Source organism: Argiope bruennichi, chromosome 9 (assembly GCF_947563725.1).
Source record: "Argiope bruennichi chromosome 9, qqArgBrue1.1, whole genome shotgun sequence".
Lineage (NCBI taxonomy): Eukaryota > Metazoa > Arthropoda > Arachnida > Araneae > Araneidae > Argiope > Argiope bruennichi.
Window position 1 is genome coordinate 100,006,842 of NC_079159.1, and position 67,184 is coordinate 100,074,025.

The 67,184-nt window shown below is 28.0% G+C and overlaps 2 protein-coding genes and 1 long non-coding RNA gene across 3 annotated transcripts; 1 reads left to right on the forward strand and 2 right to left on the reverse strand.

Moving 5' to 3' along the window:
- Nucleotides 1–2,121: 2,121 nt before the first annotated feature.
- LOC129984141 (integrin beta-PS-like) lies at nt 2,122–21,928 on the reverse strand. Its single transcript, XM_056093938.1, has 21 exons — nt 21,722–21,928; nt 19,102–19,179; nt 18,818–18,912; nt 17,510–17,617; nt 17,315–17,399; nt 16,511–16,739; nt 15,831–16,002; nt 15,182–15,265; nt 13,349–13,612; nt 12,548–12,624; nt 12,088–12,139; nt 11,489–11,644; nt 10,412–10,554; nt 10,012–10,084; nt 9,413–9,494; nt 8,272–8,381; nt 7,374–7,472; nt 6,667–6,796; nt 6,418–6,537; nt 5,233–5,399; nt 2,122–4,084 (listed from the first exon to the last, which is right to left on the reverse strand). The coding sequence occupies exons 2-21, from the start codon at nt 19,151–19,153 to the stop codon at nt 4,016–4,018; spliced, it is 2,367 nt and encodes a 788-aa protein (XP_055949913.1). The 5' UTR covers nt 19,154–19,179; nt 21,722–21,928; the 3' UTR covers nt 2,122–4,015.
- A 7,897-nt stretch (nt 21,929–29,825) lies between these two features.
- Nucleotides 29,826–35,763, reverse strand: LOC129984344 (nuclear pore complex protein Nup160-like). The gene has a single exon (XM_056094207.1). It carries the CDS (start codon nt 35,631–35,633, stop codon nt 31,413–31,415), a length of 4,221 nt encoding a protein of 1,406 aa, XP_055950182.1. The 5' UTR covers nt 35,634–35,763; the 3' UTR covers nt 29,826–31,412.
- Nucleotides 35,764–52,625: 16,862 nt separating this feature from the next.
- LOC129983580 (uncharacterized) lies at nt 52,626–60,206 on the forward strand. Its single transcript, XR_008785423.1, has 4 exons — nt 52,626–52,714; nt 54,807–54,945; nt 56,185–56,307; nt 60,102–60,206. It is a non-coding gene; the product is annotated as an uncharacterized LOC129983580 (long non-coding RNA).
- The last annotated feature ends 6,978 nt before the right edge of the window (nt 60,207–67,184 follow it).

Sequence of the window (67,184 nt, forward strand, 5' to 3'; positions counted from 1 at the left end):
TACAATATTTTACGAGTTTTAGAATTTCCATCATAAAATATCATTTTATGATCCCCCCCCCGTTTCTGATAAAATTTAAATTTTGAATGGGAACTATAGTTGTATAGCATTATAATTAACAGAATATAAAAATGGTGCTGAAGGAACAATTAAGAACCAAGTCACAAATAAAAAAATTTTGTTGAAATAATTTGCAAGCAATAATCATTGTAAAATCTAATACTTTATTAAGTCTAGTTGGTAAGGTTCCTATATGCCCATTGCATTCATTTCATTATAATAATATTTATAAATACTGAATGACTGCTGAAATTATATATACAAAGGTAATTACCACACTATCTTGAATCATAATAAAATTAAAAAAAAAACTGGCTAAAACAAATCATTACTGTTTTAATTCCATTGAAAATTAATTGAAATGCAAAATCCATTTATTAAATGAGAGGAAATGAAATGTAAATTGACCTGTTTACTAAACGAGGGGCCTCAATGTTTAATGCAGAGGGCCGCAAACTACCTAAATCTGCCATAGCTTCTACGCCAGTCTAATTTCAATTTCACTTTAACCGTTAAGTCTCAATATTTTAATCAATATTATTCACTTTTTTCCCTAACATTCCTTTTAGGGATTCATATAATTTGAAGACGAACACGGATATATCTTTATCTGCAAATCAATCTTTTAAAATGGGTATGGTAGTATATTATTATAATGTCGAATTTTAACTTTTAATCATATTACTTTACACCAACGGAATTAAAATATTCTCAGTGTTTATGCTGTTTTTATTGAAAGCAGATATACTAAAGAAAGTAACAAAATAAAACATCTTTTTTTTTTAAAAAAAAGTTTAATTTTCAAAAAAAATTTCCTCTAAAACTGCTTTATTATCTCAATTAATAATAAAGGAGAAATTGTGTTGCATTCTATAAAACAGTTCACTAGATCTAGAGCTACGATATTTGGCACAAACATATCTTGCAGGATAGTCTCAGAATTATTCTTTTGAAATTGTAATTAATTAAAAATAATGGAAACTTCTGGACATTTTCCTGGATAAGATCCGAAAGTATTTTTGAACCAAAATAATTTCTACATCTAAAAATTAAAATTAAAAAAAAAAATCTAGCATTAACTAGAACTTATCAAAAGTGGTAATATTACAATATTTATTAAAACAGATAAAGAATTGTTAAAGCAAGTGCTACAGTAAAGAAATTATAGCATGCATGATATAAAAATGAAACAATTTCATCAGATTTTATCAATGTTTTAACAATATAATTAGACAAGTAATGTGCGCAATTTACTAACTTAATGTTCCAATGCAAAATTAATAGGTTTCTGAAAAGGAATTTTGCAAATTATGATCTTATAACGCAAACTCCAGTTGACAATCCACCCCTCAACCTAAGGCATCATATCAGCATGAGGACATTTGAGATGTAATAAATTTGATAAGAATCTAATGTATGAAAACTGGAAACGTTTTTGGAGAGGAGAAAAAAAAATCTTGAGCCTTTTAAATAAAAGTATTTCTATTCCCTTTTATATTTTCTGAATTGTTGCATACCACAGTTCCCTAAATATGATTCAATAAAGAAATTGTAAAGTTATCTAAATGATGCAACTCTTATCTGAATTTAAAGTCAAAAAATAAAGATATGAATTAAAGGATCAAATCACTTGCTTACATAGTAATCATATATCCAGTAATAGAAACAAATACAGAATATATCCAGCAATGTAAAGAAATATACTTTGTGTTTATGGAAGATTTAAAAAAAATAAATAACTAAAGATTATTCTATAGAAAATTTTATAAAAAAATTAGTGATGGAAAAATTAAAAACAACACAATGTTTTGTTAAACACTTCTTTATTTCTTACACTCATTTTTATACAAGTAGAAATTTGAAATTTTAGTAAATAAAACCTAAAGCTGCCTTTTATAACTGACAAAATAACTCGTTAACAACTTGATTGAAAAGGAACCAAAAATGTAATAAGCTTACATTTCAATATCATTTAATAAAAATATTTTTAAAAAGTATTTAAAACATGCAGATTAAAGAGAAAAAGAACAGACAGACATAAAATTTATCATAGAATGTTTCAGTTTCTCAAGGCACTTTTTAAACAAATTTTTTTATTCTTTTTTTTTAAATTCCATATGTTAAAAATTAAAACAAGATTTTACACATTTCAGGATATACAAAAATACAATACAATGAAAATTTTGAAATAAATATTCCAATGAATATAAATTTGATAAATGTAAGGATCAATAAAAAAATTAATTTTTTTTCTCTTATAAAGTTATGGATACAAATAAATTGATTAAAACAGCTTTTAAAAAGTACCATAGAATTTAGCTGCATGATTTAAAAAATATATATATATTGAAATAATTCTTTAAGGGAGAAGGAATGAAAAATCAAAAGCAGGTCTAAAAAGAATGAGTTAAACATATTTGTAAGTGAATGCTTTAGTACTGTTATAATATGAACATTATTACAATAAAAGAAATATATATATATATAATAATACAATAAAAATGTCACTTCAACTCAAACAGAGCTTAAAGAAGTAAGAGATTCTTAATTAAAAAATACAAAACACATTTAATTTAATGTTTACAGAATAGATAAATGCATTAAAAACAAATGTTTAAAATGAAAGGGCAAGATATTTCTGAAAGCAGGAAAATAAATCCACACCCACTTTCAAACCAAAATTTTAAGATCTTAAAAGAATAAGCTCAAAATAATTTTTAAAAAAAAGCATTTAAAGTGAACAAATAATGAAAAAAAAATATACCATTACTGTAGCATTATACTTTTATATAGTAATAAACATCACATAAAAAGTCACTATTTTAAAATAAAATATAATTTATAAGGGAAAAAAAAGGAAACTGACAACCAGTCTTTTACATTCAATTATATATATATATAAATATAATAGAAGAAAATAATTGCACATTTAAAACAATATGATTACCACAATTTTCATATCAAGTACAACAGTGCACAATTTAAACGAAAATGTGTTGAAATAAAAAACAGGAAACTTAAATAGTAAACAACTTTATAAGCTAAGAATTTCACAGAATCTAGCAAACATATTTAAAAATAAGCAAATGTTTTGGATTTTATTAGATGAATTACAGATTTGATAAAATTATGGATATTTTTTAATTAAAAAAATTTTTTAATGTGACTTTTATCTGCACACTAAATTTTATCAACATTTCTTGAAATCTTCCTTAATAATAGAGAGGAAATACCATAAAAATTCAGTAGATTTCAAATATATAATCCCAAGGCACAAGCATTAGCCTTACTTTTTTTTTTAGGTATTTCAAGGCACAGTTAAAATTGTTATAAAAATTACAAAACTAAACATTTTCTAAGAAGGAATTTAAGTACCTTTCAGGGTCAAGAAAAAAAATATTTTCATTATATGGATAACTTTATATTTTTTTTTCTATAAATATATTACACAATTACATATAAATAAAAGTACTTTGATTTACAATATTCTAATGTGCATATTTCTGTTTTTAATTTATTCTAAAAAACTATTAATACTTTAATTTTACATATAAAATATTTAAGCACTAAAATGTGAAGTAACACAGCTACACTGAAAATTTCGCAATCAAAAAATTAATATCACAAACATCAACAAAAATTCATTAAAAACTAAAGTACATTAAATTAGTCTACGGACAATATATATATTGGCACATCTATATTACAGCTCATCAAAATAAAAATGACAAAGTACATTGACAACCAAAGGATGGATGTAAATTTCCTAGCTCCTCTGAAGATTATTTTAAACATGAACAATTTAACATTTCACAACATCAAGTCACTCGCAATAAAATTCCTTCAATCCAAAAAAATGATGGTGAACAAGGCACACTCATAAATAACCAATTTCTTAATGGTCAATGTAGCACCAAAAATTTGCTCCAGTTCCAAAAACAATGTAGGAATTTTATCACTGTTTGCCACTGTACATTGGATTTTTGAAAGTAGATGTAGCTTGCTTGTAAATAGGATTTTCACCCTATTGAAAAAATATATAAAACAAAATCAGAGCAATATTGCAGTAATATCATTGAAAAATTATTTTATTTAGATTTCAGCAGAATCTAGATGAAGACAGAAAGGAAAAAAAAAAAAAAAAAGCGAGGGGGGGGGGGAGTAAAACAAATGATTTACAGGAGCATTTTGAAAGACAAATTTATGAACTTCCAAAATGAGAAAGGATTCTTATAACTCAAAAGAGCGTATAAACTTACTTTTACTATAAAAAAATAATAATATTTGAATAAATAAGAATTGCACTATTATTTTTAACTTCAAAATAATTTATCATATAAATTAAGTTTTCATTTATATAAATATTGAATAAACATAACAGCTCTTTAAAATATTAATTTATTTATTAATTTGGGTAATTTTATTTTTTCACTTTTAGAAGTAATCCTTGCATTATTAAGATTACTTTTTCTTATAATCATGAAAAAAATACTTTTAATTCATTTTATATTTAAAGTACAACATAATATATACATTTATTTTTGAAAAAAAAATTGATAGAAAACAAGATTTTTTTTAAATAAATAAATCATTTAATTCAGCAAAAAAAAAAAAAAAAAAAAATTATATTAAAGAAAAAGGGAAAAAGTCAATATCCATATAATCTTCTTAAAACTGTAAAATTTAATATCAGGAAAGTTCTTTTGTTCTGAATGAAATACATTCAAATGAAATATATAGTGATACTGCATTTTCATTTTTGCAAGGATATACTGATTAGAGACAACTAAAATAATCTGATTGCCAAAATTCATTTATTTCTGAAGGACAAGTATAATATATCAATCAGTGATGTTAGAAAGCAGCTACTGAAATGCGATCTAAAAGTTGATACTTCTTATCACAGTAAAATTGTCTAATTTAGAAATCACTACTAGGTTCTCTTTAATCATACAACTTAAAACTAGTCAGTTCCAACAAGCTCACAGCATTTATAAAAATCATGTTCAATATTAATACCATACTAAATTTAATTTTGCTTCCTTAAATATTTAAATTAATGCAAAAAAATGTTTTTAAGTTTTAAAATATTTTCTACTGAATTACTGAACTAATCTGTTTGAAGCTGGTTACAGTTAATTTGTATAAAATATGAATAAACACTGCACTTACAGTATCCCACCGAGCCATCTGACGCTCCTTCTCAAATTTGGCTAGTTCTCTTCTATCATGTATAGTTGTGAGAAGCTTCCAAATCAACAGAAGTGCAAGACCAACAGCAATGATGCCACCAATCACACCCAAAATTATGGCAAGTATATTCACAGGCTCGGGACAGTCTGGAAAAAAGAATGAATTTATTTAATTCATGTGCACTAAGAATAAAAAAACCCCTTCCCCACCAATCATAAAACTAGGGTTTCTTAAATTCTTTAAAGTCATAATCACATCTTGGTTAAAAACATTTTCAGTAAAGTCATTTTTTCCTAAAAAACTGCACTATAACTCAAAATTTTGAAAATAAATTTCAAAAATTAAGCAATATTTAATTAAAACATTTATACAAATATTGTGAATTTTTTCAATAAAAAATATTGATAGATTAAAAAAAATCCTATAAAAGTTTTATGTAATCCAATGTGACATTACGACCCAGACCATTAAGAAGTCTTACATAAATTAAAATATAAATATTTATCAAAACCATTTTGTTTCCTTGAATAAAAAATAGTTTAAAATTTATAACTAGATTCAATTAAAAATCTAATATTCCAAATTTTAAATAATAAATATAGCATATGAACCATTATTCACTATAATGGCTTTGCAAATAATAATACAAAAATAAGTTTTTTTTAATTATATTTAAATAAATACTGATTTATATGTATATCATAATAGATTTTGTTGCAAATCATTTTTTCTTAATCCATTTAAATATTACAAAATATATTTAAGCATATATATTATTCATGATCAAAGATTTGGAATCTATACCATAGCTTTAATATTTAAGTATGCAAAAAAAAAAAAAAAAAAAAAAAAAATGTTAGGATATCATTTTTTTTTAATGTAGTGCAATTATATGGATGCAACATTTTTCATACATGAATAAAGCTTGAACACGAAGAAAAAAAAATATTAAATGTTTTTGCCAAATTTGATGTAATTTACTGAAGACTATTACATAAATAAATAAAAGATAAAAGCTTTTGCTTTTATCTTTTATTTAGAGCTTTTTGTTATATTGCCTACAACAAAAAGCTCTGAAGCTTATGGGAGCAACTTATGACAGAAATTAACTTTATGCAATTTCTTATGCAATTATGGCAATTTCAATAAAAATTTAAAACTTACCTTTTGTGCGTTGAGCATGAACAATGGGCTGATCCTCATCATCTAATTTGTATTTAAAAGTAAATTGACAGTCCTTATCATCTCGGAAAACACATAACTTCTCATTTTCTTCTTCTTTTACTAAAAAGTAAGAAAGAAACATCTTTAATATCTTTTTAATGTAATTTTTATTAATAGCCTCAATGGTTTAAAAATTCTTGTTCATTTTTTAGTTATATTTTACTGCCAAGAAATTCATAGCATATATACCTTCAACTTTATCAACACCAATAGTTATGAAAGAGCATGCAGTGCAATTTTCTGCTGGAACATCATTGTCGTCTGGAAAGATCTGGCATTCTACACAATCTCTGAATGCATCACATTTCAAAGGGCAAGTCTGGAAAAGATGAGGGGAAAAAAAATTCAATAAAATCAAAAAATATTTTTAGGCCAATACTTTTTTAAATCTAATACTCAAATTATTATTCATTAGTAAAATAATAATAATAATAAATACTAAATACTTCATGTTTAAAATTAATAATTTCAACCAACTTAATTAAAATTACTTATTTTATTAAAAATCATACTGTAATCCAGTAATATGCAAATGTAAAATGAATTAATAACACATGTCCATTATCTGATTGGAAATATTTAAAAGCCGAATTTTCATTGTTTGCTATTAATCAGAACTTGTAGATTTTTTTTAAATATTAATTTTTTCATTCCTCAGGTAAGCAGATTACATAATTATAAAAATAATAATTAATAATATTGCATGATGTGATCTTTAATTGAATAATATATGGTAATAACATCAGCTGCTGTACAAATAGAATGATCTTTCTTTTAAAAATATCTATTAGATTTTGATATAAAAAAAATCAGTAAATATTTTATATTTCTTATGCTTTAACACCAAATAAATATTTAAAAAAATTTAATTTGTTATATAAAATGGATATACTTACAGGACACCGTTCACAAAATGTTCCACTATATCTGCCTTCTTCTAAATCATAGCACTTACAAACACCACATTCACATTCTCCATGTCCACTGCATATTTTCTACAATACAAAAAATGCAAAACTGATATGTTAAGAGAATAAATTGTCACATAAAATTTTAAATTGTTAATTCTTTAATCACTGATGACTCAAAAATGCAATTTTCTGAAAACAAAAGTAAAATAGTGCTTGAAAAGTTCTAAATAAATATATACAAACAGGAAACCTTTTATATACTACAAGGATTTACACCTTATTAAAACATCAAAAACTAAATCCACTAACATTTAATTAATGTAGTAATAAAAAAAAACATAGTAATTTCAGTTGTCCAGTAATATGAGTACATGAGAGTATTTAAAACAGTATTTGCATGCCAAAACACATAATATTAACCAAACATTATTTAACATAAAAAGTATCTTTTCCCCTTATCAATATCTTACAGTTTCTATTGTATATAAAATTCACAATTAAGAAATAAAATTTGTTATTATAAATTTTCATAATTTATAATGACTATAACCTTATTTAATATTCAGAAAACAAGTTTTCTGCTTTTTTTTCCTTCTAAAAATCAAAATTATCAAATATTTACAATGCATTTATTATCTGCAAAATCAATGCATCTTTTCCTTTTTAATGCTTTGAAATGTTTTAACTTCCAAGATATTTTAATAAATGTGAATTATAAACTAGATATTTAAAACATACATTTGCTTTTTCATCAATTTCTTTTCTACTGGCATGGAAATGAGATTTAATAATAAAATCACTTCAGATTATAATGCATATGGGAAAGCAGAGACAGAATTTTTTTTTCTTTCTACAAAGTTCTAAAGAAAAATTGAAAACTTACTCCATTTGGAGCAATACATGTCTCATTTGTATCTCTACATCCACAATCCAGTCCTTTCCAGCCAGGTTTACATTTACATTTACCACAATCACAAACACCATGATCTGGACCTAGAAAGATGCAACAAAATTATATTTAAAATGAATGTTTATACATTACAGTTTGAATTTATTATTCAATAAACATAACTCTAGCAACAGCCATATTTTTCAATCAGTTGAAATTTTTAAAATATTATCAAGATGTAACAATTCTAAAATAAATTTTAACTGACACCTAACACCAATAACAATGATTTATATTTTTAACTAAATCAACAAATTTAATAACCAAGTCATGGCTTTTGAGCTTATTATATGACTTTCAAATCTTTTAAATTGCAACTATAATTTAAATTTAATCTTTCAGTGATTACAGACAACATTCTCCTCCTTTTTTTTGTAAAAAGTTAATGCCATTTTTCTTCCAGATGATTCAAAACATTAAATTATCCAAAGTCTGATACAATATTGCATCACACATGTATTTGACCAGCAACTATCCAGAAAATGACTCCCCCTAAAACAGTGATGCTTGCATATGCAAAGAACGACTTTCTACATTTCATATTGTTAAATAATGTCAACTGATAAATTGGATAAATAAATTCGTTAAAAAAAATTATGAGTCCACAAAATATGTTTTCATAATTAATATTAAAAGACTAAAACAAATAAAAGATTATACAGTGTTTTTGAAAATTTACCTAATTTAATTTTAATTAAATTTATTTGGATTATTTACCTTCCTAATAATTAGCATATCGAAATTTAAAGATTACATTTAGATCAAAGATTTTTAGGTAATAACAATATGAATCTGCAACAAATAAAATTCTGTTCTAAAATCAACATTTAAATGAAATTGTTAATTTTGTATTTAAAAAAAATCATGTATTTCATTAAAATATCCTGATTTTAGATGTGATTATTCAGCTTCCAAATGTATACATATACATTACAAACAAAATCATTTGTATAAATTACAAAAACGATTAGCAAAACACAGAGAAAACAGATGTACAAAAAAAAGCACATAATCAATAAGAGATTAAAAAAAAATAGTCCAAATTAAATGCTCCAAGAGTTTTCAAAATACTAACCACTGCAGATTTTTCCTTCAGATCTGTCACAAGAATAATTATCACATTCACAGAATTTTCCAGTCACTTTCTCTTCAGGATTCTAAAACATCATTTGCAAAATTATTAACACATATTTTTTAAACTAAAAAACAGTGCTTTTAATTACTATGCTTAAAAAACAATGCTTTTAATTTTTTTTTTTTTTTTCCAAAATTGAAAATATTACTTCACCTTAAATATTTCAGACAAAATACTGTTAATATGAAATAAAGAAAAAATTTGTCCAATTAATTTATTCTGTTAAAAGTATAACAACAAAATGCATAACATTATAGTTGTTAAACCTCAGGCTCCAAACTCAAGAACAGATGCTTTTTAAACATTAATGACAAAGTTATCATGTCAAAATTGCATACAAATTGCATTTGAATCAATCAGATCATATTGTATATAAAAATAGATGAAGGTATACATAAGCACTAATTGCATAAAATTTAATCTATTAATATATCAGATAGTGAGTATGACAATGTGAAACAAAGAGAATTTTCAATATTGATAAATAAACAATGCATAAATTATTAGGCCAAATGAATGGAATATAATTTGTAACTTACTTGGCGTTTAAAGCATTCACATTCACCACATCTACAAATACCTCTTCCAGAACATGGTTTTGTGTCATTTCCACTAGAGGGAAAAAATTTATTATTTACAAAAATTTAACTATAATATGTAGAATATGAAACAAAGTTTTCAAAAATTATATATATAATTTTGCTAGAAAAAACAGCATTGTATATACATGCTTATAGATCACTTCCAAATAAAATATAATCTATTTTTATATTTAAACATTCAAATCGTTCAAAAATTATGCATAAAAAAATAGAAAAAAGTAATCTGCACGCAAGTCATTTTCAATTATGTAATAAAAAAGTGAGGGTATAATTTGTAAAATTGGGAAACCACAATTACATTGCACTGAAGATACAAATAAAGCAAAAAAGAACTTACAAGTAACATCCTATATCATCAGTTGCTTGATCACTGTCTTTAGCATCACATTCACATTCTCTGCCATATCTATTACTGTAACAACTGCAAACTCCACATTCATAAGTACCATTACCAAAAGTACATTTATCGCTATCTTTTTCCTAAATAAATAGTTAATAAATTTTAAAAAATTAACATAAAATAGAAATGAAAAAAAAAAAAAAAACTTTAACCATAATTTTAAAGCAAACAAAAAAATCCAAACATTTCAAATATTCAAAAGGTTAAAAAATATATAATATGAAATATTATATTATATCAAGTTCAAAGATGTTGCCAATCAGATAACACACGGCTAATGAATTTCATAATCTAAGCCTACAGTGCGCCATTAGAATTACTTGAAATAACACAACAAAGAGATGATTTATACTGAAATGAAAGAAACGATAAGTAACAATTTATCACTATTGAAACAGAGTATATATGTAACTAAAGCTTTATAATACAACACAGTCAGAATATTCATGTTGTTGCTCAAACAATTAAATAATTTGGATCTACTGATAAAGCAAAACTATCTGGCTAATGTAAAATCATACGACACAATTGCATGACAGGATTTAGTCGCATTAAGTAAGGCTTGAAGAAATTTCTTCCTATGAATACTCATCATGCTTAAAAGTATGGCACTTTGAAAGCCTTAAAACTTATTTGATATTGTTTTTCATTAGTTGAAATTTGGTAGATTATTAATCAAAACTTTTTCTCATCACCAGCATGAAAATCACATGTATAAGACACATGTATAAGACAATATAAAATAAGCTTATAGTTAAAAAAATTATCAGCTTCTTTTCACCATCTTATGAATGAATACTTTCATATTTCATGAAGTATGCATTTCATGTAAGACTTGGATTCTGGTTTAATAGAAATGCACGATTTGCGTCAACTCCTAATTTTTTTAATTAAAATGCTGATTTAAAATGTTGGCAATGGGCATATTTCAATATTTATTCTAGTTGCATTTAAAAAAAATCATTTTGGAATAAAAATTTATATTTTAATGATACATTGAAGCGCATTCCTTACCTCATTCCATGGTTTTTCACATTCACACTCACAGATCATCTCTAAATGAACAGTTAAAGCTTCATTTAACCCAACAGGATATATTTGGAAAGTTTGGTTCCATTCTTTGGGATCTTTAGGACACTTAGTGACTTCAATATTAGCTTCAAAAGTCACCTATAATTAAAAGTTTCAAATTCAGAAAGTAAAAAGAAATAAAAAAAAACAAAAAAAAAACAGAGGATTTAAATTATGTATGTAAAAATGTTTAAAACGCACAAAATCTTGAATGCAGTTAGATTAATAAATCAAAATAATCTTTATTCTATTCCTCATATATTCAATGAATATATATTGAAGATTAAACTCAGACAGTTAAAACAATAATTTGATTTTAAAAAGAATGGATAAAAAGAATTTATTTCACAAAAAAACACACCTGAATGTTTAGTTAATTTGTTAGCCAAGAGGAGAGCAATATGGCATTTCTGTAAAGCTAGCATTGTTCATTGAAACACCACTTCTAAGTGACCAATAATAAAGTATTTCATTCTATATTAATAATTAAGCAGAAATAAAAATCAATCTTGGTAAGATATTTTAAATAACAATATACTTACATTTGTTCCTACTTTCAGACCTTTGCAAATGTTAGTATTTTCTCTTTTGGTCCTAAAAAAAAAAAAAAGTTTAGAATAATTAAAGCAGTTTCATTAAGTCACTTGAAATCAAGTTTAAAGACAGATTTTTGTTAATCATCATTGGAACTGGGTTTAAACAAAGTATAAAATTATTTTTCAATTATCTATCCAGTGCTCCATGCTTTTCTATAAAACATTTAAAATATTTCTCTTCTGGTTACTAACATGCTGTAATATTTAAATTATCTTTCCACTGTTCCATATTTCTTTTCATGTACTTTAAATACTTCATCTAATTAGCTAATTAGTTTTAATGCTTATCACATCAAAGAATAAGTAATAACATATTAAATTCTAAGTATATTTCATGTAAATAACAAAAAACAATCAAGATAAATTAAAACCAAAAATAAAAACTCAATGTTAATTTCTTTCTTACCCTAAACAGGAAGAATAGTAAGTGACTTTAATATTACTTCCAGCATTGTCTTTCATTTCCACAGCTGATGTAATTTTCTGAAAGAAAGAAACTTATAAATGCATAAAAATCAAACCATTTAATTTATAAAACATTTAAAACTAAATAATACACTGAACACATGGTTACATAATAATGTTAAAAATATGATAGCTAAAATTTAATAAATGATAAATACTTCATCATTAAATGTAACTGAATTCTGAACAAAGTTTAAGCTAGCTTTGTGAAAACACAAATTTTGATATGTAATGGTACAAAATATGCACATAAGTCAGAAAATAAATCTACATTCTGCAATTTACTATGTATGAATTTTATAAATGTAAGTTTTTTTGTACAAATAGAAAATGACAGAAATTTATTTACTTATTAATTAATTATTATAAAGCTAATAATTAAAACATTTTGTCTAAAAAATTGATTCTAAACAGACAAATTAGAAATGCATATACTTACAACAGATACGATTGAAAAAGCAACTTCTACAAACGATATTAGCATTTAAAAATTTATAGGACAGAAAAGTTCTATTCATGTTTTAATTTGAAATTCATAAGCTACATGAATTTGCATGAAGTTTTTACTGGTAAATGAATTACTGTCATTCTGAAAATGTTTAAAATTACAAGAACATTTTTATGTAGTTGTTCTTTTTAATTGAGATTCATTTATTGTTTAGTTGAGTCAATTCATTTAGTATTAATACAATGCAATAATAATAATTATAATAGAAATCATATTCAAAATTATTATCCTTACATCATACTGATCTTGCACTAGTTCAACAACATTTGAAGAATCATTTTCTAATTTCCCAGCACTGGAACCTTCAAGTAAGTTGCTCAAACGTTCATAAACAGGAACTTGATTTGCTGTAACAGCAAAAATAATGTTCACTTTATTTTCTTGAATTTTATGATTGATCTGGCTGAGAGATGGGTAATCTTGATTGGTGCTTTCACTATAATAACCATTATTGTCTAAGTGGCACTGACCATCATTTGGCTTTACAATACCTCCAAGCTGAAAAAATAAAATAATAAATTGTATGTATTGGTAATTTAAAGAATTCAAGGACACTTTGCAAAAGAATATATTATTTATATATTCCATAAATGAATATTAATTTACTTAAATATAAATAACTTCAGTATAAGTTACAGGTTGTAACATAGATATGCAATTTTATATATGTACTAGCTACTGTACCAGCAACTTTGCTAACATCTAATTGCTCTCTCTCTCTCATATATATATAAAGAGCAAAAGTTTTAGATTCCAACCGTATAAAGTTTTATCCTCAACCCTAATTAATTACTACTCTCAAAAATCCAGATAAAAACTCTTTTAATATCAAGGTTTGGAGTATATAAGTACAAAAATTCTTTGAGTCCCCTTCTGCAGAATCTGGCTACATATAATTGGCTATGGAGTTTCTAATCTCATGTAGCATTTTTAAGAAATTTAATTTTAATTTAAAAGTTTAAAAATATCAAGAAAGCATTTTAAAGACTCTTTGCCTCAGATACTTAACAGTGTCTTAAAAAAAATGAACTGATTGGTTTTTTTTTTTTTTTTTTACCAAGGAATTAATATAATATTTCTAAATTTTTCAATGATCAAAGAAGATTTTACAGATGATGTTAATTAAAAACTGTTTTTTGGGGAAAAATTTTTGACAAATGATATCAGTTTGCAATTAAGATTATATTTGTAACACGGATTAAATATTAAACGGCTCAAGGTGAATATATTCTTTTCTAGGTGTCAAGGCAAGAATGTCAATAAGTGTTGTCATTTTGCCTTTCACAGTTTTGATTCAGTCCATTTTTGCAAGAGAATCTGCTATTTCATTCCAAGAAATATTGACTATTATAGTCAGAATCAATACTCTTTTTATTTAGTTTTGTTCAAGTTAAGAGTTGTATTCTATTTTAGTTATTCTCAGTGATTTGAAAGATAACTTTTCAAGACTTGAAAGATAAATAAACATAGCATATGAGCATCCCTCCCCCCCCTTTCCTGGAGCTGAGAGGTCATTAATGGCTTGATGGATTGCTAAAGAGTCAGCCTAAAGAGACTAAGGAGTCAAATTCGATTAAAAAAGGATTGTCACAGTAAAATGTTTCATTGTAATTAGGTAATTTAATGTCAATTGTCACTAAAGAATTTCAGCAATAATAAAATTAAGATAGCCTGTAAGTAAATACATCTCACTTTTATATGAAATAATTTCAAATTGATACAGTGGGTGTGGCTGCAAATTCTATTATTGGGCTTTCCAGTGGAGAGGTTCCATCTAACTTCCAAACTACATGTTTAGAGAATGTTCTTGAAATTTCAAATTGAAAATGATAGGATAGAAGAAGGCAGACAATCATTAATGACATATCTGGAGTTCTTGCGAAACAAAACTTAGTGACATTGGATCAATTCCAGGGAAGGAATTGATTTTATATTATTTTAAATATATAAATGCTTATTCCTAAAAATTTTAAATGCATGAATGTAAAGAAAATTGATTCAAAAGTTTTAAACAGAAATTTAAATACAAAAAAATGAGCAATATATTTTAAATACTAAATTGTTTACCTTTCCATCTCCAGCATAATGAAAACCACTGTCTGAAGAAAATATCAACATTTTTCTAGATTTCTCTCTCCATCCAATCCTTTGCTAAAAGTAGAAAAAAAAAAATCATTATAGTTTTCATGCTACATCTCTTGGAGACTATTTCATACTTATATGTAAAGCAAAAAAATTAAGATGAAAATTTCAAGAAAGTATTTTACTATCTAAAATATAAATATCCCAATAATTTTTTTTTAAAAAAAGGAAGGTCTTTAAATAATGAAAAACCATATTTTAATTGAAAAAATAAAACTAAAGGTTATTTTGCAAAGATACAGTTTATAATTCCACATCAACTTTTATTTAATATCTTAATAGCAAGAATTCTCTAAATAAATATTCCATCAAAACAAATTAAATTGGCAATACTTGAAAGTTATTAGTTCCTTAATGAATTATTACTCTTTATTTTGGCAAATCCAATTCCAGTGTTTCTACAGATAGACTAAACTATAGCTTAAATAAGACTTTAAGTATAGACGTTTTTCATGGAGTGTATTGATTATTATTGTCTGAATCTAAATTCCTGTAAAATATATCATACATTAGAAACTATTTAAGATCATTTAATTTCAGCTATCTTTGCTTCATGATTATACTTAATATTTACCTTGCATACTACAGCTTGCATAATTGCATCGAAACCTCCTTCAGGTGCATCCAGATTACCTGAAACTCTAGCCTCTCTTACAAGTTCAGCAAATGTTTCTGTGTTCGTAGTCAATGGCATATGGTTCAGGAAACCATATGGAGCTGCACAATCTTGACAAGGCTCCCTTAATCTATAATGATAAATGAAAATTGAAATTGGCCTTTATTAAACTATTTTAATTAAGTCAGTTTATTATCATTACAATTTTTTAAAAGAGAAAAGCAAATTACTTATTTAATTATATATTCACCTGTATACTCAATTCAGTAAGTACATGGACTTTTTGCTAAAAAAAAATTACTAATTTTTTATAGCATATATTTTCAGTAATTAAATAGTTCACATTAAAAAATATAGCAACAACATGAACTATTTAATTAGGAAGTAGTATACAAATCAACAAATACTGGTAAAAAAATTTTTGACCACAAAGCAAAATATATATATATATATTAATAAGGCAAGAACAGTTAATGAAATTTTAAGGCTGAAAGCCATTACTACTATAGAAAACACAAAAATTTAAACTGAATAATGTAAAAAATAAAATTCCAACCAGTAAGGAAAAAAAAGATTAGCATTATATAATGGTTAGTGTCTCTCAATCTAATTTAAAGAATCGCTCAAAATAAACTTACTTTTCAGGGACTGTGCTTACATATGGCATAACCACCTTATCCACAAAAGAACCAAAGCCAAGTCGAAAATTTGTAGTTATGTTATTCATTCTTGTTGATAATAAATTTCCAAGCTCTGCCAACTTATCCTTATCATCCTTCATTGAATTAGAAAGATCCATCAAATAATACAAATCTACTGGATAATCTTCTGCTTGTCGAAATTCGACAACCAATGGAAATGGAGAATCTGAATTTAAAATAATTGATTACTATTTCTGGATTCATATGGTTATAATACTCATTAAAAATTTATTTACTTTTCAATTAATTTCACTAAAAACAGCAATTCAACACACTTTAAAAATTGCAAAATAAAAATTCTGTATTTCTGCATCAATTTTTATCACAAAATTCTGAATTTTTCATTAAAAAAAAATCAAAAGACTTTTTAAGAGTATTGGCAGTAAAATTACAAATACATTATAAATAAATAAGACTTTTTCCATTAAAAATTTTTAATAAAATTTATGATAAAAAATTTTTAATTTGATCATAAGTTTATTGAAATTTTATAATTTATTTTTATTCAATAACTAATTAATGTATTTGATTAACATAATCAAAGAACAAGCTCTGCATGTTCTTTATATGTAAAGCAGTATTCATTAAATTACTTATAAGAACTATTCCTTATAAGTTTTCTTTCAACATTTTAATAATTTAGTTGACAGCCCTATAATAAAAACATATCAAATTATAAATATTTAGCTTACTCTCTAAAATTACATAATAAATAATTTTTAAAAAAATAAAAGCAATTACTTGGCCTAAGTTTTAGAGTAATCTCCTGTGGTTTGATTTGAATAGCTTCTCCTTCTTTCACACCTTTGCTGCTTAACTCTAAGTCCTATTTAAAAAGAAAATGTACATTTTAAGGCAATATCACTTTTCAAAGAAACAACTCAAATACCTAGATTATATTTAACAATAACAAAATAAACAATAATTATTCCTTACTTTATTCTTTTTCATTTCTTGTCCAGGCATAACAATATGCTCATCTTTACACCGGCCTCTCAAATTACCAGTGTAATCGCATCTTCTACTTCCATCGAGAGTGAAATCCTAACAGCAAAAATAAAACAAACATTAAAAATTATACTGAAATAGCTACCTATTATCTAATTGCATGATGCCTTATTGCAACACATTTCCATTAACAAGGTAAAAAAAGAAAGAATGCTATTGCTGTCTTACTGCAATCCTTTTCCATAAAATTGAACTATAATTTTTTTTTAAAGTAAAAAGATTTTTCGTAATATATTAATACAGATTTTATCTCATTTCAACAACACAGAACTGAGTATCAATTAGAATTGTATAGATTTCCAGCCCACTATTAAAAACTTTGACTAACAGATTTGAATGAATTAAAAAAATTTTGATGAGATAATTTTGGAGAAATATTCTCATTTTTTTTTTCCTAAAATCTTTTACAAAATTAATTGTATTTTAAAATGTGCATTTTGGAATGAATTCCCAAAGAAGATAACTGAAAACACTTAGACAAATTTATAGTAAGTGAAATATTATTGTAGAGAACCGTTACTCCACATTTAAAATAATTCCATTTTTTATATCGAATATTTTAATTATTTTGATAGAAATATTTTTTTTACATATAATTTCAAACTAAATGTATTAATGATAAAATACTTATTGAATAATTTTACAATAAAATATTATATTAAATAATATCTTTTATTAAAATTCATCTTATTCTCTTTCAATTTTAATATGTTGTATGTGTATACAATATTAAAACTGGATTGTAATTATTTAAAAAAAAATTCTGAATACCCTTCTACATTTCATATCTCATTTATATATTTTTATTATATTTAAATGTCTAAAAAAAATACCTAAAATTTAATACTATAAAACTGTCTTGTACACAATTTACCTGATGCACTAATCATTTTTTTTTTTTTTTTTTTTTTTTTGCACTTTGCATCAATACAGGAATCACAACATTAAATCATAAAAATTTCACTCTCATTGAGTAGCTAACTCGTCAGATCTATAAAAATTCCATATTACCTCATATGAATTTTTAAAAAAAGGGAAAAACATTTTCCTATTTCTTAATCTTTATTTTAATAGCCTATTGACAATTTCATCCAAACTATAAGCTAAAGGCCAAATTAGCTACAATAATATATCAAATATTCATAAATTATTAAAGAATACTAAAGATATTTGCTTTTATTTAGACATTATATAATATAACAATTTTGATTTTTCAACAGCAAAAAGTCTCATTACCTCTTGTGAACACCAAGCACATTCAGGATCAGCTGTTATACAATCGCCACATGTTTCTTTTGAAATACATGGATTTCCAGTCAACTTTTCAGGAGCTATAGAGGGGGGGGGGGGTGATTAGAAACATTATAATTAAATGAAAATCTTAATATAAATGGAAAATAAAATAATCTAACTTTAAAAAAATACTCTATTTATAAGGAAATTAAAAAGATCACTTAATTGTGTTAACAATTTAGTTCATAAAACAATCTGATTAATAATAAATAATTTAAAAAAATTACCTTGTGCTAGACAAACTTTGATGAATATTAACCACAAAAAATAAGACTTCATGATGTGTTTTTCCAAACTTAATATTTCTGGAAAAAGAATAAAGTTCATCATCATCTTTAAATCGAAACATATATAATAGATCTTTTTCTGTCATGCAATGCAGTATTAATATATCCCACTAGTGTTTTCTAAATTACTTTGATTATCTAAGAAAGTTTACACAGTTTCGTCTTTATTATAAATTCTTTTAGAAAGTTAAATTGGTAAATTTTTTATATATATCTTCTTTTCTGTAGAATTTTTTCACCTACTTGGTACTGGATGTTCAATATTATTATCATCATTAGTGCTATTTACAACAATTATGAACAGTACTTGAAACTAACATTAACAGATATTATAGAAATATACATGTTGCCCAATTATACATATTATTTACAAAGGACCCCTCCCCCTTTAAGGAAATGTAATACACAGTACTTCATACATTTTTCAAAACTTTTTTAAGGTTTTGAATAAAAATATAACATTTTCAATATGAAATAAATGTATAATTTTAAAGATAATGAATATTTTAAGGTTCCTCAATAAATTCAATCAAAAATATTAGTTATACCTTAATGTAAATGTATACATTTCTTTCTCGCACATTAAACACAAAGCAATTGGCATTTATAAAACATTAGTTTAATAAAAGGAAGTAATTATATTTTATAATTTTTATTAACAAAATTTATAATTTTTGCAAATTAAAATATTTTTTTTTCTAATTAACCTGCATACAACCCTCTTTAGTCCTGTTACTAGTTATAAATCCACCTTTATGATGCTAATGGCAAAATTTGACAGATTTTCATACGAATAGCAAATGAAATAGTACTATTTTATTTTAATGATTTCTATTTCAAAGCTATGAATAGCTTTACTTTTTTACATTCTGAATCTTACTTAAAAAATTTGCAGAAATAAATATATGATTGTATTTTGCATTTGCAAAAATACCAACAGAAAGTATGGAAAAAAAAAAGATAAAAAAAAGAGATTATGAATGAATAAAAACTGAATATTTTACAAACTAAATGAATTTTTAAAGAAAATATTAAGAATTCAGCAAAGAATAGCTTAATAATCTAATTAAACTCTAACATTGGTAGAACAAACACATGTTTTTATTCTGAATTATTTAAACACAATTATATTTTATGTCCAAAAATGCTTGCATAGAAAATTAATAAGGAAAAAAAAATATTAGAATATAATAGCCTTAAAATAAATAAAACCAAAATTTCAACAAATTTTATTGACATTAAATTGTGGACTCAATTATTCTCTTAAAATATATTAGCAACAGAGAATTAACGTTCGTAATTTAATGGAAGTATTCTCTGGAAGCATTTAGTGAAGAACTTTAGATATTCATAAAATCATTAAAAAAAAGAAACTACATAATTTTAATACTCTAACTCATACGAATAAAGTTTGAAAAAAAGATTATGATTAATAGGATAAAAGTTTTTAGAACAAATATTAAAAACCGTATTATTACCATAAACAAAACACATTGCTGGTTTATTGTATCTTTTCCAATCAACTCAAAGTTGTGGTAATGAAGAAATTCACTGCAGTACAATAATTATATCTTAATAATAAATCGTGAATGAATTGATTTAACCAATAAATTTAAATTAGAAAGAAACTTCTTATAAAGAATGCAATATTTCACAAATTACAAATACTAATTTTGGAACACAATAAGAAGTAGTAGCAGATACATAAAATTTTATTATGATTCAGAATCATCCAAGCTTGGGACAGTTATAAATTTTCCAAGAATAATTAACCCTTAATAACCAACTAGTTATTTGACACATTATCAACAGATTTAAATCACATTTATCAGAAAAACATTCTTAACAAATCGCTATATGATCTAACAATACTAATCTAATCAAAATAATCTTATGTTTATTTTTCAATCCACTAATTTAGAAAAAAAATATTTTTCTTACAAATCTATCATAACAAAAAACATTATAATCAAATGATTAATTAGATAAAGAATGACAATAAGATATCACCGAAATATTAAATATTAGCATAATTAAGCAATTTGTCAAATTAAAAGTTAGCATCTTCATAATAGAAAAAGAAAAATAAATTCTTTTTTTAAAAAATAAAATAGCACATCATCAAAAAATATTCCAGATAGTAAATAAAATTGATAACATTTTTTCCAGGTGGTTTAAAAGTTCTTAAAAGTGGAGTAAGGGCGTTGTCTTGCTTTCGACCCCCTATAAAGACAGACTGGATTCATTTCGATATTTAATGACAGTTCCGTTTGAATTATATTTCTTTAAAAATTGTTCTGTCTCAATATTTAGAGGAATATCAATAAAATAGCATATATATAAACGCTCACAGGAGTTGTCTGTAAAAACAAAGAATTCTAATCTGTTATGATAATTTTTTAATAATAGTAATTAAACAAACAACATTTATATTTAATGTTAATCAAAAACAAATATTTTCACATAAATCTGGATATTGAAATAAAATTATGATCGATAACATCATTAATTATAAAATTACATAGAAAATAAAAAACATTAGTTTACGTTCGTGACTTACCGAATTCGGAGTTTTCATGGAATAAATGAAATAACAAATGATATTTGTAAGAAGATCCAAACTTGCAAATATTACAAAAATGAGTATTTCAATTCGATCGACCGAAATAATAGCGGAAAAAAAATAAATTTTATAATGAAGGTAAAAGCCAGGTTAAGTACTTGGTGTTTACTAACTGAATGCTCGCATTGTCTATTTATGGTTTTAGGTGTCGCGTAAGGGTGTCACTCATCGAAATGACGTCACCGGAAGAGGGACAGGCAATCGCCCACACATCTGATTCATGGTCCTTCCCATGAAATTACAGTTGACGTTTTCAATTGGTACAATAGTTCTTGAAAGTTATTTTAGCGGGTTATTTAAACACGAAAGACTTCGAAATAGAATTTTTAAATTAAATTCTTCGTACAAAAGCGACTTTAAAGTTTCTATCACTTTAATGGTTTGACTTACGATTTTTTAAAAAATTTTTTCCCATCTGGAACGAGCATTTGATGTTCAAAAATTAAAAGGGTAGTCTATGCGAAATTATTTTATCTAGTTAAATAATTTGCCCTTGTCCTTAAATGGGACTGTAAATTTAAATTTCTTTATCTATTACAATATTCGAATAGAAATATCTTTTCGTATTTTCTTCCAAACTGCCGCTTATCTCTAAAAGTCTGGAGAAATTATTGAAAGGAAAAAGATCTGTGTCATATACTATCACAGCAGAACAAATGAAGAAAATTTTAATGAAATAATCTGAGATAAGGAATTCAGAAAAAAGGTATAACTTTTAAACAACACAAATGAAAACAATGCTAAAAAATTGGACGAATTTTACAAGTTTAATTCGAATATTAACTATTAAAACAGAATGCACCAGGAATATCAGCGAGGTAAAGAAATTTGATAATAAAACCATTTAATGAAATACAGAAACAAAGAAATTATAGAAAGAGTATTACAGAATATTGCTCCTAGGGAAGAAAGATATTCCGATCATATTCAACATTGTTTCTTTCTACGTTTTTCTGAATAAAATTAAATTGCAATTAGTTATTCCCAATAACTTTCGCCATGCCATTAGGAATCAAACAATTCTAGATTTTTAAAGAAATTCCTTTTTGTATTTATATAATATTTATCTACAACTTCTGAAAGAATATGTTGCTCTATTTTTTTCACTGCTGTTTTACCGAGAATGTAAATATTGATTCTTTTTTATGTGTAACTCGATATATACGATTCTCTGCATGAAATATTTTTAAACATCAAATTAATTTATACATTGAAAGTATGATTTGTTTCAATAGCCTTACGCCTGTTCCTGTGTAAATGAATCCTTCTAATGGAATCAGATTCAATGTAACCAGTATTCGTGCAATCTTCGAGGTGTTGTAAATTTCCCCCTTTTTTAATTCCTCTTATAAACAGCAATAACGCAGTTTAAATAATAAACAGATATTTTATTCTTCAATTTTCAACAGTGGAACAAAATGACCAAATTAAATATTTGATGAATTGAATCAAAACAGTTTAAATTTAGCTGCAACAATGGAAAGTATTTTTGAAAATAATGAAAAAAAAAAAATCAAAACTTAAGGGAAAAAATAGCATAGCAACTTAATTTGCCTCATTAAAAAGATAGTTATTTTTAATTTTAATTGCTGTAAAATCCAATTATGCAATAATATTTTCGCAAATTACCAAAGACAAACGCCTAAATCTTTTCTGTTTTTTAATTAATTAAAGTTTATAAGAATCCCTTCAAAATGTACATTTTATCTATTAGTTACAAATTCAGTACCCCTAAGTCGAACGATAGAAAAAGATGAAAATTGTTCATAAACAATGGGATGTCAACAGAATTGTTTTTGTATAAATGAAATTCCTTATAAATAAGTAGTGATCTGGGGGCACGGCAGTGCCCCCGCCAAGTGGAGCAAAAACAAGTGGCACGGCCGTACTATCCTTTTCTCGAAGCAGTTCAGGCCATTTTCGACTCCCTATAACTTCGTTGTGGATAAAACTAGAAGTCTGAATTTTCAGTAACCAAGCAGGCATTATATAAACACGGTATATTTCAAATTTCATTAAATTTGAACCAGTAGTTAAAGAATTATAACTAATCAAAGTTTGTGAATTTTGTCACTGACTGACTGACCGATCATCAAAACTCTAAGGCACTTCTAGCAGACATAGAAGCTTCAAATTTAGAATACAATTAGAGTTTAATGTATAAAGCAAGGAAAAACTAAAATATGCGTGTAATAATGGACGGATCAATAAATTTTTGAAGTTTCGAGCATTATCCATTTTGTCCTCAAATTCGTCGCCAAGTCGCCAAATGGTCGCCAAGTTTGTCACCAAGCTCTCGTATCACTGGCTCGACATCCGGCAGCATCCAATACAGATTACTGTAAAACGGTCTTTCATATGATAACACTACTCTCGATGGGAAAAATTAATTAAATCTCAAAATTACAGGTTTCTAACAATATCTAATTTGAAATAATTCAATTTGAAGCTGTGGAAGCTTCAAACGCAATGTGTGACTCTTAGAGAATCAATCTGGTAGAAGAGAGCAAACTGATCTTCAAAGTATGATCGCAAAACTTAATGCCGATCAAAAAAGAGTCTTCGATATGATCACAAATAAAATGGACACAACCGATAATAACGCAGACGTTTTACGCTGTTTTGTGAGTGGAACTAGTGGCACTGGAAAGAGCTTTTTAATAAAAACTCTGAAAATTTGGGTTAAGACGTATTTAAACAAAAAAGTGGCAGTTAGTACTCCAACAGGAATAGCTGATTATACATAGAATAGATTGCCTATACATAGACTATTGCAGCTGCTTGTAGAACACGAGCAAACATTGAAGTACAAACAACTTTTTGATGAAGTGCTCCAAGTTCTGAGATCAGATTTGAAAGAAGTAGTGTCGATGATATCCAATGTTATTTTAACATATATTCACTTACACTTATCTGAAATATTCGACACAAGAGACGATCAGAATGGGTAGTTTGGAAAAAAAAACATCTTGTAATCTTGTAGTTTTCGGAGATCTCTTACAGCGTCCGCCGGTAAGAGAAAAGTCACTTTTTGAAAAACTATCAACTGCTGAAACTAACAAGTTATTAGGTTCCCTCAGTGTACCGAATCTGTGGACTGAACTGTTCATATACGATGAACTTACAATTAACATGCGACAGCTCAATGATTTTGACTTTGTTGAAATGCTAAATAGAATAAGATTAGGTGTGACTACACAAAAAGACCGCGACTTACTCTCGACTAGATTAATAACTCTCAAATCCAATTCAAATGAAAACAGATTAATTGAAATAATTGAACACCTGTCGAAACTTCCTGATGATACCGTTTGCTTATTATCTACAAAAAACATGTGTCAACAATTAAATTCTGCAATGCTTAAATATCTTCCACATCCCAAAATAAAACTTACAGCTGTAGGTAGCATAGATTGCCCCAGATACCACACAAAAAGAGCTCGTAAATGCATAAAGAAATATGAAGACGATGCTTCTACGACTGCAAGCCTGGAAGAGAACATAATTATAAAAATAGGAGCAAAAGTCATGTTAAGGCGAAATACTGACGTGAGTCTTGGATTAGTTAATGATTCTATCTGTATAGTGCAAAGAGTAAAGTTTGATCCGGAAAATATCAAAAATAATTAAGAAAATATACATTACATTTAATAAAGAACATGTTTACGAGCTTAGTCCGGTCAAAACTAAATTTGAAATTATTAATAGAGCTTATGTTCATCACGAACCGTTTCCCATATGTATAGCCTATGCTATAACTATACACAAAAGTCAGGGTCTAAGTCTATATAATGCACTGATGGATATCGGTTCTGCAGCGTTCACATCCGGTCAAGCGTACGTGGCACTTTCGAGAGTTACAAGTCTGGAGGGCTTACATCTAATTAATGTCGACTTTGGAAGTATTAAAGTGCAGGAATCCTTAATTTGTGAATACAACAGACTAAGAAGCATTTTCCGTCCAGGCTTACGAGAAAAGCGCATAGAGACAGGGAGTGGGCTTTGAGAAAAACTGTAGCTGAAGCTCAAGAAGTAGTACCAGAAAAGAAAAAGAGGAAGACTACATACAAAAATAAGAAAAAGATTATCTACAAAAAGAAAGGAGATGCCATTAAAAACATAATTTGTAAAAAAAACCAAGTCTCGCAACTCAATTCTTCTATCGTAAAAAGTTGTGAGATCCATGTAATACCAAGTCGGTCCATTTATTCAGCGCCTACTTAAGGGTCCTTCTGTCTTAAGTTATTACATAATTAGCTAATCTAACAACATCTTATAGTGACCATATCAATATTAAAAATCTTTTATGGTTTAAATAAATAGATTGACTTGGCCATCGCATGAAAACACAATGTATCTTTACATTAAATTAGATTACATTAACATATTATATTAAATTAGATTGTTTTGTGCGATTGCCAAGTCAATCTATTTATTTAAACCATAAAAGATTTTTAATATTGATATGGTCACTATAAGATGTTGTTAGATTAGCTAATTATGTAATAACTTAAGACAGAAGGACCCTTAAGTAGGCGCTGAATAAATGGACCGACTTGGTATTACATGGATCTCACAACTTTTTACGATAGAAGAATTGAGTTGCGAGACTTGGTTTTTTTTACAAGTTGTTTTTAATGGCATTATACATTACACCAATCGATTGATGACGGAAATTTTCTTTAGTTTTACGTAATATCTATTATTTAATGCTTACTTGTCCCTTTTCCCCAACGGTAGAAAATATTTTAGCTATTGGCATAATTTTGGTTTTTTCGAAACTGGAAAATCGCAGGTTCGAAATTCGATGCCATTAAAGGGTGTCCCAAAATTAACGCAAGATGAATTTGCTACCATTTGTGCAACAAAGTTTTGCAATCATAAAAAAAAAAAAAAAAAAAAAAAAAAAAAAAACCGTTTGAAGCTGATAATTTAGGGTTAGTAAACATGGAGCGTTGCCCGATAGAACAACGTGTTTTCACTGTTGAACAATATTTCAAAAATAATGAGTTTGATGACCACAGTTCGACAATTGGTCCCCTAGATTGTGTGATTTAACACCACTGGGTTTCTTTTTATGCGGTTATTTGAAGTTAAAAGTTCTATGCCAACAAGCGCGCGGGCATTGAAGAAGGAAATTCAATCACATTTATGCAAAAGGGTCATGTTAAATTTCGACAAGAGTACATATGCATCAAATCCGTGGTGGCCATTTGCCCTATGTGTTATTCCATACATAACCATATCCTGCATACTTAACAATTTAATAAAAAAAAAACGTGTTTTTTATGTAATTCAAATCTTGTGTTCACATGTTGTTTATCGAGTAACACTTAACTTTTTACTAACTCTAAACTATTAGCTGACAAATACTTTTATTACGAATTAACACTTTACTGCACGAATGGTGGCAGATTCAAATCTTGCGCTAATTTTGGGACACCCTTTACATAAAATATCCATTGTATGCATACACCTGGTGCACGCTAAATCCATCAGGGTTACATATCATGATGAAGTTTTAGTGGGAAGTGCCAGTCTCTTCATCTAAGGTTCAAAGCTATAAAATCTGCTCTCAAATAATTGTTGTTTAGATTTAAAACAGAACATTAATTAATTTCACTGAAAAGAAAAAATAAATAAAAACGAAAACATCAATGATATCTTTGCTTTGAAATGAAAATGCCTGCGCCACATCGTCTTTTTCTGACACACTACAATAACCATTTTTTAAAACAATTATTACAACGCAAGTTATATTTCTGATAATCTCTATTCTTTTGATGAAAGAATGTTATATTTGAAATATTACATATCTATTATCAATAGAATTTCGACTTGTTCGTAATGACGTTAACTAGTAGAATTAATAATGACGTAAAGGAATCGATTGCTCTGTCCGGAAACCGGCAACATCAACTTCTACAGGAAGGAAATTGATTTTATCTTGCACTAGAGAGAGCAATTAAGTTTCTGTATTTCCATAACTATAAACTACAGGTAATTCTTTCCTTAAAAATTAAAAATAAAACAGTATTGGTCTGATTTCTTGATTCCTGCTTCAATGTGTTAATGGTTAGAGATGGTTTTTAAATATAACATCAGAATGCAAAAAATTTAAAAAAATATATTTTTTTAAAGCTTTAAATTAAACTTCTATTGAATTATGCAATCAACTTCAAAAGAATAACAATTTTTAAAACTTTCAGCAAATAAAAAAATTGTTCTGGCAAATAAAAATACAAATATTTTTTTTAAAAATGTAATACACACTAGAAAAAATGTTGATAAAACTTTATGTAGCTTATTGAAAAAATTAATAAAAAGGTAAAAATTTTCATAAAATATCTTAGAATTCAATAAAATTTCAACTTGGGGAAATTTTATATTTCATTATAATTATATTAGTAAGTGAAAAAGCAAATTATCATGCAATTTATCTTAATATGTAAACTGTTACAGTCATTAAATGACTTGTTTTCATATGAAAATACATTATCATCATATTCAGTTTAAAGAATCTACTTCTAATATCAGTGGTGATAGTACACTGAATATTTTAGTTGGTTGCAAAATCTCTGAAATAGGCACAATGTGATAATTATTGATCTTAATACATAAAGTAATTATGAAATAGGATTAGGAAAAAATAAAATTACTTTCTGAGAATTACAATCTTTTAATTTGCAAATAATTATTAACTTATTAGACAAAATATGCTCACCAGTGACAGATTTATGTATTGCCTGTCCCTAGATAATGCATGTTATGACTTATTTACTAAACTACTTGATTTTATATATCTATACATTTTTTAGTTAGAATTTAAACTAGTTTTTAAATTTAATAATTTGTAAAAATATTTTATCATAACTTATGATTGCACTGCACTTATGTTATTTATGCATTTATACACAATATTATTTAAAGAGCAAACATTGTAAATACTGTAATAATTAAGCGAAGGTAATGAAGCAAATTAGAATCTGACCATAAACTTTACAAAGTGTTAAGACGATTCTGATATTTTTTAATGAATCAAATTTCTATATTTTTCAAATTTATTTATATGGTAGATAGGCCAATAACTTTTAAATTGATTTACCGGTAGCCCCTTCTCAGCAACTAAATAATCTGAAATTGTTCAAGATTAACAGAAGTAAATTAACTATTCAAGTAGTGGTTTAGCAACTGGAAGGCATAGGTATCTTAGGCATCAAATTTAGGGTGCAAAATATTATTACATTTATGGCACATTTTAAAATAAAATATCCTGTCTAGGCAAAAAAAAAAAAAAAAAAATCTGTGATTTCAATATTATTTACTTATACTATACCACTTTCTTAAGATGGAAAAGACATATTATGCTCTTATGATTATCCTCACTATAATACTATACCCAGTCTAAGTTTATACAGGCCAAAAAACAAAATGATCTTAAAAATGATATACGATAAATTTCAGTGAATCAGGCAATGTAGTTTTTAAATTATAATTCATTGATATAACAAAATTATAAATTTTCAAATGTATACACATTTTACTAAATAAGTACAGATGTAAATTTTTGAAATTAAAGTTATGATTTTCAAAAATTAAAATGTATTTAGATTTTATACTTTACAGACATAGTGCAAATTAGCCATATATTTGTGATAAGACATCACAACAAAAAATTGACAAAAAAAAAATAAGTCTGAAGGAAAAAAGATGTAAAAAGCATTCTTTTAAATATAAACTGTAATATATATATTTCATTATTTACCAACCCCAGCTATTTCAATAATAATTTTCGGTACAATAAGTTATTTTGTATTTTCAAAATATGCAATAAATAATAATAAAATTAAAGAAAAAAAAAACATTTAATTTTAAAAAATTCTTTTATTTAGAAAATGAGTAAAATCAACACTCAAAATACTAATTTACCATCTAAATTAATTTACAAAAACAATTCCTAGCAAAAATGTACAGTCAAACATAAAAGGAAAAAGATAAAAAGCATAAAACAAAAAATATTGACTTGCTAAAGAGATGATTATTGAAAATTCACCAGGAATGTAAAGAAAGCAGCAAATTTATGATTTTAAAGTAAATGCACGATTGAAAAGATAAATCTTTATAGTATAGATAATACTTATTACTGTAAAAGTTCTATTATGTACTTAAAAATAATATGTAGTTTAATTGCATTAGAATTTTTTTTAAGGATCCTGATAAATTTCATATTTAAATACAATTTACATTCATAGTGATCTATTAAAAAGTATTTCAAATTTTAAGAAAGCACAGTTATCTTTAAAAACTGGATCTGATTTGAGTCCTTTTAATAATTACTATTACCCCATAATAAAAACTGTCATTTTTTCCATAATAGCATTTGCTACCAAGCATAAATACTGCAAAAAATAATACTTTTAAATTATTACAAGAATTAACAATTATGAAGTGTAGTAATCGCATGTTATAATGCTGACAAAAAAAAATTACTTATCAAACAGTCTAAGGCTGATATACCCAATGCAGTTTGAGTTAACAGTAAAATAATTAAAAATTAGTTATATTTTTACTATTTCTCTGACACAAAAATCAAATAGTCAATGAATTTTCTATTGGAAATTCATAACTTAGAATAGCAAATTTGCAATGATAATAAGGTCTTGATCTAAAAAATTAAAGCCACTTTCACTTAAATAAAAAAAATTAGTCACTTAAATATTATTTGTTTTTTAATGAATTCTCATATAAGTTAATATAATAATATGTTCTCATATATTTGATCTCCATCTTTAGGCGCACATAACAGAAATATTACAATTTTCTAAACAAATAGGTTTTCAGAGAATTTAGATAGGCTGAGCTTCAGAAAAAGTTGAGATAGTTCACTATGACAGAGTTCGACTGTATCAAACAATAAATACGTATATAGCAATGCAATTAATGATATGGCATAAAAATAAAGACCCATTAGCATAAGCCAGGTTTCAAATAAGTATTCTCTGTTATAAAAATTTCTTGACTCTTAATGTTACAAGAATTTATTATCTCTTATACAATAAGTTCAATTTAAAATTTATTATAATGGTCTCTGGAAGAAAACTTCAAAACATACTGTTAAAAATTTGCAATATTCTTTACATATGTGGTATTAGTAATAAACAAATTAGATTTCTAACTTGTTTATTTCAAATTAAATAGTCATAAACAAATTAGATTTCAAAGGAAAAACATTTTAAAATAACATTTAAGAAATATTTTTAACAGAACTCTTTAAAAAAAAGAGTAATATCCACACTAAAATTTCATTTAATACAGAAAAAAATTGAACAATTGATTAAAACCACTCAGCAACTGCAATTTGTAACATTTTTGTACAATAAATAAAATATCGATGATTTTATATTTTTGGGTTGAATGGGGGGAAAAAAAAAATCTTATAATATATTCATAATAGCATATCAAATAATACAAGTTAACAATCAGAAATCAAAAAACACACTTCAGGTAGAAATTTCAGCATAACTTTAAAAAAAAATCTATAGAATAATCAAGATCTTTGGCATTTGCCTACTAATACAAAATAAAAGGCATTGAAGATTTTCCAAAGAAATGATAAATAAAAAGAAAATTAATTTTGCAAAAGAATTGAACTTTCAGATAATTTGGATGAAGTTATAGATTCAACTGTTTTATTATATTCTTTCAAAGTCTCTAGGAATTCATGATAAGTATCTTGGAAATTATCATCATGTTGAAAGTCACTGACTGCATCAAGTAGAATATCAATATAGGTGTGTGGTAACCATACAGGAGGTGAATTAATATGAAGAGAATATTTCAAGTTAAAGTCTTCCTTTCTTACACCTAAAACAGCTTTTATATATTTATGAATTAATGTTAAGGATTCACTTAGAAGACCATGTGAAATGTACAAGCTAGCTAGCTCCGTAAAATTACGCTTCTGATAAGAAAGTTTTAACCAAGCAGGTAAAGTTGCTCCATGGGTAAGCAGCTTTTCAGTGACACACCTATGCAATTCACTTTGTCCTGCTTCTTCGTATTCCACTAAATATTTTTCCAACTGGTGCCAAATTTGAAAACGACCTGTTTCCTGGTTAACATAGTCAATAGAAGGATCACATGATTTGAAATATTTTTCACCATCGCTGGTAATTGAAAAATGTGTTTCTGATCGTAAGGTTGAACTCAGGCACTTGTAGGCCAGGGCTTCGAAAATTGGAACTAATGAGAGAGAAAATGCTTTGGACAATTGAATGGCAGTATCAAAGAGGCCAGCATTGAGTAACAATGCAACAGTTTCTTCAGCAGACAAAGGAGTCACAACTAAATTAGTTGCATTACAATATTTCTGAGCATGCAAAAGACGTGCTTGAACTAAAGTATATTCTTGCATTACATCTTCTAAACCAAGAACTTCGATTTTAACAGGGCGATTAGAATGAATAATTTCAATGCCATCTGAATTTCGCTTAGCTAGGTTTTTGCCATCAATTTCAGAAATGCTAGGATTTTCAGGAGCACTGAGAGCTGGTTTGACAATCCAAGCATACTGAGGATCAGAAAGATGAAGACAGTTAATAGTAGCTAAATAACAAGAAGCCTGTTTTTTAAGACCTTTCAAGCTAACAACTTCTCTACCAAACCTCATAGCTAATTCATACATAATTGCTGCAGCTTTTCTGAATTTTTTGTGGTGTATATGCAAAGCATATAATATACCATAGAAAGATGTATTGTGGCACAGATCAGAGCATCTAGCCCTTGATTCAAGAATGTTGATGATTTCCTCTTCAAATGCCAGATATGAAAGTTCGATTATCTTCTGAAACTGCTTCATTTCACAAAGTTTTACTACCAATTGTCGTAAACAATCCTTTTGTCTGGAAGAATCTGGATTCTTGATAAGAGTAGCAAATGCTTCCTCACTGTGTCCTAAATTCAGATGATGTTTAAATAATACAGAATAAAATATTGGCACATGTGGATCAGTTTCTTCAATTTCATTTATGGCTGCAGAGGCCATTTTAACAATGCAAGTTGATAAGCAAAACTGTTCAAACATTTGAATAACTCGCATACAAAAAGAACTGGTAATTGAAGTTCCAGCAACATATCTTCCTTTCAATATTTTACGACACAAGAGAGATTCTCCTTCTATTTCCTTTGAAACTTCAAGAAATAATTTCACTGCTTTATGTGATTCTCCCAAAATTAAATAACTGCCAGCTACTAAAAAGTTTATAAACTGCTTATTTTCAGAACACCAACCTTGCAAAAGACGATCATATTCTTGGAGTGGATAATGCTGACATCTAGCAAATAAAAATTCAGGAAATATTACATTTTCTTCAAGAGGCCACAGTAAAGTAGCTGCTGCAGCAACCAAAGTAGGAAAGAGTGATTCCCAATCATCAGAATAAAGTTTTGAAAAATGTCTCATTTCTAAAATCTTTCTAGCTTTTACACCACCATCTTCCTCAAAAAATAGATGACTAATAGTTTGTCGACGTTTAATATTAGTCAAATCCTTATCTGTGAATTCAGGTAATTCCAGTAAACAAAACTGTTTAAAAGCTGCATCTTGTATTGCTGGTGAAACTGGTACACATTCACATTGTGTGCACCAAAGAATAATGTAATATGATCTGAGAAGATTAACTGTTTTAGGAATAATAGCCGATTGAGTCAAAAGATGATCAAGCTGTTCACACTCTAATGCATCAGATTCATAAAGTACTAATTCAAACAAAAGTAAGTCACGGCAGAATTCAAATCGTTGCCTTGCAAAATGAGCTAGACCAGCACATAGTGCACCAATACCTGAAGAACTGTTGGCAAAAGAAGAATATTTAGAAAAGGATTCTTCAATATCTTCTCTGATATCTACACTTAGATCCAGTTTCAACAATAAAAATTCTAAACAAGCAACAATATCCGAATTTGATGGTAATACCGACTGAAAATTTTTATAGAAATAACTACCAGCTTCAAGTTCAATAATTTTTCGTAATTCTGAAGCATACTTGATAGGAGAATATAAATTAAAAAGCTTGTCTTCAAATCGCATAAGAAGTTTATCATCAATATGTTTTCTAACTAAGCTCACACTTGTAAGAACAGCTTTAAGTACATTATATAGCTTCTTTTCATCATTATTTAGCAAATCAATTGAAAATAGCATTGATCGAAAATCTGGACAGGTAATTACTTCTAGGGAATCACAAGGACAAAGCAATGAGTAAAAATTCTTTTTTATTACAATTACAGAGCCAGTATTTGGATCTTGTGAGATCCCCAATGGTTTCATTCCTACTTCATGATACTGGATGCAATAAGAAAAAAAGCGATCCCAACATTCAGCAGAAATGTCAATATAATCACTTTCACTAGCTTCAGTATCTCCCGTTTTCATAAGTATTTCTGTTTCCACAGCTTCTATAACCCAATTTCTAAGGTCTTCAGCTTTCAGAGGAACACTAGAAGAAAAACTAGTATTTCTATTAGTGTTGTAGATACTAATTGCTTTGGTAATAGTAGATGGTAAAAATCGACCAACTCTAAAAATTTCTTTCAAATATGCTTCTTGTGGGTTGGATGATCCATAATCAACTGTACGCGACACTTGAGGCTCCACACTGACAGGCATCCAACAAAGCTGCTGTTCAGTTCTTTTGTCACATTCTAACCAAGCATTAAGAACTACTGGTTGATTTTCACATGTCAACCACAGTGACCATATACGCTTCCTACCAATGCAAAAATCCACTAGATCATGTGATTCTTGCTGCAACATACATGTAAATTTTAATTTGTATTGTTCATAGCTAAAAGCAGGATTAAATATAAAAAATAATTTTTGGTATGGTACTGGTACATATACTCCTAAATAAAAATTTCCACAAGTATCTGTAGATTTTCTTAGATGACACTGGTGAGCAGTAAAATTTCCACTGGTCAACAACTTCTCATAGTCAAAATTGATAACAGAATCCTGTAAAATACATTCTTGCCTTCTATAAGACCAAACTCTTATCTGAAGATCACTAAATAAAGCAAATATTAAGGTATCATTTAGATCCTTGTGACAAACAATGCTTAAGGCAACTTCAGTTTTAGTATTTCGAATTGATGTGGGAACAAGACCATTTAATAACCTGAATATTGAGCCAGTTTTCATCAACTCGGTGGTGCTTATTTCTACACCATTTCTGTCAGACATAACAACCAGAAGAACAGATCCAGCACTATTGGCTAGTATAAAAGTAGCATTACCATCTATATCTAACCAAGAGCATGAAGTATGTGGTAAAGGAATTCCAAGCGATACATGATTAAGCACAAAATAACAACTTCTATTGCGTAAAGTGGCAAGAGACGTGTCATAAAAAACTGATGGTAGAACTAAATCTTTTCTTCCAATATGAAAAGAATCTTGTTCTAAAATATTTGGGTGAGGAAATACCAATTTGTGAATAGCAGAGACTGTTGGCACCAGAAGTACAACTTGATCATGATTTTCATCAATGTTAACACCACGTAAAATAGGAGTATTTTGGAATCGCAAACGTAAATGATTATTTCTTAAAGTGATATCCAATGATATTTCAACAAGTTCAATTACATCATGATTTGTGCGCCAGTATATGAATCGATTGCTACAAGGTGATGAAAGGTCTCCACTATTGTGGTATGTGAAACAACCAGCACATTCAGGTAACTTGATGTCTTGAAGTGTACTTTGAGATGCCCCGGCATTGATTGTAACATCATTCCACCGGTCCACGCTCTCAGAATGAGGTGTGATTTCTCGAAATACCATGGTATTCATAATCAAACTTTAAAAAAGCTATTTACCAGTGTACTTCAAATGATTTCATGAAAAAAATTTCTCCGTATGTTCATAATTTCAAATAAACTGTAGAAATTAAATTCGCGCTTCCAAACTTCACCACTGAATCACATTACAGTCACAAACACAGTTTAATAACTTTTAAAATTATCACGCGGCGTTTCTAAAAATAAACGGTTTCGGGGCTACTGGACAGATCATAATAAAAATAATTCACTAATTAACAATAAAAATTTTTTCCTATTTTTGTGAAAAATGGAATATCTAGATCTTTGAATCGTCCATTTAAATCCATTGAATTATCCGCCGATTTATAAATCACTCGAACATAAATGTTATCGTCCAAAAATATCTGAATAGTTAGATTCATAAAAAAAAGAAAAGAAAAAAGCATCAAATTTTAAAGATCGGGATTAGGTATGGCAAATATTTAATGAACTGTTACTGCGTAACCAAAGTCAAAAAGTCACAAATACCCATAGAGCATATCAGTATCACAGCTCTATGCAAATACCAGTGATCAATACTTTTCAAAGAGAGGTGTGATTCAAATCCTTGATTAGAGATGACGAATATTTTCAGAGAGGTTATTACGTAACCAATATCAAAAAGTCACAAATACAAGTGATCAATACTTTTCAAAGAGGGGTGTGATTCAAATCCTTGATACGATCTTACTGATGATATTTCGATTACAAGTTTGGATAGAAACTAACAATCGATACGATATCACTGAAATTTGCCGGAGCGGTGACGATATGATCTGTCCAATGGAAGCTCTCGAAAGAAATCTGTGATTGGATTGAAAAGTGAACGGACCGGTTATTGGACAGATCATATCGTATCGTATCATTGAATTGCATATCACTGAAATTTATCGCAGCGGTGATTTCACCGGAAAGTGCGAGGCTTCACTGGAAAGTGCGAAGTCACCGATATTCGTATTTGATGATGCACTATTCCATACAGATCATTTTTTATTGCTCGTGACATGATTGACTTTGATTACATGTACTCTGTTTACTGCTGGCGCCATCTATTGGTAGAATATATGACTAAAGTAAACATTTTAAAGAAATGACATATATTTTTAACTCATCTTTTCCAGAAAATGGTTCACTCTAATAAATAAATTAAATAAATAGTTTTGAGAAAAAAAATAAAATTTAAGAAGTAAGCTGAAACAATAAATTAATTCAATCACACGTTAATTAAATTAGTAAATTAAAAATTAATTACAATTAATAAATTTTATATTTAATATTAAGTAATAATTTTAATTAATAATATGATTGAAATAACAGATATTTGGAACGCATATTTAAAAATAACAATAGCAATATTATTTGTTATTCAAAAAATCGTGGATTATGCATCTCTATCCTTGATATGAATTTTAGGGATGGCAAATATTTAATGACCGGTTTTTATGTATCAAATATCAAAAAGTCATAACTACCAGTAGTCAATACTTTTCAAAGAGAGGTGTGATTCAAACTCTTTGCATAATTTTACCGTTGATATTTCGATACAAGGTTCTGAATCACAATAGAAAGTAATAATCGATACGATCTGTCCAATGAAAGCTAAAGAACAAGAATTCAGTCATGCATAGGGAAAGTCCCGTTTCGAATGGTTATGGTTGTAAATCTGCCATCCTTCCCATTGCAGAACCACTCTCACTTGTGGATGTAGATTGGGAACTTCTCGCAAATTGTCAGTAAAATGAAAAGACATCAAAGAACCTCGGAAAACCACAAGTGAGGGGAAAGAAGACGAAATGCGCGGGTCTCAAGGCACGCACGTCCCAGGAAAAGACTCCCCCTCCCCGCAATTGTTTTTGCATAACATTTACTGGTCACATGCAAAGAGTTTCCCATTTCACGAAGAGTTAGATGGAAACTGGAAGCGATAAGTTGCTGATCTCATTGTGCAAGTGCATAAACTCGATTTCATTTGCACTCGAGCTTCCACGGAAAAATATATTTTTTTCTTAAAGACACTTTATTTTCTTTTTTTACAGACATTCAATACTCCAAAAAAATTCCACATATGATATCACCTAATTGAATGTAAACGTCATAATTAAGACATACATTTAATATTTTTCCATGAATGAAACGATTTGATATTCATATAATTAAATTGTCTTTGGGCGGGCAGCACTGCTGCCAAAGACTCCCAGTTTTTTTAAACAGATGTATGCCCTTTTCTTAAGTCCTTTTAAAAATAAAAGTGATATTTTAAATGATTCGTCTCTGATAAATTTCACTTCATCATGCGATAAATACATTTTGGATGATGCCTAGAAATTCATCCAGATGTGAATATATTTTTAAAATGTATGATAGAAAATCTAAATGCTGACAGAAGGTATACATCAATAATTTTTATATAACATCAGTAATATAGTTAGCAATGTGGTAAAGAAAACAGTTTCGTTTATTAAAATTACTAAGTTTTTATTATAATATTAATTTCATTTTCAATGTAAAAAGGATTTCTCCTGAGCGGAAAAGATTATAATGATCGCATTTTCAATGAACAAATCTTTTAAAAACTATTTTTAATTGTAATGCAAATAAATGGATTGCCACTTTAACATAAAGATTCTTAAGTGTTTTTTTTTTGCTAAAAATTGTTTGAGAGCTACAAAAAAGAGAAATGAAATCATTGGTTTGGTAGACTCAAAAATATAATAACTCATAAATTTTCTATACAGTTGTTTAAAAAAAAAATGCCGATAATACTTACTGCGTCTCTTAAAAAATCGAATAAAAATGAAATTTCTGAAAATAAAGAAAGATGAATCGATGAAAAAGGATTTTAACCCTCCTTTTGACAGTCAGTCATTTATATCCCAGTGTGAATGTCTACAGATTATTTTTATTTGAACTGTATTTCATATTTTTCAGACAAAGTTTCAATAAGAGAAACGCACATTGAGTGCATTAAAAAATCCTAAAATTTCCTTAATTGTAAAATATTTATTAGCAAAATTAAAGTATCTTTAAATTACCATTTGCAAATGTTAAAATAAAGTTTATATTAAAAGAAAAATTCTTAGCCATGTTTCATAGAAAATTTTTAAGAAATTGGTATCGTGTATTAGTAGGACACAGCTAAATGCAGTGTTTATGACTCTCACAACTTTATAGTTTTTATAAGTTAAAAAAATGTTAACACTAAAGATAATATATTATTTTGTTAATACAAATAATAATTATATATAATAACATGAATAATTTCATATTTAAAAATAAATCTATAGTTTCAAAATATTGTTCAATAAAATCATGACAGGTTTTAAAGATCATAATTTATAAAAGTCTCATCCAACTTTTGTATATTTTACTTTTTAAAGTAATCCAATAGAGATCTCAATAAATTTCAGTAAATTTATATAATTTTCGAAAAAAAAAAAAAAATCTGTTTTGCTTAGCAGTTGAAACACATAATTTACGAATAAAGACACTTTATAGCGGAATTTATAAAAATGATAGTATCTATGGTTTATTTTATTCATTAAGTGTAAAAATCAAGCTGAATCTATATGATACACTTATCTAATCCGCATAGCACATAAAATTAGTTTACCAAAATTTAATATATAAGTTAAATAATTTACATGCTTGATTGCCGCATAGTATTAAGAAAACTTTAATATATCCGATACATAAATACGATACTATTTTTTATATTTGTTGTTCCTATGTAGATTGCTAAAAATTGAAAGATATTCAAACAATAATAATATATCAGTCCATAATTTAATTCAGCTAAATTTAATAACAGCAAAGGAATGACATCTAAAAGATTCCTGCTCCCCCCCCCCAAATATCCGATTCACTGAGTGCCAATAAATGATAAATAAAAAAAAATTAATAGGAAAATAAGATAGTTTTAATAGGAAATAATTAATCAATAGGATTAATAGGAAATAGGATAGTTTTCTTCATTTTTTTTGTGCTTAAAAAAGCTATAAGTTTTTAATATCTTATTTTAAAATAAGTTAAAACGTTTCTGTTGTCAATCGTAATGAAATGCATAAAAAAAAACTTGTTATTTAATTGCTTATTTTACTAGCAAGTGTTTTCTCTAGTCAGGCAAACGTTTTCTCCCTGTTCATTCCTCCTGAGTTACAATCAAATATCATTCACTGTCAAAGGACACAGATTCCCACAGAGAACATCAGTCGAAAATCATTCGAAATCGCCTCAAACCGACAATAAGAATAGAAGCACTGTTGCTAATTAATTTTTTCTGTCGATTTTTCTATGGAATAAGATTTTTTGGTTTCATTTATAAATTTCAACAGAAAATCTGAATTTTCAAACATATGAACTATTTCTGTTACTTCGTACTGTTCATAAAAAATCCAAAATAAATGTGAATTAAAGAAAAGAATGAAATTCCTTTTATGTAACACTGCATGAAAAAAAAGTTGCATCAGGATTTTGCTTAGTAATAAGTGAAAGCTCTGAGAGATTAAATACAAAACAATGGCACCGGCATTCTTTAATGTTAAGTTAGATTCATAGGATATTTCGATATTATTTCGTGCGAATGGAATACTTTGAAAGGAAAGTTTTGAAATGTTATATTGTGAATGTAAATATGTTATAAATAAAAAAGAATAATAATGAAATATTATATTCTGAACTTAAAGCCGATAAAAATGTCTTACCATTTTTCATAAGGGAAATTAAATTTATCTATACTTATAATAAATCTCAATGTATGTGTGTGTGTGTGTGTGTTGGCGCTCTACAGGCCAGACCGTTTGATCTATAGCTACTAAATTTGGCATGTGTATACTTTGTAGACCAGAAATGTGCACCTCAAAGCTATTTTTTAAAATTTTTAATTAGAATTTTAACTAATAAAAATTAAGCGAAATTTCGGCGTTTTTCCGCTTTAACTTCCAAAATTATTAACGAACAAAAATAATTTTTATATAAAGTTAAAGTTCAAAAAATAATCTTTTCAGTGATGCTAATGTTTAAACCTATAAATTAAAATTTCTATTTTTAATGATTTTAGAAAAATAATTTAATCATATTTTTCAACAATTTATTTCTTACTAAATAAAAATAAAACTAAACGTGCACGAGCAAGTTGCGCATGCATGAAAAAATAATTAGCTTTCATCAGCGAGTTGCCATCACATTAACAAAAGCTCAAATTTAAAACAAAATTAACTATTACTTTGAACCTAGAAAAGTGTAATTTTCAGCACGTGCCTGTATGAAATTAAATAAATAAGAAATATAATATTTTCTAAAAAATAAATGCAAGACGAAGTTTTGATGATCTTTTACAAAATCTACTTTACTAATTCAACAAATCAAACGTTGTTTAATATATACTTTTTTAATTCAGGGCCCAATGGCTAATTGGTAAACGTTCAGTTATAGAAATAATACATGTATCAAAATGGTCTAAATATAGAAAATAATTATATTATATTTTACTCTAATAAATTACAATTTTTTAGCTTTTATCTGGATCCTCTGCTCTGTGAATCATAATTAATAAAATATTCTTGGGACACTAATATTTGAAATAAAAAGAATAGCACTCCAATCAATTAAATCAATCTCCAAAATCGCACTAGCAGGTTTGATTTCAGTAAAAAATGTCTTTATATTAATTGCAGGTTCGTTATTTCCACTTTAATTTAAACCTGAATTTTACTGGCGCTGATAGAAAATTAGAGAGAGATGCGTAGTGCAATGAACAGTATGGCTTAAGGTCGACATAATAGTGTAAGTGAATGACTCCCAAAATTTGTAGTTTAAAAATATTTTGCTGAAAAAAAACCTATAATGAGACCAAGCTGAATAAAATACTAATTGAACATTTTAGCGAGCATTAATACTGGCGAACCGGCTGTTCGTCAAAGGCGGTTAGTGATGTAATAATTTAAAATGCTGTAATTTCTTGCCGGTTAAAAAAAAAACTGTGCACCTGAAGCATAATTAGCGCGCCAAAGCTTCATTTTTCTGGATATTCTTTTATTGAAAAAGAGAAGGGGGAAAAAATGCCTAAAAATTGGCTAATATCTTTCCAATATGAAATTAGCATTACTAGTCTAAAAGGAGTAAAGGTAGTCAGTTTTGGTTGCCTATGCATCCTGTGACTCCCTATCTTTCCTTTTCATAAAAGTATTAATATTATTGGTGCCTTTCATAATTTATCTAATGAAATCTGATAATAATAATTTGAGTTTTTTTTTTAATATTTCTACAACTCCCAAATTTTTTTCTATATTATTAATTTAACAACGAGAAGATTTTTTATAAACAGAAATTTTTGCTAATTATTATTCTAAATATTTGATTAAGCCTTTTGAAATCATATAGTATTGAAAATTTGGGACCCCTGAAAATATATACGTTTCTTTTGCTTTTCTTCCTTTAATTTTCTTTTCTTTTCTTTCTTTCTTTTTTTTTTTTTTTTTTTTCAACTGGTCAGTCACAATATTTCAAAACGATATAAATGATTTAGCCTCCTTTCTATTTTTTTTACCTTTATTTCTATTAATAATTATTAAATTTCAAGAATAGTTCATTATTTGCTATCAATAAATTTTTATTGAATAGTTGGAATGCTTTGAAATTCGATTGTTTAAAATTTAAAGTATTTCTTTAATGAATTTAAATGTAACGCAATTCTTTAATGAAATTAACGCAAATTCTGAATTGTGAAATAATTATTCAATTTTAAAACTTTGTTTCCTAAAAATTATTTTTAACTTTTTGCAGATTCCTATTTTATTGCGCATGTCATATATATAAAGATCCTGCACCATGCACCAAAAATAAAACACTGTAATTGCCTATAAAAGAATACGATGCAAAGCAAAAATCTAATTGCTCTTTCTAGATTTTCTTTAAAATTCATTTTGTGTGGTGTGTGTGAAATTCTTAGCTTTATTATGTACTAGCCGCCTTTGGCGACCAGCCGGTTTGCTAATCTTAATGCTCGTTAAAATTTTAATAATTAAATATTTTATGCAATTCCTACTTTAATAGCTTCTTCATCAAAATATTTTAAAACTTCAAATTTTGATTGTCATATAATTTACTCATAATATTATAAAGGCATTCAGTCATAACGTAATATGTATCTCTCTAATTTTCTGTTAGCTCCCGTAGAATTTATGCTTTAAATTAAAGTGGAAAGGATTAATCTGAAATTAATATAATAATATTTTTTATTGAAACAAAGCATTTTTTTTATAATATGATTACTGAAAACAGAGTCACTGAGCTTTTAAACTTTATGGGCACTAAAGAATATCTTTCTTAATTTGTGTAATATCTCAAGAATTTATCAACAAAATTTTCTTAGATTCATCATGAGCAGATCGATTAATAAACAATGTTTAATTTTAAATGCATCAAACACTAAGCAAATAAAACGAATCGTTTAAAATAATCGGCTGAAAAGGTTTAAAAAAAAAAAACTAATTAAAAAACGATGTACTTAAAACTATAAGCATATACAAAAAATATATAACTAACATAAGTGCATTTTAATTACAAAAGCATACAACTAACATAAAAATAATTTAAATCAATTTCGCATTTGTTGATAATAGTTGTCAGCAATCAGAACAGAACGCGCATGCGTGAATTTTCAACGCCAGTTACGGTAACGCAAATGAGCGAATTTTTCTACGCCAGTTGGGGTAACGCTATGCGGATTAGAAATTTTTAATTTCCTATATTCTGCTTTATTTTAATTCAAAAGTACTTCAGAATGAATCTGAAAGATCGATTAATTAACAATGCTTGATTTTTAATGCATGAAACATTAAGAAAATAAACAGAATCGTTTGAAATAATCGGCCAAAAAAATGTTAACCCTAGCCTCATTAGAGTGGGGGAAAAAATCCCTGAAGCCTTACTCATTTGGCGGTGGGGAAAAACACTATCTGGAAAAGGAGATCGATACGTTTTATTTAAACTGGGCAGTTACTAAACATATCTGGAGAGATTTCAATATGTGTTTTCTATATCACTCTCTTTCGGATTTTGCAGTTTAGTTTTGTTTTCGGTTTGTAACATCTCGTTTACAAATCTCGTAACATCATTTTTATTTTAAATTTTAAAAAATGCGGATAATTTTATTTTATCGTTCATTGGATTTTAAAATTACAATTTTACAAAAATCTCTTTTGAAAACCACTGGTGAATATATTACGTTTCATTAATCATATTTTTTTCTAAGGCTTTGCTGCTTCATTAAGATGCTGATGATGGTAAGTAAATTAAGTGAAATTATTGTACATTTAAATATAAATTGTGCTCAAAATATAATTTAGCTGACTTAACGCAAAAAATTAGGCTAAAATACGAGATCACTTGAGATTATACTTATGCAAAAAAAAAAAAAAAAAAAAAAAATGATAATATATTTTTAAAGAATGTGTTTTGTGTTTTAAAAGGTATTTGGTCGGACACTAGAATTTTTTTATTTGCTAAGAAACTGCATTTTAATTAAAAATAGTAATAGCATTGTTAGATTTGCCATTTATAGTGTAATACTATTACATTATTCAAAAATTTTCGATTGAATGCTTTCTCAAATATTTCCAAATGCTTTAAATCATACCAGTAATATTATTTAAAGCAAATATCCAAGTATTCAAATAGGGAAGGGGTAGGCACAGGAAAGCAAAAATAAAGGATACTGTTAAATTTTCAGCCAAAAATTAAAATTTTTATTTAAAGTCATCTTGTGGACTAATGAACACAAAAGTAAATGGTACCTGGGGCTTAGTCATCATTTGTTCCATTCTAATAATTTGCTTTAAAATAAGAAATAAACTCTTCAAAGTACTCCTCTCACAATGCTGACTCTGATTATCATTATCACCGGAACTACACCTCGAAGTTAGTTCATCTTAATTTTTAATCAATAACGGATTTATCTATTTTGGGCAATGCACAGAATGAAGTCAATCTTTTGACAAGGAATCTCTTTAAACTGGTGTTCAGAATACAAAACAATGTAGGAAATCGAGAAATTCTATTCTAAAATAGCTGGTTTTCAAAGCAGTGCGTAAATATATTACGTCATCCATTTTTAAAAATTAGATTTAAGATAGACATTATATATAAAAAATTATATTTATCACAATATAATTTTGTGAATGCAAGAAGCCTACAAAATGGGTAGCATATTAGTTATGCTTAGCTTATTCCATTCATCTAGAGCTTCTTTCTAGTTGTACAGAAGAAAGTTCTAGTTTTCTTTCTAGTTGTTGTCTTTCTAGTTGTACAGATTTTTTTTACATTGATAAATGAAACCCATGTATAAAAGTAAATATTTTATATGAATTTTTTTTTATATGATAATCTTTTTCGCCTTATTTTCAAAATATGTGGAATAAAAAAAGTGTATATAACTTTTGTGGTACATTGCGTGAAAAATAAACAAAATCAGAAAGAAGATATGCATTCAAAATTATTAATATAGCATAGAATTTCATGATAAACACAAGATAATGCTTGTTATTAAAAACTGCAGAAGTGAAGTTGAAAAATTAGCTATAAATTCAAGCGAAATGATTAAAATTTCAAAGCAATGAATTTAAAGTTTTATCACTATTGATATTTTTACCTCGCTTATTGAAAAATAAAATGCATTGCATTCATTGTGATTAAGAATTAATATAAAACTGACCTTTCTCAGATTAATGTAATAGAAAGACATTGGAGGAACCAGTCGAATTCCATTTAAATACGATGTTATTGTTAAATATAAAAGTCTATAATAGCAGGTATATTGTAAGTGGGAAAGAAATAAAAGTGAGTCATGGATTTTCATCAACCCAAAACTACAAAGAAAGAATTCCCCGACAATTGACATTGCGGGGCCGAAAGTTAAGAAGTCTAGTCCGATACCTGCGAAAGAAGGGGGTAACCCCCCTGCAGGAGGATAGGAAATATCAGAAATATAACTTTCAGCTTCAGGGAAGCCATTCGCCCGTCCTCTCAATTGAGGTCATAAAGGGAAAGGGAGAAATCTATGAATGGGTTTAAATCGGTTTATGGACCGGTTATTATTCGAATTATAGTATCATTGTAATCATTCGAAACCTCATATCGCTGAAATTAGTGCTATTCACAGGAAAGGGTTTGTAAGTGTGAAATTACTACTTTATTTGCATTGGTGACTTCTTTTGTAGAATATCAATAACTTGGCATAAAGATAATTTCTAGTTGCCGGTGAAATGACATTCTATTGGCATTCTTTATAGGCGCCATTTATTGCAGAATATAGAACTAAAGTGAAATCTTTTAAAGAAATGACACTATTTTATTTCATTTTTTTAAAGAAAATACTTAATTCAAATAAATAAATTAAATTAATGGTTTTGAATAAAATTAAAAACTGCTTAAATAGATAAATGCAGTGAATCACACTTCACTTAAATAAATTAATTAGTATTAATAACAAAAAATAAATTTTAATAACAATAATAATTAATAATTTTTAATTAAAGTGTGATTGAAGTAACAGTTGCCTGAAATAAATATTTGAAAATAATAATAGCAAAAATTTTTGTTATTCAGAAATTCGTGAATTATGCATCTATAATATAAACACGTGATTTGTTTCTTCAAATATTAGACCTTAGCTCGCGATCGTCAAGGGCAAAATTGGCACAGACTCCAAAAGATTGCGTAACTTTTCTAGCAACAAACGCGCCAATCTACTTTTATGTTTACTTCATTTTACTCTTTCAAAAATCTTTTCTTTATGTTGACCTTTTTTTTTTTTCTTTTTTTTTCCGCTTTTGAGTTTAATTCCGCTTATTAATGTTTTTCATGAAATTTACAAACTAACTGAAGAACCGCAGTTTAACCCCCTTCTACGCCAAGTTGCGATAACGCGCCAAAGTTTCTCGGTTTCTCTAGACTGGCAAATCTATTATCTTTTGCCTTTATGATTGGACATCATAGCTCTGCGAAAAACACGGCGCAAGACCATTGTTGGCGATTTTTGAAAATTGCGCCAAGCAGGGGGTTAAACTGCAGTCGTACCACAACAACTCTCACTTGAGAAGGCAGACCAAAAAGCGTATTTTGTTAATAAACATGTTTTTTTTTAAAGACATGTGTTTCGCTAATAAACATTGAATGACAAAGCATTTGGCTTGAGAGCGCCTCGTGTTGTATGCCAAAAACACCTTGGCGGCCTCAAAGCTTGAGCCTGCGCAGTTTCGTTTTTGACGGGCGCGGACTTCAAATTGTCTTCCCATCAAGGAATAATTGTTTTGATTTAGCTATGCAGATGTATTTAAATTTCTAGGAAGAATTAACAAATATGAATAATCTTATCACTTAAAAATTTTTGATTTCAGAAGAAAATTTGAGCATCCAAATATGGGAGATGCAATTTATGAGTTTATAAAAACAGCATTCCAAAAGATCTCTGATGTGTTATCAGCATCTATAGTATTTGGAGGCTTACTTAATAAAATCGAAGAAAAGACAGGCATCGCAGGATCTTTCATAATTACAGGTAAGTCAATTTCATCAAAAATGAGATGAAACTGTAAAATATTAAGCGTTTAAACAAATTTCAACAAAGTCTAAAGTAATTTGATTCTCCATCAAAATCGTATTTTTGGAATTTGAAAGCATATAATCCAAGGAATATATCTACCAAATAAGAAAAATGAGTAGCAAAATTATGTTTTCTTATTAAAGGTGCTATATTAAAATAGGATTTTGCATGCCAACTGTCCCTATATCTAACCTATGTGTGATTAATTTTAATCTACATTAAGAATATGAAAAAACATTAGTTCGTTCTATATGAATTTTCAAAATCGATTGTGTAATCTAAAAAAAATCGTACATTAAAAACTGAAATAAATGTCAAAGTTTCTTTTTTTTTAATAGGCTATACAAATTTCCAAACTAAAAATACAATGCGTCACAAAAAATGTATTGGCTTAATATTAGTTAGTTTCTATATTTATTTACTAAAAAATCTTCGATTTATACGTGGGTGTCATGACATGCAAATAATATATTTGCTAGTTTGCGTATATTTAGTAAACATTCAAAAATTTTAAAAAAACACACATTATAATTATAATATTCATTTCGTTATTATTTTTTATATTCCTTAAACTATGCAATTTTAATAACAATTACAAAAAATAATGCAAATTGCTTTTTATAAAAATTAATTACATTTAAAAATTCTAATAATAATTAGTTAAAAGTTTGCGTATACATATGAAAAAGGCTTGCAAAATTACTATGGACAATAAGTAGGTAGCTGGATAGGCCTTATATGAAAACTTATGCGAATCGCTGAAGCATGGATTGAAGCAGTATTAATGCTTCTTTAGAAGAAATTTTATTCCACTTTGAGAAAATCACTCTTTTTAAATATCTCTTTCGTAGTTTTGCATTTCGATAAGTCCCACAAATGTTCAATTCTGTTTAAGTCCTTCGATTGTGGAGGAGAATGGAGCTGATTTTTTGATACTCTAAGGCAGTCAGAGATACTTCTTGAGAGCATTGCCTCGCATAAACCAAAAGTCATCTCCAAAATTCAAAGGCGTGCAGCCCGGTTTAAAATTTTTTTTAAAAATGTTTATATGGCCTATATAATTTCATTTTCAATCTATAAAGGTTCGCAACCTACAAAACTGGCTGCCCTCCCCTCTCAAACTATTACTCCAATTTCACCGTACTAAACTGTAAGCATAAGATTTTACTTTTCAAAAACTGTACCTTTGTTATTTCCGCACCAGCTTATGCTCTTTGATGTCAAAAATATAGAGATTGTTCTTACTAGATAAAAGAACTATTTCCAAAAATTTTGTGACTTATCAACACACCATTTACAAAATATAAACATTTTTGCTTATTGACAGGTGATATATATGACCCTTAACGAATTCATGGCTATAATAATCAGTCTTTTTCAAAATTTTCTGTATGATGTCGACACGGAGAATTTATTAAAATGTCTCTTTAATCCTATTTGCAATTTGAGATGCAAAAATCCTAAAATTTGAATGCACGGATTTAAAGATGTGTTTATTTAATCATTCTCATTCACAGATCAATCATTCAGATCATAAAGATTAAAGATTTATTTATAATATCTCGCTCTGAATGTGAGAATTTTGAAGGAATACTAGGTAAATAGTTATTTTTATTTTCTCGTATACAAAGTGAGAGTATTAAAATCCAAAGAGAAAGTATTAAAATCGTGAAAGAATTCGAATTCGAGGTTTTGACTAATTACATGCATCTGTCTTTTCTGAGTTCGAAAAATACAATTTTGAAATTAAGCACGTATGCCTGTGAACACGATAACTTAAAAATGCTTTCAGTTGGAAAAATAAAATTGGTTTTTACACCGAATTTGTAGATTTCTATGAAAATTTGAACAAAATTCGGTACGACCGGAGTTTAATCCCCTGCTTGGCGCAATTTTCAAAAATCGCCAATTCACTAACAACGGTTTTGCGCCGTGTTTTGCAAAATGTTCAAAAGCGAGGGAGCAGATGTCCAATCATAGCGCATAATAAAGGCAAAAGATAATGGGTTTGCCAGTCGAGAGAAAACGGAGGTTGCCAGCTTTGGCGCGTTATGGTAAATTGGCGTAGAAGGCGGTTCATCCAGAGGAAGTATGACTGTCTGATTGTCAAATGTAAAATAACACGATAACTACAAAACGAAAAGAGCTAGATTGATAAAATTTGATGCTTTGATTTATCATCTAAAATATAGAATGTGTCAAAGTTTAAACAAAATCCGCCAAGAGAATAGCGGTCTGTTAGTCTGTACTTTTACAAGAATGTAAAAGTAATATTTCCAAAATGCATTGATTTAAATATATCAAATTTTGTATGTGATCTTGTGATTACCACGTTAGTTCTATATCAAATTCTGGTTTTAATTGGTCGGAAAAAAGATGTCCAAAATGCACATTAGGTTTTCTTATATTTCTGTATTAAACGAATCAAATTTTGTATGTGATCTTGTGATTACCACGGTAGTTCTGAGTCAAATTCTGGTTTTAATTGGTCGGAAAAAAGATGTCTTAAATACACATTAGGTTTTCTTATATTTCTGTATTAAACGGATTCTAACGATTAATCGACAAAAAGTCGCTAAAGATGCACGCTAATAGGCTCTTTCGTATCTATTGTTCGCCAATGGTATGCAGTTGCGGTTAATCTTTTGCTATCCGAAAAGAGTTAATAAAATGCTTAATTATATATATGTGAATGTAAGGATTCCTTTAAAGTTTAGGAAGCTAAAAAAATATTGTTATTATTTCTAAAAATTAATGAGTGAACTTTTACTCTATACGGCTTTTATAACAATTATTATCTAATAAGAATGTGAAAACGATGCATACTTCAGAATGTCCAGTCAATCTAACGTTGAACCGCAAAAGGGTTAATTATACACAAATACATTCGTTAGAAAGTGTACAAGAAAGGTTCGGTTTCTCATTATTTGTACAAAATAACAAGAAAGAGATCTCAACGAACTGAAAAAGAAGGACTACTGTATGATAGTTGATCTTAATTATGATAAATAACAAAACACAGTATTTGTAAATTGAATAGAAACATAAAATTGGAAATGATTTCCTTTTCAAATCTTGAGGCCTCAAAGCTTCCAATCTACCTGATTATCCAGCCCACTCCTTCCTAACCAGACAAGTTATACCAGGGGCGGATACAAGGATGGGTGGATGGAGCGGCTGCTTGATCTTTCCCAAAACTCTAGACCATATTTTACAGTCTCGAAGAAGTGATTGTTTGATATGTTACATATGTTTATTTAAAATGTTTCTGAAACTTTTCATTTTAGAAGCTTTTTACTCATTGTTCTTTATTTCTACTTTAAATTATACTATTTTTATATGTAGGAATTAAAACATATTTGCACTTCTAATTAATCTTATTTATATTGAAAACTAGATTTATGAAGTGAAAATAAAGTGTATCTTCAATTATTTAAGGTACTACATACTTCTTATACGAGAAAATAAATGTAGCTAGTGTTGAAATTGAAAGCATGCTCTCTGTCACAATCGATGTGGATCAAAAGTATTTTAATTACGTATAATGAATAACAACATTTGTCAAATGACTCAACTTCCCTATTTAGTGAATATGAAAAGCACGAATAACTTTTTTTCTTTGTTTCTCCAGAACTGCTTTCAACTTATCCTTTACACAAATCATATTGATTATTAAATCATTATAGTTTTCCATGAATGTATAATTATTTTGATTCATTGAAATTTATTAGAGAATATGTTTTTTACTGAAGATAATTTTTTTTAGGTCTAACAGTATTGTTTTTCTTATGTTTCCTCCTGGGAAGTGGACCATTTTTCGTGTTGTATTCTGCAATTGTTTTATATCCTGCTTATCAATCGTAAGTAAAAAGAAAAGTGAAATATTACTATCAAAAGGCATGGGTAATAATAAATAATATCCTTCACTAAACTGCAATTCAGTAAACTAATAATAGAGTCTGGTACTTTTTATTTGACAGTATTATTCTTGTATTGACTCCCCCCCTCCACGAATATAGCGGTTTAATTTGGCAGCATAAGATCTCGAACGTAAAACTGTCTCGAGACTCTTGCAATCGTAATCCACTATCTCCAATATATCATTAATTCGCCTTAAGTTTAGCACTGCTATGTACATCGAATAGATTTTTAAGATATTTGTTCCGTTTCAAGACTTGGGTCAAATTTTAAGGCAATGTTCACTCCATATATGGTAACATACCTGAGACTTGCAATTTGATAATAAATTGCATTCCATCCAGCCATTTATTTCTGATTTTAAGACTGACTCTCTCAGCGGTAGATTGAGTATCAAGTTAACAAGACTTCGCATTGGTCATACTTATTTTACTCACAAGCCTTTACTTCATTCGGATACGGCTCAAATTTGTTCAAGATGTAGGACCATAATATCTGTTCGGTATATCAAACGTGAATGCTCTAAGTACCGTTTTCTAAGAATAAAATATTTCGGAAGTGATTATCCAAATGTGAAAGATATAATTGGCGAACTTTACCATGATAATGTGTTTTCATTTTTATTTGACGTCAATTCCATGCATAACATTTAATTTCTTTTTTCACTTTGCTCTTTTAACTTTGCATCTCCTTACTGTTTTTAATGAGGGTTTTTTTTTTTTTTTAAGTTAACACGAGTTTGGCACAGCTTGGCCAATATTGGTCCTTGCGCCTGAAAAAAAATTAATCAATCAGTCCAAGAGACCTCTCAATGTCTAGACGTATGAGGCGAGCTTCTTTAGCACCAATGTGAAAAACCGCCAATGTATGAATAAGATGATTTTCATCTGTATATCTCAGAATAAAGAACCCGTATCTGTTGAATTCTAAATAAAGCTGCACCGTATTGTTTCTTTACCATGAGTCAATCTTGCCAAAACAAACTGATTTACAGATAATAATTTCTACTCTTCTAAATAATAAAGTGAGAGAGTTCAGAGATTCGACCAGAAGTTCAGCTCTTTGATGGAATAATAGTCTTATTTCTTGCTAGTGCGAAACAATAACAAATAGATTAAAAAATTACTTTTGATGCTTTTGGAAAATTGGATTTGAAGACAACGGTAATTGAACTTCCTTTCCTGCGTAAAATTATTGGCTAAATTTCTCGACAATGATTTATTTTTGCTGCAAGTTCTATTTATCTGGGTTCTTTGAAGGTCGGATGTTTCTATTATTCTATGCCGATAAAGGACTCAGGAAAAATTATTTATCACTGCGAATGAGATATCTCGCCTTCCAAGAATGTTTGCTGTGCGTTAGAATCTAACTTTGATATCAGTTTAGATAAGTTTGTATACCGAATCCGTTCAGATTTTTTTTGTATATATATTATATATAGTGAGTACAGTTGCTGTTTATATTTTCTGGAGTTTGCACCTAATTCGCAATTCTCAGTTAATATCAGTGATAAATTACGATTAGAAAGCTGGACTGAGGGGGATAGGTGGTCACAGGTAATCATTATTAGTCGAGTTGCCAAATAAACAAATTTGTAAAAAGTATAAATTTTAGAAATTATAAAGTATTAGGATTACAATGTGTTATCCTAATGCATTGTAATGTATTACATATTAGTTATTCGTATTAAAAATATATTAAATATTAGTTATTCGTTTAACTGCAATGTTATATTCCACTTAGTGGGTGTCGTAAAAAAGGGATTTTTAATGCTATATTAGTTTGATTCTTATTATTTTCATATAAACTATTATCTATATATTCAAAATAATAAGGAACACTAATGAACCAGTCACCCAACTTCAACTACTGGTTCGATTTCGCCACTCTTTGCATCATATGAAAACTCTTGACTCGTAGATATTCTATCAAGGATCGCTTGCCATCTTTCGCCTTTTATTTCTGAAATAAATTGAAAAAATATCATCTCTTAATACATTCTTTGTTCTCTACTCACAAATCTTGCATGGAGTTCGTCTTTTTGACCGCTGAGGAAACACAAAAAGTTTTACTTCATTTTAAGGCTCATGACCCCTAAATATACCTTCAAAGGTCACCTATCTTTATTTATCCTCCATTTCGGAGAGAAATAATTATAATTAATCTTCAATGTATATTCTCTATGGGAAAAAAGTGCGACAGAGTTTACTGTTCACAACCACTAAATGGATTTTTAAAAAACATTTATTTTATAAGAATACTTATGTTTCCCGAGGGGTCATTGGAGCCACGGTGGCCTGGTGGGAAGGTCTTGGCTTCGGAACCGGAGAGTTTCAGATTCGAGGTCCAATTCCAGAGAAGAACCGTCGTGTAAGTGAGTGTGGTGTACGTTAAATCCGTCGGAGTAAACGTCTTCCAACTGGGGTGGTGTGGAAGTTTGGAGAGGGGGTGCCAGCTCAGGTGTCGTCCTCGACATCTGACTGCGGTTCAAAATTAAGAGGTATGTCTTAAAATAGTCCCAGTGTTGCTATAAAACGGGACGTTAATATAACTAAATTAAACCCGAAAGGTCATCAATGTTCATTATCCACTTCCCTTTTCAAATCGAACCGTCAGCCTCAACACCTGGAATGATTTTTTTCTCACTAACTTGGAATTTTGAATATTCTAACATTATTATGCAACTTTTACTTATATTACTGTAGCTATTCTTCTATTATACTTTTGTTGAGAAAAGATACAGTTAATTAAAATTGGCTGATATGACTAAATTAATTTCATTAAATAAGCGTCTTTGGCGACGTTATTAATGACAACATTAACATATGTCGACGAATTTCGATGAAATACATCTTATCAAAATAAAAGAAATTCTTATTTTAAATTATGACTTCATAATAATTGTAGACAATTCAGATTGGTTAATTATACTTGAAAAGTGGCGAAATTAATTAGCTAGAAAATTGGCGGAAACGATCCAGTAGATTAAGATTATAAACACTGCCTAATTTTATTTTACAATATTTCTCGAAGATGGATATGGAGGAGACAGATGAAAATTGATGTTTTAACAAAGAGTCATAATCTTTTATACGAAATAAAAATTGGCAAAATCAGTGCATCAGTTAATTTATTTAGGGACTGTGACAGGCAAACTCAATCAAGGATATTCCAAACAGAGAATGAGCAGGGTAGTAAAGTTTTTGAAATTTCTTTCAGTTAGTTGGTTTAAATGTTTTTTTTTTTTTTTTTTTCTTATGAGCTTTTATATTTTAACTATGCCGTCCATATAGTAAAACAGAACATTGTAAATTTTCTTTTAAAATCGAAAAAAATCAAATATAGTTATATATAAAAATAAAACAGTTAAAATATGAAGGAAAATGATAGAAAAGATTTGTGCATTAAGAAAGAACAATTTTTTAAAAATGTATGGTATGGTATTAAATGTATGGTAAAAACTGTATAGCATTTAAAAATTTTTGAATGGCGAATCTTTCCGAGTAATTCAATAAGAGTTAAAGGCGGTAAATGAAAAAAGCAGATCAACAGCCAGACATACATACAAAAACACTCATTGGCTTTCATTATTAGAAAAGATTAAGTAAATGTTGCATTTTTGAAAGATTTTTTTTTTTTTTTTTTAAGATTTAAATGTTTGGAGGAAGATAACAAGGAAAAGGCATTTAATTGGATCAAGTATTGGATAGTGTTCTGCGCCTTCCATGCTGCTGAGCATTTTGGTGATAAATTCATATACTGGTTACCTGGATATCAAATTTTCAAGGTATGTTTTGATTTTTATTATCATAGATTCTGCAGTATCGGGGGTAAGAGATTGAACCAAAAATAGAATTAAAATAAACCACTATATTCTTTTCCTTAAAAAATAAATAGTGCCTGTTTCCATAATAAGCGATCATCATAATGCCTATTTTCTGTGAATTGTAATGATATATAAAAGAACAACAATAAACAAACAGAATCTCATTTATTTATAATTTATTGACATTAAATATCTAAAATTGATAATTCTTGAAAAAATTTAATTCCTTTCTAACAATTATACTGGAAATTTTTGTAAAATTTGAAACTGTGAAGTGAGAATGCAAAGGATAAGGGCTTTCCAATGAGGTGTCACAATCTTAAATTAAAAACTAGTCGGGAAAAAAAAAAGCAGTTATTTTTCAACTTCAAAGACATTTTACTGACAAAGAATACAAAAGTTGTTTTTTATGATGAGGCAGCAATTCATCTAATTAGAATTGTCCATCTACCCTCAATAGTAAGGGAGTTAGTTACGGGGAAATGAAAATTTCATCTCCGCACCATTTTCGCTCGCTGTGAGCCGGAGAGCTTCGCTACATATTCGGGCAAGATTTTCACCCTCCCTACAACATATACTCTCAAACTCAAATCGAAATTAGTATAAGTAATTTAGTATTACAAATTAGGTATCGTGTTCACAAAATAACACGGGATGAACTGTCTTTAGGGCTTCGCAGATTGAGCCCCGATTACACATCACAAAGGAATTTGCTTTTAACTCATTGTGTTTTGTGACCTTTTAATGCATTTGCTCCCAGTTTTGAAATACCCTGTATATTTTTCTAACACTTGAAATCAAACCTCGTTAAATTTACATTATATTTTTATGATTAAGATGGCATTTCTAAATTTATAATTAGTTGTGTTTGATATACTAGTTTTCTTTAGGAATAGCAATGTCCGGAGTTGAGGAAGCTCTGTTCTCAAACACTGTCAACTAATCACATAGCGGAATTTGTCTTAATTCTTTCATATATATATATATATATAAATCCTATTAATCTTATGATTTTATATATGAATGAATGAAAAAATTATTTAGACCCATATTACCTGAATTTACATTGCATAATAAAGATATTACTGGTTACATTTGTCTTTAATTCTGGCAAAAAACAAGTTCTTCAAATTGCATAAATGTGAATAATGATTATAATAATTTAATTTTTTTTTACATTTTTTAAATTTATAATTTCAGTTTATTTTTCTGTTGTGGTGCTTCGCTCCGGTCCCAAATAATGGATCCACCATACTTTATGATAACTACGTCCGGCCGCTATTTCTGCGCAACGCCGATACATTGGACCGAGTGACAGATATGGTAACGAGTTTCATTCACAAAGAAATTTCTAAATATTGGAAATAAATGATTTTTAATGGGATATTAAATATGACACATGTATTATTTTTAGACAATATGATTTGGCATATGAAGAATCAATGTAATTTTACCAACACACACACACACACACACACACACACACACACACACACACACACACACACACACACACACACAGTTTTTTTCAAATATTTAAATTAACTGATTTATTGGTATGCAAATAATATAAAATTTGGTTAAAAATTAGTTATGGGATTGTAAACTTCACATTATTTATTATTTTTATTCTGGTTTGTAACAAAGATTAAAAACTGATTTAACTGATTAATTTTAATTTGAGCATGTTTTAAAATAAGTTTAAAACGCAACATTGTAACTTGGTTTGAGCAGTTTGCTTTTCTCTAACTTTCAAGCAAAATAAAATATGAATGAAACAAGCATTCCATTTCTCTTAAATAAAACAAGCATTTCTCTTAAATAAAACAAGCATTTCTCTTAAATGAAACAAGCATTTCTCTTAAATGAAACAAGCATTTCTCTTAAATGAAACAAGCATTTTCAGTTTCTCTTACTACCCCCCCCCTTTTTTTTTTCGAGGATTATGTGTAATCGACGAATTATTATTAGCCCTTTTCTTTTTAGTACTGAGTATTTTATGTATAGGCTGAAAGGTTCTAAATGTCACATAACTTTCATAATGTAGTTAGTTATATTGACTTTCATAATGTAGTATTGTAACTGAAATACAGGAAATAAATTGGTTATAAATTGAAAATGAAGTATACTCCTGAGTTCCGGTTCGCGACTATCCTATCTAGTTTTCTTTCATTGTAATTAAATGAGGAAGACAAGGCGTTGTATTGGCAACACTGTTTATGTTTCCTGCATTTAAGTTAGGCATTACAGAATTGAGCAGTTTGCATCCATTAACTTACTTTTTCTCTAATAAATTCTTAAAATGTGAAGTGCAATATATAAACATATACTATATAAACTACCGTTACAGAGCCTTTTATTTGAACTCGACACGTTACCGGCAATTGCTTCTATGATTTAACGGGCTGCGGCCACGTTCATATTATGCATGAATTGAGATAAATGAAACGTTTAGTACTCGATAAGCAGTGAAAAAATACGTATTATAACATTCAGTTTTGGTATAAAAACTTTGTCTCCTGGTCAAAGAAAGGAGTTCATAGAACACTGGCTTAACCAGCTTTTTTGTAATCCGGCCTGCCCTTCCGCCACATTAGGCCGGATATTCGGGGATCTACTATATTAATAAGCTATTAAAAATACATTATTATAACAAAAGATTTTAAAATTTGTTGGTGACATTCCTGCTTTGATAAATTTTTTTTTCACTTAGTTTTTTACTTTCTGATTTTCAAAGAATAATAATCGGAGAAAATTATGGGTTTACATTACCTGAAACCTAAAACGCTCCAGAAAATTGCTGTACCTGAAACTACATTCTTGAGCATGATCCTCTCTTCTGAAATGTTAATATGTATCCGCCTCCGGCTCTAATGCTGCGTTATTCAAAATTTTAATAAAAACAATATTTGAATTGAAACCTATTCGGAGTGGAAACTAAGTTGAACCTTTATATCTTGATCATAAACAATGAAAAAAAAAAGGATAATATATTAATAGAACAACTTTAAAAAAGTCGATTTCATTTGCAATAATGAAAACATTACTGTAAAATATATCTTAAAAATATCTTTAAATGTTAATCAAATTTAGAGAAAATATTTTAAAGCAATTAAATTGGGGTTTTTTACACTGTTTTAAATTTTAAAACAATGAAAAGAATATATTTGTACCGTAATATTTTCGGAAGTTATCGGGGAAAAACAACAAAATCTCAATTAGCTTTCAAGCGATTAAAATGGCTCCGATATGCACATTTACAACCTTCAAAGTATATACAGTGGCTCAAAAAATTGAGAGTACACCTTACTTTTACTTCATAAATCCGACTTTCAATATAAATAACACATTACCGAGAAGTGCAAACCTGTTTTTATTTTTACACATAACAAATGGTTTAATTTAGAGTAAAAATAAAGAAAAATCAACGAAAAACTTCTAAATTGAAAAGCTTCAGAAGCATTTTAAATAAACATACGCAGGATTTTGCCTTAAAAAATTGAGAATACACCAATTAAATTCTTGTAATATCTCGCATAGAAAGAACGTGTCAGTATATAGTTGCATGTCTTTTGGCTTTTATAATGGCCTCTAAACGTCGTGGTACCGATTCGACCCATTTTTGGTGATATCAGAAGATATTTTACCCCATTCTTCTTGCACCACTGGTTTTAAAGGGGTTTTGTTTCTAATTTTGTGTTTTTGGACCACTGCTTCAAGTGTGGCCCACGAATATTCAATGATATCGATTGATATTGATATCGGGGTACTGTGGATGTGTGTAACTGCTTTTTACAATGAAAAAGACACCATATTTTAAAGTTACGTGCATTCTGTTTGGGGTCGTTGTCCTGTTGGAAAATGGAATTTCCATTAAAACCCAAATTTTTAACACTTTCCTTTAGATTATTGTGACCCGATGGTTCAACCAACTAGTTGCAGAAACTTTTCGAATCATAGCAGAAGTGTAGATGATGAAATTGTGCGAAATGCCATTAGACAAGCTGAGTATAAAAGTCGCATTGTTAGAGAGAAACCGTTCATCAGCTTGTAAATTCAGAAAAGGCATTTGAAGTTTACAAAAACTCATCAATTGAAGACCAATTACTTTTGGAATAAAGCTATATTTCGTAATGAAAGAAAACTCAACATTTTTGGCAGTGACAGCCATCGTACTGTATGGAGAAAGTCTAATGCTGCTGTGGATCCAAAAAATTTACGTCTTACAGTTAAACATGATGGTGACTCCGTCATGATTTGAGGTTGCATGGCTTAATCCGAGGTAGGAAATTTAATTTTTATAGATGGCATTATAAACTATATGGTTTACTTGTATATACTTCGCAGCAATCTAAAGGAAAGTGCTAAATATTTGGGTTTGAATGGAAATTTCATTTTCCAGTAAGACAACGACCGCAAACAGAATGCACATTACGTCAAAATATGGTGTCTTTTTCACTGTAAACAGCAGTCACATACACCACCATTGTACTCCGACATCAATGTCGTTGAATATTCGTGGGCCACACTCGAAGTAGTAGTCCAAAAACACAAAATTAGAAACAAAACCCCTTTAAAACCAGTGGTGCAAGAAGAATGGGGTAAAATATCTTCAGATACCACCAAAAATGGGTCGAATCGGTACCACGACGTTTAGATGCCATTATAAAAGCCAAAAGACATGCAACTATATACTGACACGTTCTTTCTATGCGAGATATTACAAGAATTTAATTGGTGTATTCTCAATTTTTTGAGGCAAAATTCTGCGTATGTTTATTTAAAATGCTTCTGAAGCTTTTCAATTTAGAAGTTTTTCGTTGATTTTTCTTTATTTTTACTCTAAATTAAACCATTTATTATGTGTAAAAATAAAAACAGGTTTGCACTTCTCGGTAATGTGTTATTTATATTGAAAGTCGGATTTATCAAGTAAAAGTAAGGTGTACTCTCAATTTTTTGAGCCACTGTATATGTCAAGTTTGATAATCTTAGGACAAATGGTTCGGCCTTTTGAAAGTTAACATACATATTATCCTTTATTATTGATAAAAAAATATTGACTTAAACTTTAAGGGTATTTTGAACTTAATTATTTTTAATTCTATTTTTTGTAGGCTCCCAAAATTCTGCAGACCTAAGATCATGTGACAATGGAAAATATGCTACAGCTTTTTATTCTAATACACTTTTGCTTTATGCATTTTGCAGCTTAATAAAAACACTTCTGAACACCCTTTTTTTCTTGTTTTCAAAAATTATTTTTTTTTAAAAAAAAGAGGTATCTGAAAGTAAAGAAACTACTATGTATAAATGAAATGTCATATAAAATCTAAAACTAAGTTCCATTAAACACTTTTGATTGACAACAGAAATTATTGAATAAATAACTCAATCAATAAGTCACAAACCTCAAAACAAATAAATGAATTAGAAAAAGAATATTGAAATATGATAAAGTAGAAGTAATAAAAATAAAAGAAAGGATCTATTCAATATTGTTGCGAATTTGCAATATTGCTTCCTTGCGTAATTGTTCTCATAGTAAGGAAGAGAACTTTAAAGATAACTCTAACGGATATTGTCATATATAAAAACTATATCGTTTTTGGGTACATGAAGTTTATAAATGGCTGCAAGTGGTCTTCAAGTAGATAAAAATAATCATTTCCAGTCAATGATTGGTTCAGTTGGACCAGAGGCCTTTCTATTTAAAAACAGCCTACACCATTATGGAGCCCCCACTAGCTTGCACAGCGCTTCATTGATAACTTAGGTGCCCGACTTTGTGAGGTCTGTGCTAAACTTGAACATCACCATCAGTTGTTACCAACAGAAGCCACGGTTTTCAGGTCTAGGAGTTCATTACAGCCAAATTTCGGCCCACTGTCGAAACGGATACGTATGTCCCAAATTGATTCCTGAGGTTATTTTATGCAGTGTTGCATGTCTGTTAACACTGACTATTATACGCACACAGTGCTGGTCTCCGTAATGAAGTGCAGGCGGTCGGCCGTTGCATTGTCCATGGCGGGAGGTTATGTCTAAAATAAAGTAGACCCGACACACTCTTGACACTGTGGAAATGGAAATGTTGAATTCCCTAACGATTTCCGAAGTGGAATGCCAAATGCATCAAGCTCTAACTGCATTTCGCATTCAAAGTCTGTTGATTGCCGTCGTGAGACCAGAATCATCGTCAGAAGTCTTTTTTCGTGAATAACTTGAATGCAAATGGAAATCCTGCCCATTAATACATTTTGTAAGAGATACTACGGCTATCTGTATATTAGCTTATTGCTATCACATGACTATTGTTGCCACAGTGTATTAAAAAAAATTCATATCGCTTTTTACTTCTGAAGTTTAGAAAAATGCGTTTTCAAACTTCCTGCATTTTAAAAATGTTAAAAAAACCCTACTTTTTAAACTATATATAAAAATAAATAAGATTTTTCTTACTTTACTTTAAAAAAATTAACAGAAAAAGCTTATAGATTTTAAGAAGAAAATAAAAATGATTTCACAATTTCTAGTTTTCATAAATAATGGAAACAAATTCACGAAGTTAAAAAAACGCCAGCTCTGTAATTAGAAGTAAAATGAAAATAAAAAAAAATGGCAATTAATACATTAAAAAAATATTTTTTGAAGCTAGCTCAAGACAATATATCGCAGTTTTAAAATTTAACAATATTCATCCAGTGAAAAATCGTATTAACAAACTGCTTAAATTTTAAGCTTTAAATTAGAGCAAAAAAAGCATTTTTTTTTAAAATCACAACGTTAACTCGTTTAAGGTGACTCAACGATTCGAGGAAGCAATGACATTTCATTACAATGGAAATTATCGTTAGAAGCTGTGTTCAAAACTAATTTTTCAAAAATTATTAAAATTAAAACTTAAAAAAAAAATTCCATTCAAACAAAGTTGGTATATTTTCTTTTGGCCATCTTTTAAAACCTTTAAAATGGTATAAAAATAATTATTGTGCGATAAAATGTTTACACGTTATTGTGGAAATAAGTTAAGATTCTATTTTTAAATAAACTTCTAATTAAAAGTTTAAAAAATCCATCCAAGAAGCAACTTCCTGGAAAATTTCAGGCTCCTAATAGCAATAGTTTGTGCTACGCATTGCTTAATCTGTCAATCAAGACAAACCTATGTATATGTAGAGAGAATTTAATGGGGGGGGGATCTGTAATCTTAATCTTTGAAAATTTATAGGATCTGCACCTTAAAAAATAAAAGTGTTGAAAATCCTTTATTTATTTTTAAAAATTTTAAGTACGAAATCTAGCAGAATTTTTTATACGTAAAAACTAAGATTTGTCGGGATTGGTCCAACAAATAATAATGGAGACATTTCAAAAAATCATGAAACTTATGGCTTCAAATTAAAATTTCATCATTCTGGACTGAAATAATTACACACTGCAATGAATTATAATTCAATGTAGTTTAGTAAAATCCCTTTAATAAGTTGTCAAAAGATTGTTCTAAAATTACCTATTAACGAGAACAATGATCAAGTGTGTAATGACTAAAGAGGCTTCACTTTTAGTGTTTTTACAGCAGCTTTTCTCAACTTTGATATATCTCTTTATTGCACCTAATTTATCCCTGCTGTATTTTTAATTTCTGTTTGTCGGACTATTCTGCATATTTTTTTTAACAACACGTAAAAAGATTAGACATACATTTACCAGGCATAACTAAAACACCTTCTTTGAATTCTACTAAAGTTAACCGTTATACTGCGCCTAGGGATTGCAATACCGGACCAAAATTTCAATACCGGTATTCGGTATTTTTTATATCTTAATACCGGGATACCGGTTTTAATACCGGTATTAGAAATTTTAGAAAAAGAAAGAAAACACAGTTGTTTCTTTGTTTTATTTGCCAGTTTTATTAGAGAGTGTAAATATCACAAAAAATAATTTGTAACTTATAGATTATAACAGTATATAATCACAAAAAAGTAAAGTAACATCTTATTTATTTAAATCACAGAAAAAGTGTAAATATCACTATTCAGTCTGTGGTACTATTACAAATTTTTGAAATGTGATCTTAAAAACATAAGGCAATCAATTGTACTGTCATTAAACCTGAAAAATAATTTTGTGTAAAAATTACCAGCTGTCGAAAATGCTCTTTTGGCATCTACGCTAGTTGGTGGTACTGTTAGCAATGCGCGATATACTTTTTCCAAGCATTTACCTCCAAGTCCCTCACCTTCAAATAAATCGATTTCTCGTCGGATGGTTTTGGATATAGCTGATTTCTGTATTGTATTTTGGTTCGTTGAAATTTTTTCATTTATCACTCATTCTAATTTTTGTTCAAGAGACAATTCCTTTTCACTATCGACAGTAGTGACATCATAATCATCGATAATTGAACCGAATTCTTCTGAATGTGGATAGGTTTGTGGGTAAAAAATGTTAAGAAAATTTACTCTACACTTAATCAGATTTGAATTGGTTCTTTTCTTTTCTTCTTTTTCATTTTTAAAATCACTATAATTATGTAAATACCATAAGACATTTTCTATTTCGGTATGTCTTTCTTCTGTGCGGTTTTTCAATGTAATATATAATTCAGATAGTGATGTGTGCTGTTCTTTCAGTGACTGCAACATGAAATTTATTGTTGCATTAGCTGTTAATAAATTAGAATCTCTCCGACATAATGCCTCAATAGTCAGTATTATTGGAAGTAGAGCTGATACAGTTCTGGATATTAAGTCGAATTCCCTATCTGAAAAATTAATTTACAGGTTTAAGTCGATTATTGCTTTTTGGATTGGATTTCTCAGTTTCAAAAATCGTTCCATCACTAGGAGTAAACTGTTCCAACGTGTTTTAGAATCTAATATTAACATATATTCTGTTTTATTTTCAGTTAGTATATATTTAAGTAATATATCCTTTTTATAGGGGAACGTTTGAATATCTTAACAATTTTTCGAACTTTATACATTATAGGAAGCAATTCTTGATAGGTTGATATTTCATCCTCATTAGCAATATCTTCTTCAACAATTACATTGTCATTATCTTCATTGTCAATATCACTCTCACTCTTTTCAAAGTTGGAATCCGAAGTTTCTATATACAGAGAATTTGGATTCTTCTGTTCTTTATTTTTTCGGTATAACACATCTATTACTCCTAATTGAATTCCATGTGCATAGCACAACTGCTGATTTGCACGAATCAACTTTTCAACTTTTTTCATAATTGTTGCTCCATCAGTCGTTAGGGATACAATATTTTCTTTCAGGGATAATCCATGTTTCGCTAATATAGATTTAAGCCTTTAATTAGCTAATTGATTTCGCCTATTAGGGAGACATAAAAACAAAAACGTATACTATTTTGCTATGTTCGCGATCCCTGAACATATAATGGAGACAATTTTTAAAATTTCTAGTAAATACCGAAAAACCGGTATTTAAACTTGTGAATACCGGTATTACGAAATTGTACAAATGGCTCAAAATACCGGTATTCGGTATTGCAATCCCTAACTGCGCCTTTATGATAATCTTCTATTTCAATAAGCAAAGCGCATTGTCGCAGTTCCAAATTATCTTAATATGTGTTGACACCTCTGAAAGTATTTCATCCTGGATTCCTTCTTCAGCTGTCTACAGTGGAAGAACATCATGCAATTAAATACTGATGGAAAAATTAAAAACGATTTGAATTTCAAGACAACAATGTTATTGTTGAAAGTTTGGGGAGAAAACATTCATATTCAAGAAAAATGTGCTTAAAAAGAAACTTTCTTAAATTTTAAAATAATGCATAAGTCATACTTACTTTTAAATTAAAATATAAAAAAAATAATTCTCAGGGGTATATTTTCACTCTCCAAAAGTCCGTTTCGAATTTCGTAGCTGTAAGGCGACAACTTGACTCCCCGGAGATATTGGTTATATTTAATTTCATTTAAACTTCATATCCATGATTCCAATAAATTGTCAAACATTACAGCTGCGTTATTTTCATTTGTATGTTTTGTTCATTGCAAATATGAATTTTTCTAATGGAGGCCAATTCTATGACATCATAGCGCTATTATATCTGGTTTATCTCCAAATATATTTAGCGGTATCATAACTTCACATTTTTATTTATCCTGTAAATTACACAAGATAATAATTACATGCTCTGTCTTTAGCTTTCAAAAATGGAAGAAAATCACACGAACAAATGCTTAGTGAAATAATGAAAACGGTTTGAAATTCATTCACAATGAAAATATGTAGTGAAATATACTTAATAACATTTCTATAAGTTAATTAAACCTAGGCTAAAGTATTTTACAGCAGTTAAATTGGCATCATCGAAAAGATAATTTTTTGGACGTTATAGCGATAAAAACTTTAAAAGCTAGCTTATTTTTTAATTAATAAAAATTTCAAAATAAATCATTGCAAGGTGCACATTCTTGGCCTTGTTTACTTCTGCCAAGTCTTGTAGCTCTAAATAGAATGGTCTAGCCTATAGAGCGACAATAAGCACAAACTTTCATTTCTATTATTAAATGAGATAAAGACGGAATAAGATTGTAGAGCTTGATTACTTTTATTAAGTTCCAAACTGTTCTGTTTTTTTATATTATATAATTAGATGGCCATTCATCTGAGAATTTTTGACAATTTAGTGTTTGTTAGTTTAATATTTGCGCCAAATTACAGCATCTTAAAATTGTAAGCTTTAGCTTAATAATTTGAGAAATGATAATCTGATTAATGGATTCGACAGCTAATCATTCATAGTAATTTGAAAAAGCACCAATAAATATTAAAATATTCCAAAAGTCGAGTTTTTAGAAAGAGTTTGAATACAGCAAAAACTTAAAACTATTTCCAATACTCTAATTGAATGAAAAAAATTTAGATGGCACATTTTCAGTCTTGAAATATTATATATTATTGAATGTGATGTAAAGTTATACAATTTAAAATTGCATAAAACTGGAAGAAGACAAGTATATCTTAAGTGTTATTTGTTCTAGATCCAAATGCAACAGTGACATTACATTTTTACAATAGGTTTTGAATTCTTCAATGACATAAAATGCACTTCCTCAATTTTATTTTCAAAAAAGGAAAACAAAAAGAATTCAAAAACATTTAGATCAAATTTTAAACTGAAGATGCAAAAACTGCATTTTTGCATCTCCAAGCATGTTTTCATTATACTATCTCAATTGTTGTTAATATAAAAATTTAAATTGAATATTACTTTAATATTCTTTTCTCTTTAAAATTGTCCTAAGATATTAATTGAGATAGGTTGCTATAAAAGAAAATAGACTTCATTTATTTGATACCTTATTTTCATTAATCAATGAATTATTTTAAACCAATAAAAATAAATATCATTGATATGACTTCTAATTCCTTTATATTGAATAGATATTAAGAATGTAATTCTTAATAATGAAAAATAGTTTTTTAAATTAGATTAACAAATTTAAATAATTCTTAAAAAGACATGTTTTATTAAATAAAATTATAATATTATTTTCTTCTTATAAAGTTATATATATATATTAATGCCTGGCTTTCTTTGTTAAAGCATGAGAGTATGGATGAAATATTGCTTGATATGAATATTGCTTTTATGCCTGATTAGATAGGGGAGGGAGAATGAAGATTTCAAGAATGTATTAATCTATTGTAATAGTAATACTGAGGGCCTGAGTGCCTAGCTTTAAATCCATCCCTGGCTGATTTGATATAAAAATACAACATACCTTTGAATTGACCAATTAAATAAGTGAAATAAAATCTATAAAACTGAAAAAAAATTTTGATAGTGATTACACTTTTTGCATGCCTTAAACAGTGTTCAAGAAAATTTTTGAATTTCAAGTATGAAAAGTCAAGTAATCAGAGAATTAAGGGCTTCTATTTCAATTTTAAATATTATATTATTTATATTCTTTACATCATTAATAGCAATTTATGAAATTTAATATTAAATTTAAGAGAATATATTAAAAACAAACCCATTCACTAAAGAAAAGCCTAGGGTCTATAACAGAAAACTAATGGTACTACATGAAATACCATACTTAACATCCTTAAAACTTTATAAATAAAATGCTAATGTTCTTTTTAAAAATAAGGAAAAGTCTAACAGCGCCTATTGCCAATGCTATAGTTAGATCA

Excerpts from the sequence above, each read along its gene's own strand:
- LOC129984141 (XM_056093938.1), bottom strand. The coding sequence starts at position 19,153 with ATGAAGTCTTATTTTTTGTGGTTAATATTCATCAAAGTTTGTCTAGCA. Across the intron at positions 10,555-11,488 it reads GTGAAAAACCATGGAATGAG|GAAAAAGATAGCGATAAATG; the intron begins GTAAGGAATGCG and ends CTATTTATTTAG. Across the intron at positions 10,085-10,411 it reads GATGATATAGGATGTTACTT|TGGAAATGACACAAAACCAT; the intron begins GTAAGTTCTTTT and ends TTTTCCCTCTAG.
- LOC129984344 (XM_056094207.1), bottom strand. The coding sequence starts at position 35,633 with ATGAATACCATGGTATTTCGAGAAATCACACCTCATTCTGAGAGCGTG.